At 52.6% G+C, this 67454-nt stretch overlaps 2 protein-coding genes and 6 long non-coding RNA genes across 13 annotated transcripts; 6 read left to right on the top strand and 2 right to left on the bottom strand.

Annotated features, from left to right (window-relative positions):
* The first annotated feature begins 8093 nt into the window (after nt 1-8093).
* LOC135307201 (uncharacterized) lies at nt 8094-9733 on the top strand. Of its 2 annotated transcripts, XR_010367926.1 has the most exons (4): nt 8094-8185; nt 8690-8767; nt 8879-8971; nt 9619-9733. It is a non-coding gene; the product is annotated as an uncharacterized LOC135307201 (long non-coding RNA). The 2 variants fall into 2 exon arrangements; XR_010367925.1 differs by lacking the exon at nt 8094-8185 and having other exon boundaries at nt 8670-8767.
* Nucleotides 9734-15526: 5793 nt separating this feature from the next.
* LOC135307200 (uncharacterized) lies at nt 15527-17167 on the top strand. Of its 2 annotated transcripts, XR_010367924.1 has the most exons (4): nt 15527-15618; nt 16124-16201; nt 16313-16405; nt 17053-17167. It is a non-coding gene; the product is annotated as an uncharacterized LOC135307200 (long non-coding RNA). The 2 variants fall into 2 exon arrangements; XR_010367923.1 differs by lacking the exon at nt 15527-15618 and having other exon boundaries at nt 16104-16201.
* Nucleotides 17168-22962: 5795 nt separating this feature from the next.
* LOC135307199 (uncharacterized) lies at nt 22963-24603 on the top strand. Its single transcript, XR_010367921.1, has 3 exons — nt 22963-23054; nt 23559-23841; nt 24489-24603. It is a non-coding gene; the product is annotated as an uncharacterized LOC135307199 (long non-coding RNA).
* Nucleotides 24604-30396: 5793 nt separating this feature from the next.
* On the top strand, nt 30397-32037 carry LOC135307198 (uncharacterized). Of its 2 annotated transcripts, XR_010367920.1 has the most exons (4): nt 30397-30488; nt 30994-31071; nt 31183-31275; nt 31923-32037. It is a non-coding gene; the product is annotated as an uncharacterized LOC135307198 (long non-coding RNA). The 2 variants fall into 2 exon arrangements; XR_010367919.1 differs by lacking the exon at nt 30397-30488 and having other exon boundaries at nt 30974-31071.
* A 5795-nt stretch (nt 32038-37832) lies between these two features.
* Nucleotides 37833-39479, top strand: LOC135307197 (uncharacterized). The gene is made up of 3 exons (XR_010367918.1): nt 37833-37924; nt 38429-38711; nt 39359-39479. It is a non-coding gene; the product is annotated as an uncharacterized LOC135307197 (long non-coding RNA).
* Nucleotides 39480-45699: 6220 nt separating this feature from the next.
* On the top strand, nt 45700-48936 carry LOC135307196 (uncharacterized). Its single transcript, XM_064431811.1, has 6 exons — nt 45700-45815; nt 46320-46397; nt 46509-46601; nt 47249-47374; nt 47738-47888; nt 48029-48936. Exons 1-6 carry the CDS (start codon nt 45725-45727, stop codon nt 48390-48392), a joined length of 903 nt encoding a protein of 300 aa, XP_064287881.1. The 5' UTR covers nt 45700-45724; the 3' UTR covers nt 48393-48936.
* Nucleotides 48937-50270: 1334 nt separating this feature from the next.
* LOC135307195 (transcriptional-regulating factor 1-like) lies at nt 50271-56021 on the bottom strand. 3 transcript variants are annotated; one of them, XM_064431810.1, is made up of 5 exons: nt 55865-56021; nt 54289-54638; nt 52689-52777; nt 52072-52158; nt 50271-50585 (listed from the first exon to the last, which is right to left on the bottom strand). In XM_064431810.1, exons 2-5 carry the CDS (start codon nt 54545-54547, stop codon nt 50577-50579), a joined length of 444 nt encoding a protein of 147 aa, XP_064287880.1. In that variant the 5' UTR covers nt 54548-54638; nt 55865-56021; the 3' UTR covers nt 50271-50576. The 3 variants fall into 3 exon arrangements, 2 of the variants coding, with proteins under 2 accessions (XP_064287880.1, XP_064287879.1); XR_010367916.1 differs by lacking the exons at nt 54289-54638; nt 55865-56021 and adding an exon at nt 53112-53636; XM_064431809.1 differs by lacking the exon at nt 50271-50585 and having other exon boundaries at nt 51218-52158.
* A 3440-nt stretch (nt 56022-59461) lies between these two features.
* On the bottom strand, nt 59462-60495 carry LOC135307679 (uncharacterized). Its single transcript, XR_010368371.1, has 2 exons — nt 60307-60495; nt 59462-60151 (listed from the first exon to the last, which is right to left on the bottom strand). It is a non-coding gene; the product is annotated as an uncharacterized LOC135307679 (long non-coding RNA).
* Nucleotides 60496-67454: the final 6959 nt, after the last annotated feature.

Raw genomic sequence — 67454 nt, 5'->3', positions numbered from 1 at the left:
GGCACATGGGCTACATCTGCCTGAAAGGGAAAAAGGCTCTTGGCTCCAGAGTTAGCAGGGCTCCTTGAGAGAGCTTTAAGTAGCATTGGAAGTGGAAAAGGGAGTAAACCAGGCTGACGGGGGAGATGCGTCAGCACTGCACAGCCATGTTTGGGTGACAGTGGAGGATGGAAGCAGTGCTGCCATCAAAGGTCATGAAAGTGTAGCAGAAGTCACGGGAAAAGCAGGTTTTTGCCACAATTCTTTCAGACAAAAATACTACCAAAGAAACACTCTTGAATTTGGGCTTTTTACAGCAGCCTTCATCCAGGTCTTCTTCTAGGGAATTTCTGAGGAATAAGACATGAGTGCCTCTGCATTCCCATGCACAATGCTGCCTCCAAAATACTCCAGCCCTTCTCCAGTTGGCTCCTTCCATTCCTGTGCAGAAGAAGGAAATTCAGTAGAGGGGAGGTGCAGGAATTCACAGGCAACGTGGGCGTACATTGGGGCCTTCACAGCCATCACTTTGTTCTGAGGTCACAGAGCTCTGTTTGATGTCAGGTTCCAGAGCCCCACTGTGCTCTTCAGTGCTCGCTCTGGGCAACACTGCAGCAGCAGCAGCAGCAGCAGCAGCAGCAGCAGCAGCAGCAGCAGAGTGTTGCTAGCAGGGGGGATCATGGTCCTGAGCCGCTACCTCCTGCTGCTCTTTCTCGTGGCCCTGCCAGCCCAGAATGCCCAGAGTGCTCCAGCAGCTGGGCAGGGAGCAGGTAGGCAGGCAGGGGCCAGCACACAGCCCTGGCTGGCAGCAGCGGGGCCGGGAGCAGGGATGGCTGAGCCAGGAAGGCAGCACGGGGCAGGCAGAGGGGCAGAGGCTCCAGGGGAGGTGTGAGGGGCTGCAGCTGCTTTAGGGTGCAGCATGGAGAGAGCTTCCTAAGGAGCAAGGATGTGGGGAGGGTCGGGCCAGGCCCGGAAGCTCAGCACCAGTTCTCCATCACTCAGCAGTGGCTGTCCGTCCCTCCGCTCTGGGTGTCCAGCCTTCTGGCCCGGCTCCAGGGCTGACCCGCACACAGATCGTGTGGGCACGCCACGGCTTTTCCCTTCATGTGGGAGCTGCCAGCTCAGTGTCCCAAGGGCAGCCAGACCCCCCCTGCAGCTGTGAGGATGCAGACCTGCTTGAGCGTGCCCTAGCAGTGCCTTCCACATCCAGGCCTTGAGGTGTGCCCATGAGGGCAGTGCACGTGATGGTAACTTCTTGTGGGTGTTTGGTTGTAGTTGTGGACACAGAGAGTGCTCTTTCAGCCCCTGAGCGAGGGGCAGATACCGTGCTGACTCCGAGCTGGTACCTCAAGCGTGAGTAGTCAGTCTGTCCTGCCTTCACAAAAAGGAGCGCCCCTTTTCCCTGTTTTATTCACGAGAAAAATACCGTCATAGGTTAACGTGCTTTTGTAAATCTAACAATAGGGATGAAGGATGACAAGGTTCCTGAAGAGTTCCCTGAAGGATTGCCGGATGTTCCAGAGGAGCTCCTGGCAGCCTTGCATGAAGCCCCATCTGGTTAGTATATCCCACTCTGTTAACCCTGGCAGCCGGGAAGCTGAGCTTTTGCTTCCTGTAGGCATGTGCTGTATCCTGGACAGGCAGAAGCACTCAGTCAGAGTCCTGCTGCAGGCCCACTCCATTTCACAGCTCCTGCAGGGAGCCCTAGAGATGGTCCAGCACAGCCTCCGCTCGCAGCTGTTCTTCCAGATGACTGCCAGGGGCTTCTCCAGCTGCTGCTGCAGTTGCAGCATTCCTGGCCAGGGCTGCTCTGTGCAGACATTGGCATCCAGATGTTGGGCAAAGGCCAGTGCTGAATTTGGGTTCGCCACACGCTCAGCACAGCATGGAGGCAGCAATGACATCAGAGCAAGCCTTGGCTGCCCCTTGCAAAGCTCAGGCTCAGGGACGGGTTGAAGCTGGAGTCCAAGGGTGAGGGGGAACCTGAAGGTACTCCTTCTGTGGGTCATTTGGTTAAGTCTTGGCTGGTTTGGGTCTGCACTTCTTGTTGCACTGCAGAAAATCCAGCTGTCGATTCCTCCTGTCTTGGGGGGGACAGCGGCCTCGTCAGCGCCGCTTGCCGGAATGCCCAGGCCATGGTACCGTGCTTGTGCTGAGGGGCAGTGGCTTCTGGTTAATGTGTGCAATGTTTTGTTTTTCTGAAGAGACAGATTCTGAGACTGTGCCGGAGACCTTAGCTGTGGAAGAAAGTGACAGTGTGCCAGGCTCACATGAAAAAAGAGAACCAACAGAGGACACCAGGACACTTGCTGAGCCTGAGGAATATTCAGGTGAGTGCTTGCTAGATGCTGTCTTGGGCAAAGAGCAGCATTTCTGCTGTATCCCTGCAGTGCTCTCCATGGGTGAATTGCAGGTGCCCAGCACGCAGCCCGGGCCTGCAGCCCGGAGGAGTAGATGGGGCAGTGCTGCTCCCTGGCACACACTGGGCTCTTGTGCATGAGAGCTTGATGGGATCCCTCTTGGTCCCTGATGCTAAGACACCAGAGCCAGAGGAAGCCATCTCTGAAGACAACATCAGATGTCAGTTCTGATCCACTAGCAGTGCCAGTCCTTGGGCAGCTGAAGCACACTGTGGGGTTATGCCTAGTGCAGAGCACAAACGCTGACTCTTGCATTGTCTCTTCTCCTGCCAGGGTCATCCGGTGGGCAAAAAGCCCAGACTGCTGGACACTGTGACCCGAGCAAGTACTACATCCTAGTAGGGACAGTAGCAGCCTCAGCTTTGCTTCTGCTTGGGGCAGTGTCTGGCTATCTAGTCATGCATCAGCTGCTGAAGAGAGACAGGTCAGTTATTAATTGCTGCCATTGGCAAGGAAGTCTTTGCAGCATGCAGGAGCGCCCAGGCGGCTCCTAGCAGGGCTCTGAGGAAACTGTGCTCCAAATTCCTATCTGTGAGGAGTCTTCTTGGAAATCTGTTTCTACAGGAGGAGCCAGGAGGACAAAGAGGCAACAGGACAGGACTGGGACTCTTCCTGGGAAAGCTGTGGTCAGCCTAGAGGTGAAGCAGAGTCAGGAGAAGGAGCGGGAAGCAGCGAGAGAGCCCAAGGCAACGGGTTCAGGGACAGCTGCCGCCTGTTTCCTGAGCTCTTTGCAGCAGAGCTCGCCCAGCTGCACAAGAACATGAGCGCAGACCCGTCACCTCTGCCCACCTGCTCCTTCTGTGCTCTGGCTGACAACACCTCTTCACGGGACCACTGGATTTCCCTGGAGTCACCTCAGCCCACAGCATCCTCTTGGCCCTCCTACCAATACCTGCAGGACTACTATCTGTTAGAGGATGAAGATTAGTGATAGTGATAGATGGTTAGTGATAGTGATAGCCATAAATAGTGATAGTGGTAGTGATTCTTTTAGTGATAGTGATAGGGACACTTGATATTAGAGGGTGGTGGTTGTTTTAATGATAGTGATAGTTAATATTAGAGGATAGTGATGGTTTTAATGATAGCGTTAGTTAATATTAGGGGATAGTGATTGTTTCAATGATAGCGTTACTTGATATTAGAGGAGGGTGATTGTATTAGTGATAGTGATAGTCATAAATAGTGATAGTGGTAGTGATTCTTTTAGTGATAGTGATAGGGATACTTGATATTAGAGGGTGGTGGTTGTTTTAATGATAGTGATAGTTAATATTAGAGGATAGTGATTGTTTTAATGATAGCGTTATTTGATATTAGAGGACAATGACTGTATTAGCGATAGTGATAGTTAATATTGGAGGATGGTGATTGTTTTTGTGATAGTGGTACATTTAGTGATAGTGATACTTGGTATTAGCAGACAATTATTGTTTTCTTGATCTTGATAAATAAATATTTTTCCAAAAGCAGTAAGTTCTTGCCTGGTGTGGCTGTTTCTGTTGGGGTAGAATGCACAGAGCTGGGAGCAGGGCTGGGGCTGTGACAGGAGCTCTGAGAAACTTGCACTGCAGTGCAGGAGCTGCTTGTGCCACCTCAGCCTGCTTTCCCAGCAGTGGCCGTTCACAAAGCTTTCCTGCACCAGCACGGGGACACGCTGGCTAGCAGTGACATGCAGAAACTTCTCTGGGAGCTCATTTGGGATGCTGCCCTGAATCAGGAAGGTCTGGGCAGAGAGGGAAAGATGTTCTGCGAGGGATGGCTGTCCAGCAGTGAGCACATCAAGAGACCCGAGGTGGTGACTTAGGTCGTGGCAGTCCCTCCCTGAAGAGCTTCAAGAGAGGAGCATCAAGGAGCAGAAAGCTGGAGCCGGGCTGTGTGAGAGGGGAAGGAATGTCCTATCAATCACAGGAGCCTTCTTAAAAATTAGATGGATAACAGCGACTATAATTATAATAAAAATTACAGTCTTGTCGCACGCAGTATGGGAAAAAAGCCCAGAGCTGGGATAGAACAGAGAACTTTTGTGGAGGATTTTGTGAACAGCTAGCTAGTTGACAAAGGTCACACTGATATAATACCGTTAGTTAAGCAAGAAGGAGATGAGGATAGGAGTCAGCGGACAGTGTCCAAACCTGGCAAGGGCACTGAGCCCTTGGTGCAACATCAGGATGGGGGAGAGGATGGTTAGTTAGAAATATGAAGAAAAGATGTGGACAGCTGCAACATAGTAGCCACAAGAATGCTAAGGTAGGTGTAGTTAGCTGATAAGTAACTAACCAATAATGAGCTCACCTTTTGCAATATGTATTGGCCTCATTAACACCAATATAAATGTATGTGCCTACCAATAAAGTTTTGAGATTTGCTGATCACTCATATTGAGTGCCGCATTTCTTCCGCCGATTACCACAAACTTTGATGTGATCTTTTGCTTGAGGGAGTGTGGCAGATGCAGGCTCATTTATTCCTGTTTTTGGACTTGACTTAACTTTTAGTTCAGGGAGATTAAGACTCAGGCAATATAGATGGGGGTATTTCCTGCTGGATTTCTCAAGTGATGGAATGTAGGAAGGCCTTCCAGGTGGAAAGAAGTGACGGAGTGCCTGTCTCAGATGAAGAAAGCGAGGCACTGCAAGAAACCAGCATGCCAGGGAACTGCTGTCCTGGGCTCACGAGTCCGACTGACGGTGGTCCTGCAGGCCTTTGCCCATGCCTGCTCCAGCTGGGCCATCTGCAGCCAAAGCTGGAGGTGTGAGTGCAGCAAAGCTGCTGTCCAAGGAACGCAGCACAGCTGCTGTTGAGGCTGACTGTTGCCTGCAGTGTGTGGGGAGGATATTGCCGGCAGCAATTGCCAGAGAGATGCTTGAAGGCATCTCTGGACAGTGGGCTTTTGGGGGGGTCCTTCTACTTCTTGCTCGGGCGGTAAAGACTGTCCCAAGACAATGCTCTTCCCTTTGAAGTGATGAAGAGGAAGCACTGAGCTCCTCACCCTTGTTCCTCTCCTCTGCTCTCCACAGCAGCTCCAGCTGCGCCTCTGCGCTGTCTCTCATGGGCCTCTCTGAGATAGCAGCAGCTCTGAGATAGCCACCTCCTGAGAGGGCAGCCCAAGGCTCTGTTCAGAAGAGAGCTGTGCCTCAAGCCTTGAAGCAAGCCTCACAAACTCTTCTCATATAGACACCCACACTTGCAGCCTTCCAGATGCACAACTGAGAGCTGTGGGACATATGGACGCTCATGCCCTGCAGTGCCCTTTCTGAAATGCCTCGGCTGCTTCTGAGGGAGCTGACATGCCACTGCAGCAGCAAAAGAGCTCTGGATTCAATGGGGTCCGGCAAAAAGCGTGCCTGGCATTTGCCTTGTGTGTTGCTCTGTCCAGTGGCCAGTGCCTTGGTTTGCCACCTCATCCCTGCTCTCTGCCACTGGGGCCGGGAGGGGCGGGCCCGGGGCTGTGGGGCTGTGCCGGCCCCGCTTCCCGGGCCGCAGCTCCAGCTGCCGCCGCTGCCTCGGAGCGGCCCCGCTCCGGCGTGAGGGCCGAGGCGCCGGTGCCGGGCCCCATTGGCCGCTGTCGTGCCGCCGCAGGAGAGCTCCCCGCCGTGTCCCGGCTGCAGAGAGCGGCTGCCGGGGCGGTTCGCCTGGGAGTCTGAAGCGAGCATGGCCCAGGGAGCGGAGCCGAGAAATAGAGACCGAAGAGACAGGGGCAGGAAGCAGAACGGAGAGACAAGGGGAGCAAAAGAGGGCCAGGGAACGGGGCCGGAGCTGCGGGAAGGGGCAGCAGGGACAGAGGAAGAGACGCAGAATGAGCAGGAGGGAGCAGGAGAGAGCGAACGCTGGGCTGGGGCGGGATGGAGACTGTTGAAGAAGCTTTGCAGGGACAACAAAATAGAGAGCGAGTGGCAAAGAACAGCGGGCAAGCAAGGGACTGGCAAGTGGCTAGAGCAACACACAAGGAGAAGCCCAGGGGCAGTTTTTGTATGCACTCCAGTAAACCCCGAGGTGTTTTCCTGCTGCAGTGGTCGCTGCCAGCCAGCGGCAGCAGCTGGGGCTGAGGCCCGGCAAGCGGGGCCGGCACAGCCCCGCAGCCCCGTGCCCGCCCCTCAGGGCCCCGTGCGCAATGGCGGCAGCAGGGGACGAGGAGGCCGCGGGCTGCGGGCAGCGCTGCCGCCCCGCCGGGCCACACGCCGCGGGCAGCTTCAGCAGCAGCACAGGAGCTCTGGGGACACTGGTGCCGCAGCTGGTGACGGGCCGCCGAGCAGCACAATGGCGCGGAGCGCGGTAAGGGAGAGCCTGGGCGTGTGGCCCCTTAAGGAAAAAAGGAGGGCCGTGTTCATCGGTGCCTCCCCTGGGGCAGGAATGGAGGGCCCGAGATGGCGCTCAGAGCCAAGGCCGAGGCAGCTGGGCAGCCTGCCTGGGTCCTACGTAGGAAGGAGATGTCACCAAGACACCCTCCAGCCTGCTCTGGCCCTCTGCTCATTATGGGCTGCGGCCTTCACGGTGGGCAGTGATGTGTGCTTGATTCCAGAGGATGCCATGGGCCGAGTTTCTGCAGCTTGTCAGCTGCATAGGACTCTTACGAGCCTTGGAGAGAGACCCGAGGGGTGGAAATCTGTCAGTGCCTCTTTGCTTGCAGCTGGAAACACCTGGGGCTTAAGTAGTGCTTCAGGGACAACCGTACCAAAGGTGTTCTAGAAGGCTGTCCAAGAGCTTCTGAGCGTAGGTTGCCTGGCACACATAAGTCATGCACATTTATTTGCCAGAAGAGCTGCTCGGCTAAAAGGCCAGCAGTGTTACCTGATATCTGCAGCAACCAAGACATTTGTGTGTGTCCCGTGGCGGTGCCTGATGGTGTCCGAGGACAAGGCAGAGGGAGCTCAGGGGCTCTGGATGACTGCTTGAGGGATCTGGGGCACATGTGGTATTTTCTTCCCCCACGTGCAGTGAGCCAGACCCAGGAAGGCTCTAGAGGTGAATAGGCGGCAGCCCGGTGTTCCCAGCAGCAGTGTGGGAGTTTGACCGTGGGTTACTCTACAGGACAGCAGGCCTGATGGTGGCACATGGGCTACATCTGCCTGAAAGGGAAAAAGGCTCTTGGCTCCAGAGTTAGCAGGGCTCCTTGAGAGAGCTTTAAGTAGCATTGGAAGTGGAAAAGGGAGTAAACCAGGCTGACGGGGGAGATGCGTCAGCACTGCACAGCCATGTTTGGGTGACAGTGGAGGATGGAAGCAGTGCTGCCATCAAAGGTCATGAAAGTGTAGCAGAAGTCACGGGAAAAGCAGGTTTTTGCCACAATTCTTTCAGACAAAAATACTACCAAAGAAACACTCTTGAATTTGGGCTTTTTACAGCAGCCTTCATCCAGGTCTTCTTCTAGGGAATTTCTGAGGAATAAGACATGAGTGCCTCTGCATTCCCATGCACAATGCTGCCTCCAAAATACTCCAGCCCTTCTCCATTTGGCTCCTTCCATTCCTGTGCAGAAGAAGGAAATTCAGTAGAGGGGAGGTGCAGGAATTCACAGGCAACGTGGGCGTACATTGGGGCCTTCACAGCCATCACTTTGTTCTGAGGTCACAGAGCTCTGTTTGATGTCAGGTTCCAGAGCCCCACTGTGCTCTTCAGTGCTCGCTCTGGGCAACGCTGCAGCAGCAGCAGCAGCAGCAGCAGCAGCAGCAGAGTGTTGCTAGCAGGGGGGATCATGGTCCTGAGCTGCTACCTCCTGCTGCTCTTTCTCGTGGCCCTGCCAGCCCAGAATGCCCAGAGTGCTCCAGCAGCTGGGCAGGGAGCAGGTAGGCAGGCAGGGGCCAGCACACAGCCCTGGCTGGCAGCAGCGGGGCCGGGAGCAGGGATGGCTGAGCCAGGAAGGCAGCACGGGGCAGGCAGAGGGGCAGAGGCTCCAGGGGAGGTGTGAGGGGCTGCAGCTGCTTTAGGGTGCAGCATGGAGAGAGCTTCCTAAGGAGCAAGGATGTGGGGAGGGTCGGGCCAGGCCCGGAAGCACCGCACCAGTTCTCCATCACTCAGCAGTGGCTGTCCGTCCCTCCGCTCTGGGTGTCCAGCCTTCTGGCCCGGCTCCAGGGCTGACCCGCACACAGATCGTGTGGGCACGCCACGGCTTTTCCCTTCATGTGGGAGCTGCCAGCTCAGTGTCCCAAGGGCAGCCAGACCCCCCTGCAGCTGTGAGGATGCAGACCTGCTTGAGCGTGCCCTAGCAGTGCCTTCCACATCCAGGCCTTGAGGTGTGCCCATGAGGGCAGTGCACGTGATGGTAACTTCTTGTGGGTGTTTGCTTGTAGTTGTGGACACAGAGAGTGCTCTTTCAGCCCCTGAGCGAGGGGCAGATACCGTGCTGACTCCGAGCTGGTACCTCAAGCGTGAGTAGTCAGTCTGTCCTGCCTTCACAAAAAGGAGCGCCCCTTTTCCCTGTTTTATTCACGAGAAAAATACCGTCATAGGTTAACGTGCTTTTGTAAATCTAACAATAGGGATGAAGGATGACAAGGTTCCTGAAGAGTTCCCTGAAGGATTGCCGGATGTTCCAGAGGAGCTCCTGGCAGCCTTGCATGAAGCCCCATCTGGTTAGTATATCCCACTCTGTTAACCCTGGCAGCCGGGAAGCTGAGCTTTTGCTTCCTGTAGGCATGTGCTGTATCCTGGACAGGCAGAAGCACTCAGTCAGAGTCCTGCTGCAGGCCCACTCCATTTCACAGCTCCTGCAGGGAGCCCTAGAGATGGTCCAGCACAGCCTCCGCTCGCAGCTGTTCTTCCAGATGACTGCCAGGGGCTTCTCCAGCTGCTGCTGCAGTTGCAGCATTCCTGGCCAGGGCTGCTCTGTGCAGACATTGGCATCCAGATGTTGGGCAAAGGCCAGTGCTGAATTTGGGTTCGCCACACGCTCAGCACAGCATGGAGGCAGCAATGACATCAGAGCAAGCCTTGGCTGCCCCTTGCAAAGCTCAGGCTCAGGGACGGGTTGAAGCTGGAGTCCAAGGGTGAGGGGGAACCTGAAGGTACTCCTTCTGTGGGTCATTTGGTTAAGTCTTGGCTGGTTTGGGTCTGCACTTCTTGTTGCACTGCAGAAAATCCAGCTGTCGATTCCTCCTGTCTTGGGGGGGACAGCGGCCTCGTCAGCGCCGCTTGCCGGAATGCCCAGGCCATGGTACCGTGCTTGTGCTGAGGGGCAGTGGCTTCTGGTTAATGTGTGCAATGTTTTGTTTTTCTGAAGAGACAGATTCTGAGACTGTGCCGGAGACCTTAGCTGTGGAAGAAAGTGACAGTGTGCCAGGCTCACATGAAAAAAGAGAACCAACAGAGGACACCAGGACACTTGCTGAGCCTGAGGAATATTCAGGTGAGTGCTTGCTAGATGCTGTCTTGGGCAAAGAGCAGCATTTCTGCTGTATCCCTGCAGTGCTCTCCATGGGTGAATTGCAGGTGCCCAGCACGCAGCCCGGGCCTGCAGCCCGGAGGAGTAGATGGGGCAGTGCTGCTCCCTGGCACACACTGGGCTCTTGTGCATGAGAGCTTGATGGGATCCCTCTTGGTCCCTGATGCTAAGACACCAGAGCCAGAGGAAGCCATCTCTGAAGACAACATCAGATGTCAGTTCTGATCCACTAGCAGTGCCAGTCCTTGGGCAGCTGAAGCACACTGTGGGGTTATGCCTAGTGCAGAGCACAAACGCTGACTCTTGCATTGTCTCTTCTCCTGCCAGGGTCATCCGGTGGGCAAAAAGCCCAGACTGCTGGACACTGTGACCCGAGCAAGTACTACATCCTAGTAGGGACAGTAGCAGCCTCAGCTTTGCTTCTGCTTGGGGCAGTGTCTGGCTATCTAGTCATGCATCAGCTGCTGAAGAGAGACAGGTCAGTTATTAATTGCTGCCATTGGCAAGGAAGTCTTTGCAGCATGCAGGAGCGCCCAGGCGGCTCCTAGCAGGGCTCTGAGGAAACTGTGCTCCAAATTCCTATCTGTGAGGAGTCTTCTTGGAAATCTGTTTCTACAGGAGGAGCCAGGAGGACAAAGAGGCAACAGGACAGGACTGGGACTCTTCCTGGGAAAGCTGTGGTCAGCCTAGAGGTGAAGCAGAGTCAGGAGAAGGAGCGGGAAGCAGCGAGAGAGCCCAAGGCAACGGGTTCAGGGACAGCTGCCGCCTGTTTCCTGAGCTCTTTGCAGCAGAGCTCGCCCAGCTGCACAAGAACATGAGCGCAGACCCGTCACCTCTGCCCACCTGCTCCTTCTGTGCTCTGGCTGACAACACCTCTTCACGGGACCACTGGATTTCCCTGGAGTCACCTCAGCCCACAGCATCCTCTTGGCCCTCCTACCAATACCTGCAGGACTACTATCTGTTAGAGGATGAAGATTAGTGATAGTGATAGATGGTTAGTGATAGTGATAGCCATAAATAGTGATAGTGGTAGTGATTCTTTTAGTGATAGTGATAGGGACACTTGATATTAGAGGGTGGTGGTTGTTTTAATGATAGTGATAGTTAATATTAGAGGATAGTGATGGTTTTAATGATAGCGTTAGTTAATATTAGGGGATAGTGATTGTTTCAATGATAGCGTTACTTGATATTAGAGGAGGGTGATTGTATTAGTGATAGTGATAGTCATAAATAGTGATAGTGGTAGTGATTCTTTTAGTGATAGTGATAGGGATACTTGATATTAGAGGGTGGTGGTTGTTTTAATGATAGTGATAGTTAATATTAGAGGATAGTGATTGTTTTAATGATAGCGTTATTTGATATTAGAGGACAATGATTGTATTAGCGATAGTGATAGTTAATATTGGAGGATGGTGATTGTTTTTGTGATAGTGGTACATTTAGTGATAGTGATACTTGGTATTAGCAGACAATTATTGTTTTCTTGATCTTGATAAATAAATATTTTTCCAAAAGCAGTAAGTTCTTGCCTGGTGTGGCTGTTTCTGTTGGGGTAGAATGCACAGAGCTGGGAGCAGGGCTGGGGCTGTGACAGGAGCTCTGAGAAACTTGCACTGCAGTGCAGGAGCTGCTTGTGCCACCTCAGCCTGCTTTCCCAGCAGTGGCCGTTCACAAAGCTTTCCTGCACCAGCACGGGGACACGCTGGCTAGCAGTGACATGCAGAAACTTCTCTGGGAGCTCATTTGGGATGCTGCCCTGAATCAGGAAGGTCTGGGCAGAGAGGGAAAGATGTTCTGCGAGGGATGGCTGTCCAGCAGTGAGCACATCAAGAGACCCGAGGTGGTGACTTAGGTCGTGGCAGTCCCTCCCTGAAGAGCTTCAAGAGAGGAGCATCAAGGAGCAGAAAGCTGGAGCCGGGCTGTGTGAGAGGGGAAGGAATGTCCTATCAATCACAGGAGCCTTCTTAAAAATTAGATGGATAACAGCGACGATAATTATAATAAAAATTACAGTCTTGTCGCACGCAGTATGGGAAAAAAGCCCAGAGCTGGAATAGAACAGAGAACTTTTGTGGAGGATTTTGTGAACAGCTAGCTAGTTGACAAAGGTCACACTGATATAATACCGTTAGTTAAGCAAGAAGGAGATGAGAATAGGAGTCAGCGGAGTGTCCAAACCTGGCAAGGGCACTGAGCCCTTGGTGCAACATCAGGATGGGGGAGAGGATGGTTAGTTAGAAATATGAAGAAAAGATGTGGACAGCTGCAACATAGTAGCCACAAGCATGCTAAGGTAGGCGTAGTTAGCTGATAAGTAACTAACCAATAATGAGCTCACCTTTTGCAATATGTATTGGCCTCATTAACACCAATATAAATGTATGTGCCTACCAATAAAGTTTTGAGATTTGCTGATCACTCAAATTGAGTGCCGCATTTCTTCCGCCGATTACCACAAACTTTGATGTGATCTTTTGCTTGAGGGAGTGTGGCAGATGCAGGCTCATTTATTCCTGTTTTTGGACTTGACTTAACTTTTAGTTCAGGGAGATTAAGACTCAGGCAATATAGATGGGGGTATTTCCTGCTGGATTTCTCAAGTGATGGAATGTAGGAAGGCCTTCCAGGTGGAAAGAAGTGACGGAGTGCCTGTCTCAGATGAAGAAAGCGAGGCACTGCAAGAAACCAGCATGCCAGGGAAGTGCTGTCCTGGGCTCACGAGTCCGACTGACGGTGGTCCTGCAGGCCTTTGCCCATGCCTGCTCCAGCTGGGCCATCTGCAGCCAAAGCTGGAGGTGTGAGTGCAGCAAAGCTGCTGTCCAAGGAACGCAGCACAGCTGCTGTTGAGGCTGACTGTTGCCTGCAGTGTGTGGGGAGGATATTGCCGGCAGCAATTGCCAGAGAGATGCTTGAAGGCATCTCTGGACAGTGGGCTTTTGGGGGGGTCCTTCTACTTCTTGCTCGGGTGGTAAAGACTGTCCCAAGACAATGCTCTTCCCTTTGAAGTGATGAAGAGGAAGCACTGAGCTCCTCAGCCTTGTTCCTCTCCTCTGCTCTCCACAGCAGCTCCAGCTGCGCCTCTGCGCTGTCTCTCATGGGCCTCTCTGAGATAGCAGCAGCTCTGAGATAGCCACCTCCTGAGAGGGCAGCCCAAGGCTCTGTTCAGAAGAGAGCTGTGCCTCAAGCCTTGAAGCAAGCCTCACAAACTCTTCTCATATAGACACCCACACTTGCAGCCTTCCAGATGCACAACTGAGAGCTGTGGGACATATGCACGCTCATGCCCTGCAGTGCCCTTTCTGAAATGCCTCGGCTGCTTCTGAGGGAGCTGACATGCCACTGCAGCAGCAAAAGAGCTCTGGATTCAATGGGGTCCGGCAAAAAGTGTGCCTGGCATTTCCCTTGTGTGTTGCTCTGTCCAGTGGCCAGTGCCTTGGTTTGCCACCTCATCCCTGCTCTCTGCCACTGGGGCCCGGAGGGGCGGGCCCGGGGCTGTGGGGCTGTGCCGGCCCCGCTTCCCGGGCCGCAGCTCCAGCTGCCGCCGCTGCCTGGGAGCGGCCCCGCTCCGGCGCGAGGGCCGAGGCGCCGGTGTCGGGCCCCATTGGCCGCTGTCGTGCCGCCGCAGGAGAGCTCCCCGCCGTGTCCCGGCTGCAGAGAGCGGCTGCCGGGGCAGTTCGCCTGGGAGTCTGAAGCGAGCATGGCCCAGGGAGCGGAGCCGAGAAATAGAGACCGAAGAGACAGGGGCAGGAAGCAGAACGGAGAGACAACGGGAGCAAAAGAGGGCCAGGGAACGGGGCCGGAGCTGCGGGAAGGGGCAGCAGGGACAGAGGAAGAGACGCAGAATGAGCAGGAGGGAGCAGGAGAGAGCGAACGCTGGGCTGGGGCGGGATGGAGACTGTTGAAGAAGCTTTGCAGAGACAACAAAATAGAGAGCGAGTGGCAAAGAACAGCGGGCAAGCAAGGGACTGGCAAGTGGCTAGAGCAACACACAAGGAGAAGCCCAGGGGCAGTTTTTGTATGCACTCCAGTAAACCCCGAGGTGTTTTCCTGCTGCAGTGGTCGCTGCCAGCCAGCGGCAGCAGCTGGGGCTGAGGCCCGGCAAGCGGGGCCGGCACAGCCCCGCAGCCCCGTGCCCGCCCCTCAGGGCCCCGTGCGCAATGGCGGCAGCAGGGGACGAGGAGGCCGCGGGCTGCGGGCAGCGCTGCCGCCCCGCCGGGCCACACGCCGCGGGCAGCTTCAGCAGCAGCACAGGAGCTCTGGGGACACTGGTGCCGCAGCTGGTGACGGGCCGCCGAGCAGCACAATGGCGCGGAGCACGGTAAGGGAGAGCCTGGGCGTGTGGCCCCTTAAGGAAAAAAGGAGGGCCGTGTTCATCGGTGCCTCCCCTGGGGCAGGAATGGAGGGCCCGAGATGGCGCTCAGAGCCAAGGCCGAGGCAGCTGGGCAGCCTGCCTGGGTCCTACGTAGGAAGGAGATGTCACCAAGACACTCTCCAGCCTGCTCTGGCCCTCTGCTCATTATGGGCTGCGGCCTTCACGGTGGGCAGTGATGTGTGCTTGATTCCAGAGGATGCCATGGGCCGAGTTTCTGCAGCTTGTCAGCTGCATAGGACTCTTACGAGCCTTGGAGAGAGACCCGAGGGGTGGAAATCTGTCAGTGCCTCTTTGCTTGCAGCTGGAAACACCTGGGGCTTAAGTAGTGCTTCAGGGACAACCGTACCAAAGGTGTTCTAGAAGGCTGTCCAAGAGCTTCTGAGCGTAGGTTGCCTGGCACACATAAGTCATGCACATTTATTTGCCAGAAGAGCTGCTCGGCTAAAAGGCCAGCAGTGTTACCTGATATCTGCAGCAACCAAGACATTTGTGTGTGTCCCGTGGCGGTGCCTGATGGTGTCCGAGGACAAGGCAGAGGGAGCTCAGGGGCTCTGGATGACTGCTTGAGGGATCTGGGGCACATGTGGTATTTTCTTCCCCCACGTGCAGTGAGCCAGACCCAGGAAGGCTCTAGAGGTGAATAGGCGGCAGCCCGGTGTTCCCAGCAGCAGTGTGGGAGTTTGACCGTGGGTTACTCTACAGGACAGCAGGCCTGATGGTGGCACATGGGCTACATCTGCCTGAAAGGGAAAAAGGCTCTTGGCTCCAGAGTTAGCAGGGCTCCTTGAGAGAGCTTTAAGTAGCATTGGAAGTGGAAAAGGGAGTAAACCAGGCTGACGGGGGAGATGCGTCAGCACTGCACAGCCATGTTTGGGTGACAGTGGAGGATGGAAGCAGTGCTGCCATCAAAGGTCATGAAAGTGTAGCAGAAGTCACGGGAAAAGCAGGTTTTTGCCACAATTCTTTCAGACAAAAATACTACCAAAGAAACACTCTTGAATTTGGGCTTTTTACAGCAGCCTTCATCCAGGTCTTCTTCTAGGGAATTTCTGAGGAATAAGACATGAGTGCCTCTGCATTCCCATGCACAATGCTGCCTCCAAAATACTCCAGCCCTTCTCCATTTGGCTCCTTCCATTCCTGTGCAGAATAAGGAAATTCAGTAGAGGGGAGGTGCAGGAATTCACAGGCAACGTGGGCGTACATTGGGGCCTTCACAGCCATCACTTTGTTCTGAGGTCACAGAGCTCTGTTTGATGTCAGGTTCCAGAGCCCCACTGTGCTCTTCAGTGCTCGCTCTGGGCAACGCTGCAGCAGCAGCAGCAGCAGCAGCAGCAGCAGCAGAGTGTTGCTAGCAGGGGGGATCATGGTCCTGAGCTGCTACCTCCTGCTGCTCTTTCTCGTGGCCCTGCCAGCCCAGAATGCCCAGAGTGCTCCAGCAGCTGGGCAGGGAGCAGGTAGGCAGGCAGGGGCCAGCACACAGCCCTGGCTGGCAGCAGCGGGGCCGGGAGCAGGGATGGCTGAGCCAGGAAGGCAGCACGGGGCAGGCAGAGGGGCAGAGGCTCCAGGGGAGGTGTGAGGGGCTGCAGCTGCTTTAGGGTGCAGCATGGAGAGAGCTTCCTAAGGAGCAAGGATGTGGGGAGGGTCGGGCCAGGCCCAGAAGCTCAGCACCAGTTCTCCATCACTCAGCAGTGGCTGTCCGTCCCTCCGCTCTGGGTGTCCAGCCTTCTGGCCCGGCTCCAGGGCTGACCCGCACACAGATCGTGTGGGCACGCCACGGCTTTTCCCTTCATGTGGGAGCTGCCAGCTCAGTGTCCCAAGGGCAGCCAGACCCCCCCTGCAGCTGTGAGGATGCAGACCTGCTTGAGCGTGCCCTAGCAGTGCCTTCCACATCCAGGCCTTGAGGTGTGCCCATGAGGGCAGTGCACGTGATGGTAACTTCTTGTGGGTGTTTGCTTGTAGTTGTGGACACAGAGAGTGCTCTTTCAGCCCCTGAGCGAGGGGCAGATACCGTGCTGACTCCGAGCTGGTACCTCAAGCGTGAGTAGTCAGTCTGTCCTGCCTTCACAAAAAGGAGCGCCCCTTTTCCCTGTTTTATTCACGAGAAAAATACCGTCATAGGTTAACGTGCTTTTGTAAATCTAACAATAGGGATGAAGGATGACAAGGTTCCTGAAGAGTTCCCTGAAGGATTGCCGGATGTTCCAGAGGAGCTCCTGGCAGCCTTGCATGAAGCCCCATCTGGTTAGTATATCCCACTCTGTTAACCCTGGCAGCCGGGAAGCTGAGCTTTTGCTTCCTGTAGGCATGTGCTGTATCCTGGACAGGCAGAAGCACTCAGTCAGAGTCCTGCTGCAGGCCCACTCCATTTCACAGCTCCTGCAGGGAGCCCTAGAGATGGTCCAGCACAGCCTCCGCTCGCAGCTGTTCTTCCAGATGACTGCCAGGGGCTTCTCCAGCTGCTGCTGCAGTTGCAGCATTCCTGGCCAGGGCTGCTCTGTGCAGACATTGGCATCCAGATGTTGGGCAAAGGCCAGTGCTGAATTTGGGTTCGCCACACGCTCAGCACAGCATGGAGGCAGCAATGACATCAGAGCAAGCCTTGGCTGCCCCTTGCAAAGCTCAGGCTCAGGGACGGGTTGAAGCTGGAGTCCAAGGGTGAGGGGGAACCTGAAGGTACTCCTTCTGTGGGTCATTTGGTTAAGTCTTGGCTGGTTTGGGTCTGCACTTCTTGTTGCACTGCAGAAAATCCAGCTGTCGATTCCTCCTGTCTTGGGGGGGACAGCGGCCTCGTCAGCGCCGCTTGCCGGAATGCCCAGGCCATGGTACCGTGCTTGTGCTGAGGGGCAGTGGCTTCTGGTTAATGTGTGCAATGTTTTGTTTTTCTGAAGAGACAGATTCTGAGACTGTGCCGGAGACCTTAGCTGTGGAAGAAAGTGACAGTGTGCCAGGCTCACATGAAAAAAGAGAACCAACAGAGGACACCAGGACACTTGCTGAGCCTGAGGAATATTCAGGTGAGTGCTTGCTAGATGCTGTCTTGGGCAAAGAGCAGCATTTCTGCTGTATCCCTGCAGTGCTCTCCATGGGTGAATTGCAGGTGCCCAGCACGCAGCCCGGGCCTGCAGCCCGGAGGAGTAGATGGGGCAGTGCTGCTCCCTGGCACACACTGGGCTCTTGTGCATGAGAGCTTGATGGGATCCCTCTTGGTCCCTGATGCTAAGACACCAGAGCCAGAGGAAGCCATCTCTGAAGACAACATCAGATGTCAGTTCTGATCCACTAGCAGTGCCAGTCCTTGGGCAGCTGAAGCACACTGTGGGGTTATGCCTAGTGCAGAGCACAAACGCTGACTCTTGCATTGTCTCTTCTCCTGCCAGGGTCATCCGGTGGGCAAAAAGCCCAGACTGCTGGACACTGTGACCCGAGCAAGTACTACATCCTAGTAGGGACAGTAGCAGCCTCAGCTTTGCTTCTGCTTGGGGCAGTGTCTGGCTATCTAGTCATGCATCAGCTGCTGAAGAGAGACAGGTCAGTTATTAATTGCTGCCATTGGCAAGGAAGTCTTTGCAGCATGCAGGAGCGCCCAGGCGGCTCCTAGCAGGGCTCTGAGGAAACTGTGCTCCAAATTCCTATCTGTGAGGAGTCTTCTTGGAAATCTGTTTCTACAGGAGGAGCCAGGAGGACAAAGAGGCAACAGGACAGGACTGGGACTCTTCCTGGGAAAGCTGTGGTCAGCCTAGAGGTGAAGCAGAGTCAGGAGAAGGAGCGGGAAGCAGCGAGAGAGCCCAAGGCAACGGGTTCAGGGACAGCTGCCGCCTGTTTCCTGAGCTCTTTGCAGCAGAGCTCGCCCAGCTGCACAAGAACATGAGCGCAGACCCGTCACCTCTGCCCACCTGCTCCTTCTGTGCTCTGGCTGACAACACCTCTTCACGGGACCACTGGATTTCCCTGGAGTCACCTCAGCCCACAGCATCCTCTTGGCCCTCCTACCAATACCTGCAGGACTACTATCTGTTAGAGGATGAAGATTAGTGATAGTGATAGATGGTTAGTGATAGTGATAGCCATAAATAGTGATAGTGGTAGTGATTCTTTTAGTGATAGTGATAGGGACACTTGATATTAGAGGGTGGTGGTTGTTTTAATGATAGTGATAGTTAATATTAGAGGATAGTGATGGTTTTAATGATAGCGTTAGTTAATATTAGGGGATAGTGATTGTTTCAATGATAGCGTTACTTGATATTAGAGGAGGGTGATTGTATTAGTGATAGTGATAGTCATAAATAGTGATAGTGGTAGTGATTCTTTTAGTGATAGTGATAGGGATACTTGATATTAGAGGGTGGTGGTTGTTTTAATGATAGTGATAGTTAATATTAGAGGATAGTGATTGTTTTAATGATAGCGTTATTTGATATTAGAGGACAATGATTGTATTAGCGATAGTGATAGTTAATATTGGAGGATGGTGATTGTTTTTGTGATAGTGGTACATTTAGTGATAGTGATACTTGGTATTAGCAGACAATTATTGTTTTCTTGATCTTGATAAATAAATATTTTTCCAAAAGCAGTAAGTTCTTGCCTGGTGTGGCTGTTTCTGTTGGGGTAGAATGCACAGAGCTGGGAGCAGGGCTGGGGCTGTGACAGGAGCTCTGAGAAACTTGCACTGCAGTGCAGGAGCTGCTTGTGCCACCTCAGCCTGCTTTCCCAGCAGTGGCCGTTCACAAAGCTTTCCTGCACCAGCACGGGGACACGCTGGCTAGCAGTGACATGCAGAAACTTCTCTGGGAGCTCATTTGGGATGCTGCCCTGAATCAGGAAGGTCTGGGCAGAGAGGGAAAGATGTTCTGCGAGGGATGGCTGTCCAGCAGTGAGCACATCAAGAGACCCGAGGTGGTGACTTAGGTCGTGGCAGTCCCTCCCTGAAGAGCTTCAAGAGAGGAGCATCAAGGAGCAGAAAGCTGGAGCCGGGCTGTGTGAGAGGGGAAGGAATGTCCTATCAATCACAGGAGCCTTCTTAAAAATTAGATGGATAACAGCGACTATAATTATAATAAAAATTACAGTCTTGTCGCACGCAGTATGGGAAAAAAGCCCAGAGCTGGGATAGAACAGAGAACTTTTGTGGAGGATTTTGTGAACAGCTAGCTAGTTGACAAAGGTCACACTGATATAATACCGTTAGTTAAGCAAGAAGGAGATGAGGATAGGAGTCAGCGGACAGTGTCCAAACCTGGCAAGGGCACTGAGCCCTTGGTGCAACATCAGGATGGGGGAGAGGATGGTTAGTTAGAAATATGAAGAAAAGATGTGGACAGCTGCAACATAGTAGCCACAAGAATGCTAAGGTAGGTGTAGTTAGCTGATAAGTAACTAACCAATAATGAGCTCACCTTTTGCAATATGTATTGGCCTCATTAACACCAATATAAATGTATGTGCCTACCAATAAAGTTTTGAGATTTGCTGATCACTCATATTGAGTGCCGCATTTCTTCCGCCGATTACCACAAACTTTGATGTGATCTTTTGCTTGAGGGAGTGTGGCAGATGCAGGCTCATTTATTCCTGTTTTTGGACTTGACTTAACTTTTAGTTCAGGGAGATTAAGACTCAGGCAATATAGATGGGGGTATTTCCTGCTGGATTTCTCAAGTGATGGAATGTAGGAAGGCCTTCCAGGTGGAAAGAAGTGACGGAGTGCCTGTCTCAGATGAAGAAAGCGAGGCACTGCAAGAAACCAGCATGCCAGGGAACTGCTGTCCTGGGCTCACGAGTCCGACTGACGGTGGTCCTGCAGGCCTTTGCCCATGCCTGCTCCAGCTGGGCCATCTGCAGCCAAAGCTGGAGGTGTGAGTGCAGCAAAGCTGCTGTCCAAGGAACGCAGCACAGCTGCTGTTGAGGCTGACTGTTGCCTGCAGTGTGTGGGGAGGATATTGCCGGCAGCAATTGCCAGAGAGATGCTTGAAGGCATCTCTGGACAGTGGGCTTTTGGGGGGGTCCTTCTACTTCTTGCTCGGGCGGTAAAGACTGTCCCAAGACAATGCTCTTCCCTTTGAAGTGATGAAGAGGAAGCACTGAGCTCCTCAGCCTTGTTCCTCTCCTCTGCTCTCCACAGCAGCTCCAGCTGCGCCTCTGCGCTGTCTCTCATGGGCCTCTCTGAGATAGCAGCAGCTCTGAGATAGCCACCTCCTGAGAGGGCAGCCCAAGGCTCTGTTCAGAAGAGAGCTGTGCCTCAAGCCTTGAAGCAAGCCTCACAAACTCTTCTCATATAGACACCCACACTTGCAGCCTTCCAGATGCACAACTGAGAGCTGTGGGACATATGCACGCTCATGCCCTGCAGTGCCCTTTCTGAAATGCCTCGGCTGCTTCTGAGGGAGCTGACATGCCACTGCAGCAGCAAAAGAGCTCTGGATTCAATGGGGTCCGGCAAAAAGCGTGCCTGGCATTTGCCTTGTGTGTTGCTCTGTCCAGTGGCCAGTGCCTTGGTTTGCCACCTCATCCCTGCTCTCTGCCACTGGGGCCGGGAGGGGCGGGCCCGGGGCTGTGGGGCTGTGCCGGCCCCGCTTCCCGGGCCGCAGCTCCAGCTGCCGCCGCTGCCTGGGAGCGGCCCCGCTCCGGCGTGAGGGCCGAGGCGCCGGTGCCGGGCCCCATTGGCCGCTGTCGTGCCGCCGCAGGAGAGCTCCCCGCCGTGTCCCGGCTGCAGAGAGCGGCTGCCGGGGCAGTTCGCCTGGGAGTCTGAAGCGAGCATGGCCCAGGGAGCGGAGCCGAGAAATAGAGACCGAAGAGACAGGGGCAGGAAGCAGAACGGAGAGACAAGGGGAGCAAAAGAGGGCCAGGGAACGGGGCCGGAGCTGCGGGAAGGGGCAGCAGGGACAGAGGAAGAGACGCAGAATGAGCAGGAGGGAGCAGGAGAGAGCGAACGCTGGGCTGGGGCGGGATGGAGACTGTTGAAGAAGCTTTGCAGGGACAACAAAATAGAGAGCGAGTGGCAAAGAACAGCGGGCAAGCAAGGGACTGGCAAGTGGCTAGAGCAACACACAAGGAGAAGCCCAGGGGCAGTTTTTGTATGCACTCCAGTAAACCCCGAGGTGTTTTCCTGCTGCAGTGGTCGCTGCCAGCCAGCGGCAGCAGCTGGGGCTGAGGCCCGGCAAGCGGGGCCGGCACAGCCCCGCAGCCCCGTGCCCGCCCCTCAGGGCCCCGTGCGCAATGGCGGCAGCAGGGGACGAGGAGGCCGCGGGCTGCGGGCAGCGCTGCCGCCCCGCCGGGCCACACGCCGCGGGCGGCTTCAGCAGCAGCACAGGAGCTCTGGGGACACTGGTGCCGCAGCTGGTGACGGGCCGCCGAGCAGCACAATGGCGCGGAGCGCGGTAAGGGAGAGCCTGGGCGTGTGGCCCCTTAAGGAAAAAAGGAGGGCCGTGTTCATCGGTGCCTCCCCTGGGGCAGGAATGGAGGGCCCGAGATGGCGCTCAGAGCCAAGGCCGAGGCAGCTGGGCAGCCTGCCTGGGTCCTACGTAGGAAGGAGATGTCACCAAGACACCCTCCAGCCTGCTCTGGCCCTCTGCTCATTATGGGCTGCGGCCTTCACGGTGGGCAGTGATGTGTGCTTGATTCCAGAGGATGCCATGGGCCGAGTTTCTGCAGCTTGTCAGCTGCATAGGACTCTTACGAGCCTTGGAGAGAGACCCGAGGGGTGGAAATCTGTCAGTGCCTCTTTGCTTGCAGCTGGAAACACCTGGGGCTTAAGTAGTGCTTCAGGGACAACCGTACCAAAGGTGTTCTAGAAGGCTGTCCAAGAGCTTCTGAGCGTAGGTTGCCTGGCACACATAAGTCATGCACATTTATTTGCCAGAAGAGCTGCTCGGCTAAAAGGCCAGCAGTGTTACCTGATATCTGCAGCAACCAAGACATTTGTGTGTGTCCCGTGGCGGTGCCTGATGGTGTCCGAGGACAAGGCAGAGGGAGCTCAGGGGCTCTGGATGACTGCTTGAGGGATCTGGGGCACATGTGGTATTTTCTTCCCCCACGTGCAGTGAGCCAGACCCAGGAAGGCTCTAGAGGTGAATAGGCGGCAGCCCGGTGTTCCCAGCAGCAGTGTGGGAGTTTGACCGTGGGTTACTCTACAGGACAGCAGGCCTGATGGTGGCACATGGGCTACATCTGCCTGAAAGGGAAAAAGGCTCTTGGCTCCAGAGTTAGCAGGGCTCCTTGAGAGAGCTTTAAGTAGCATTGGAAGTGGAAAAGGGAGTAAACCAGGCTGACGGGGGAGATGCGTCAGCACTGCACAGCCATGTTTGGGTGACAGTGGAGGATGGAAGCAGTGCTGCCATCAAAGGTCATGAAAGTGTAGCAGAAGTCACGGGAAAAGCAGGTTTTTGCCACAATTCTTTCAGACAAAAATACTACCAAAGAAACACTCTTGAATTTGGGCTTTTTACAGCAGCCTTCATCCAGGTCTTCTTCTAGGGAATTTCTGAGGAATAAGACATGAGTGCCTCTGCATTCCCATGCACAATGCTGCCTCCAAAATACTCCAGCCCTTCTCCATTTGGCTCCTTCCATTCCTGTGCAGAAGAAGGAAATTCAGTAGAGGGGAGGTGCAGGAATTCACAGGCAACGTGGGCGTACATTGGGGCCTTCACAGCCATCACTTTGTTCTGAGGTCACAGAGCTCTGTTTGATGTCAGGTTCCAGAGCCCCACTGTGCTCTTCAGTGCTCGCTCTGGGCAACGCTGCAGCAGCAGCAGCAGCAGCAGCAGCAGCAGCAGAGTGTTGCTAGCAGGGGGGATCATGGTCCTGAGCTGCTACCTCCTGCTGCTCTTTCTCGTGGCCCTGCCAGCCCAGAATGCCCAGAGTGCTCCAGCAGCTGGGCAGGGAGCAGGTAGGCAGGCAGGGGCCAGCACACAGCCCTGGCTGGCAGCAGCGGGGCCGGGAGCAGGGATGGCTGAGCCAGGAAGGCAGCACGGGGCAGGCAGAGGGGCAGAGGCTCCAGGGGAGGTGTGAGGGGCTGCAGCTGCTTTAGGGTGCAGCATGGAGAGAGCTTCCTAAGGAGCAAGGATGTGGGGAGGGTCGGGCCAGGCCCGGAAGCTCAGCACCAGTTCTCCATCACTCAGCAGTGGCTGTCCGTCCCTCCGCTCTGGGTGTCCAGCCTTCTGGCCCGGCTCCAGGGCTGACCCGCACACAGATCGTGTGGGCACGCCACGGCTTTTCCCTTCATGTGGGAGCTGCCAGCTCAGTGTCCCAAGGGCAGCCAGACCCCCCTGCAGCTGTGAGGATGCAGACCTGCTTGAGCGTGCCCTAGCAGTGCCTTCCACATCCAGGCCTTGAGGTGTGCCCATGAGGGCAGTGCACGTGATGGTAACTTCTTGTGGGTGTTTGCTTGTAGTTGTGGACACAGAGAGTGCTCTTTCAGCCCCTGAGCGAGGGGCAGATACCGTGCTGACTCCGAGCTGGTACCTCAAGCGTGAGTAGTCAGTCTGTCCTGCCTTCACAAAAAAGGAGCGCCCCTTTTCCCTGTTTTATTCACGAGAAAAATACCGTCATAGGTTAACGTGCTTTTGTAAATCTAACAATAGGGATGAAGGATGACAAGGTTCCTGAAGAGTTCCCTGAAGGATTGCCGGATGTTCCAGAGGAGCTCCTGGCAGCCTTGCATGAAGCCCCATCTGGTTAGTATATCCCACTCTGTTAACCCTGGCAGCCGGGAAGCTGAGCTTTTGCTTCCTGTAGGCATGTGCTGTATCCTGGACAGGCAGAAGCACTCAGTCAGAGTCCTGCTGCAGGCCCACTCCATTTCACAGCTCCTGCAGGGAGCCCTAGAGATGGTCCAGCACAGCCTCCGCTCGCAGCTGTTCTTCCAGATGACTGCCAGGGGCTTCTCCAGCTGCTGCTGCAGTTGCAGCATTCCTGGCCAGGGCTGCTCTGTGCAGACATTGGCATCCAGATGTTGGGCAAAGGCCAGTGCTGAATTTGGGTTCGCCACACGCTCAGCACAGCATGGAGGCAGCAATGACATCAGAGCAAGCCTTGGCTGCCCCTTGCAAAGCTCAGGCTCAGGGACGGGTTGAAGCTGGAGTCCAAGGGTGAGGGGGAACCTGAAGGTACTCCTTCTGTGGGTCATTTGGTTAAGTCTTGGCTGGTTTGGGTCTGCACTTCTTGTTGCACTGCAGAAAATCCAGCTGTCGATTCCTCCTGTCTTGGGGGGGACAGCGGCCTCGTCAGCGCCGCTTGCCGGAATGCCCAGGCCATGGTACCGTGCTTGTGCTGAGGGGCAGTGGCTTCTGGTTAATGTGTGCAATGTTTTGTTTTTCTGAAGAGACAGATTCTGAGACTGTGCCGGAGACCTTAGCTGTGGAAGAAAGTGACAGTGTGCCAGGCTCACATGAAAAAAGAGAACCAACAGAGGACACCAGGACACTTGCTGAGCCTGAGGAATATTCAGGTGAGTGCTTGCTAGATGCTGTCTTGGGCAAAGAGCAGCATTTCTGCTGTATCCCTGCAGTGCTCTCCATGGGTGAATTGCAGGTGCCCAGCACGCAGCCCGGGCCTGCAGCCCGGAGGAGTAGATGGGGCAGTGCTGCTCCCTGGCACACACTGGGCTCTTGTGCATGAGAGCTTGATGGGATCCCTCTTGGTCCCTGATGCTAAGACACCAGAGCCAGAGGAAGCCATCTCTGAAGACAACATCAGATGTCAGTTCTGATCCACTAGCAGTGCCAGTCCTTGGGCAGCTGAAGCACACTGTGGGGTTATGCCTAGTGCAGAGCACAAACGCTGACTCTTGCATTGTCTCTTCTCCTGCCAGGGTCATCCGGTGGGCAAAAAGCCCAGACTGCTGGACACTGTGACCCGAGCAAGTACTACATCCTAGTAGGGACAGTAGCAGCCTCAGCTTTGCTTCTGCTTGGGGCAGTGTCTGGCTATCTAGTCATGCATCAGCTGCTGAAGAGAGACAGGTCAGTTATTAATTGCTGCCATTGGCAAGGAAGTCTTTGCAGCATGCAGGAGCGCCCAGGCGGCTCCTAGCAGGGCTCTGAGGAAACTGTGCTCCAAATTCCTATCTGTGAGGAGTCTTCTTGGAAATCTGTTTCTACAGGAGGAGCCAGGAGGACAAAGAGGCAACAGGACAGGACTGGGACTCTTCCTGGGAAAGCTGTGGTCAGCCTAGAGGTGAAGCAGAGTCAGGAGAAGGAGCGGGAAGCAGCGAGAGAGCCCAAGGCAACGGGTTCAGGGACAGCTGCCGCCTGTTTCCTGAGCTCTTTGCAGCAGAGCTCGCCCAGCTGCACAAGAACATGAGCGCAGACCCGTCACCTCTGCCCACCTGCTCCTTCTGTGCTCTGGCTGACAACACCTCTTCACGGGACCACTGGATTTCCCTGGAGTCACCTCAGCCCACAGCATCCTCTTGGCCCTCCTACCAATACCTGCAGGACTACTATCTGTTAGAGGATGAAGATTAGTGATAGTGATAGATGGTTAGTGATAGTGATAGCCATAAATAGTGATAGTGGTAGTGATTCTTTTAGTGATAGTGATAGGGACACTTGATATTAGAGGGTGGTGGTTGTTTTAATGATAGTGATAGTTAATATTAGAGGATAGTGATGGTTTTAATGATAGCGTTAGTTAATATTAGGGGATAGTGATTGTTTCAATGATAGCGTTACTTGATATTAGAGGAGGGTGATTGTATTAGTGATAGTGATAGTCATAAATAGTGATAGTGGTAGTGATTCTTTTAGTGATAGTGATAGGGATACTTGATATTAGAGGGTGGTGGTTGTTTTAATGATAGTGATAGTTAATATTAGAGGATAGTGATTGTTTTAATGATAGCGTTATTTGATATTAGAGGACAATGATTGTATTAGCGATAGTGATAGTTAATATTGGAGGATGGTGATTGTTTTTGTGATAGTGGTACATTTAGTGATAGTGATACTTGGTATTAGCAGACAATTATTGTTTTCTTGATCTTGATAAATAAATATTTTTCCAAAAGCAGTAAGTTCTTGCCTGGTGTGGCTGTTTCTGTTGGGGTAGAATGCACAGAGCTGGGAGCAGGGCTGGGGCTGTGACAGGAGCTCTGAGAAACTTGCACTGCAGTGCAGGAGCTGCTTGTGCCACCTCAGCCTGCTTTCCCAGCAGTGGCCGTTCACAAAGCTTTCCTGCACCAGCACGGGGACACGCTGGCTAGCAGTGACATGCAGAAACTTCTCTGGGAGCTCATTTGGGATGCTGCCCTGAATCAGGAAGGTCTGGGCAGAGAGGGAAAGATGTTCTGCGAGGGATGGCTGTCCAGCAGTGAGCACATCAAGAGACCCGAGGTGGTGACTTAGGTCGTGGCAGTCCCTCCCTGAAGAGCTTCAAGAGAGGAGCATCAAGGAGCAGAAAGCTGGAGCCGGGCTGTGTGAGAGGGGAAGGAATGTCCTATCAATCACAGGAGCCTTCTTAAAAATTAGATGGATAACAGCGACGATAATTATAATAAAAATTACAGTCTTGTCGCACGCAGTATGGGAAAAAAGCCCAGAGCTGGAATAGAACAGAGAACTTTTGTGGAGGATTTTGTGAACAGCTAGCTAGTTGACAAAGGTCACACTGATATAATACCGTTAGTTAAGCAAGAAGGAGATGAGAATAGGAGTCAGCGGAGTGTCCAAACCTGGCAAGGGCACTGAGCCCTTGGTGCAACATCAGGATGGGGGAGAGGATGGTTAGTTAGAAATATGAAGAAAAGATGTGGACAGCTGCAACACAGTAGCCACAAGCATGCTAAGGTAGGCGTAGTTAGCTGATAAGTAACTAACCAATAATGAGCTCACCTTTTGCAATATGTATTGGCCTCATTAACACCAATATAAATGTATGTGCCTACCAATAAAGTTTTGAGATTTGCTGATCACTCAAATTGAGTGCCGCATTTCTTCCGCCGATTACCACAAACTTTGATGTGATCTTTTGCTTGAGGGAGTGTGGCAGATGCAGGCTCATTTATTCCTGTTTTTGGACTTGACTTAACTTTTAGTTCAGGGAGATTAAGACTCAGGCAATATAGATGGGGGTATTTCCTGCTGGATTTCTCAAGTGATGGAATGTAGGAAGGCCTTCCAGGTGGAAAGAAGTGACGGAGTGCCTGTCTCAGATGAAGAAAGCGAGGCACTGCAAGAAACCAGCATGCCAGGGAAGTGCTGTCCTGGGCTCACGAGTCCGACTGACGGTGGTCCTGCAGGCCTTTGCCCATGCCTGCTCCAGCTGGGCCATCTGCAGCCAAAGCTGGAGGTGTGAGTGCAGCAAAGCTGCTGTCCAAGGAACGCAGCACAGCTGCTGTTGAGGCTGACTGTTGCCTGCAGTGTGTGGGGAGGATATTGCCGGCAGCAATTGCCAGAGAGATGCTTGAAGGCATCTCTGGACAGTGGGCTTTTGGGGGGGTCCTTCTACTTCTTGCTCGGGTGGTAAAGACTGTCCCAAGACAATGCTCTTCCCTTTGAAGTGATGAAGAGGAAGCACTGAGCTCCTCAGCCTTGTTCCTCTCCTCTGCTCTCCACAGCAGCTCCAGCTGCGCCTCTGCGCTGTCTCTCATGGGCCTCTCTGAGATAGCAGCAGCTCTGAGATAGCCACCTCCTGAGAGGGCAGCCCAAGGCTCTGTTCAGAAGAGAGCTGTGCCTCAAGCCTTGAAGCAAGCCTCACAAACTCTTCTCATATAGACACCCACACTTGCAGCCTTCCAGATGCACAACTGAGAGCTGTGGGACATATGCACGCTCATGCCCTGCAGTGCCCTTTCTGAAATGCCTCGGCTGCTTCTGAGGGAGCTGACATGCCACTGCAGCAGCAAAAGAGCTCTGGATTCAATGGGGTCCGGCAAAAAGTGTGCCTGGCATTTCCCTTGTGTGTTGCTCTGTCCAGTGGCCAGTGCCTTGGTTTGCCACCTCATCCCTGCTCTCTGCCACTGGGGCCCGGAGGGGCGGGCCCGGGGCTGTGGGGCTGTGCCGGCCCCGCTTCCCGGGCCGCAGCTCCAGCTGCCGCCGCTGCCTGGGAGCGGCCCCGCTCCGGCGCGAGGGCCGAGGCGCCGGTGTCGGGCCCCATTGGCCGCTGTCGTGCCGCCGCAGGAGAGCTCCCCGCCGTGTCCCGGCTGCAGAGAGCGGCTGCCGGGGCAGTTCGCCTGGGAGTCTGAAGCGAGCATGGCCCAGGGAGCGGAGCCGAGAAATAGAGACCGAAGAGACAGGGGCAGGAAGCAGAACGGAGAGACAACGGGAGCAAAAGAGGGCCAGGGAACGGGGCCGGAGCTGCGGGAAGGGGCAGCAGGGACAGAGGAAGAGACGCAGAATGAGCAGGAGGGAGCAGGAGAGAGCGAACGCTGGGCTGGGGCGGGATGGAGACTGTTGAAGAAGCTTTGCAGAGACAACAAAATAGAGAGCGAGTGGCAAAGAACAGCGGGCAAGCAAGGGACTGGCAAGTGGCTAGAGCAACACACAAGGAGAAGCCCAGGGGCAGTTTTTGTATGCACTCCAGTAAACCCCGAGGTGTTTTCCTGCTGCAGTGGTCGCTGCCAGCCAGCGGCAGCAGCTGGGGCTGAGGCCCGGCAAGCGGGGCCGGCACAGCCCCGCAGCCCCGTGCCCGCCCCTCAGGGCCCCGTGCGCAATGGCGGCAGCAGGGGACGAGGAGGCCGCGGGCTGCGGGCAGCGCTGCCGCCCCGCCGGGCCACACGCCGCGGGCAGCTTCAGCAGCAGCACAGGAGCTCTGGGGACACTGGTGCCGCAGCTGGTGACGGGCCGCCGAGCAGCACAATGGCGCGGAGCGCGGTAAGGGAGAGCCTGGGCGTGTGGCCCCTTAAGGAAAAAAGGAGGGCCGTGTTCATCGGTGCCTCCCCTGGGGCAGGAATGGAGGGCCCGAGATGGCGCTCAGAGCCAAGGCCGAGGCAGCTGGGCAGCCTGCCTGGGTCCTACGTAGGAAGGAGATGTCACCAAGACACTCTCCAGCCTGCTCTGGCCCTCTGCTCATTATGGGCTGCGGCCTTCACGGTGGGCAGTGATGTGTGCTTGATTCCAGAGGATGCCATGGGCCGAGTTTCTGCAGCTTGTCAGCTGCATAGGACTCTTACGAGCCTTGGAGAGAGACCCGAGGGGTGGAAATCTGTCAGTGCCTCTTTGCTTGCAGCTGGAAACACCTGGGGCTTAAGTAGTGCTTCAGGGACAACCGTACCAAAGGTGTTCTAGAAGGCTGTCCAAGAGCTTCTGAGCGTAGGTTGCCTGGCACACATAAGTCATGCACATTTATTTGCCAGAAGAGCTGCTCGGCTAAAAGGCCAGCAGTGTTACCTGATATCTGCAGCAACCAAGACATTTGTGTGTGTCCCGTGGCGGTGCCTGATGGTGTCCGAGGACAAGGCAGAGGGAGCTCAGGGGCTCTGGATGACTGCTTGAGGGATCTGGGGCACATGTGGTATTTTCTTCCCCCACGTGCAGTGAGCCAGACCCAGGAAGGCTCTAGAGGTGAATAGGCGGCAGCCCGGTGTTCCCAGCAGCAGTGTGGGAGTTTGACCGTGGGTTACTCTACAGGACAGCAGGCCTGATGGTGGCACATGGGCTACATCTGCCTGAAAGGGAAAAAGGCTCTTGGCTCCAGAGTTAGCAGGGCTCCTTGAGAGAGCTTTAAGTAGCATTGGAAGTGGAAAAGGGAGTAAACCAGGCTGACGGGGGAGATGCGTCAGCACTGCACAGCCATGTTTGGGTGACAGTGGAGGATGGAAGCAGTGCTGCCATCAAAGGTCATGAAAGTGTAGCAGAAGTCACGGGAAAAGCAGGTTTTTGCCACAATTCTTTCAGACAAAAATACTACCAAAGAAACACTCTTGAATTTGGGCTTTTTACAGCAGCCTTCATCCAGGTCTTCTTCTAGGGAATTTCTGAGGAATAAGACATGAGTGCCTCTGCATTCCCATGCACAATGCTGCCTCCAAAATACTCCAGCCCTTCTCCATTTGGCTCCTTCCATTCCTGTGCAGAATAAGGAAATTCAGTAGAGGGGAGGTGCAGGAATTCACAGGCAACGTGGGCGTACATTGGGGCCTTCACAGCCATCACTTTGTTCTGAGGTCACAGAGCTCTGTTTGATGTCAGGTTCCAGAGCCCCACTGTGCTCTTCAGTGCTCGCTCTGGGCAACGCTGCAGCAGCAGCAGCAGCAGCAGCAGCAGCAGCAGAGTGTTGCTAGCAGGGGGGATCATGGTCCTGAGCTGCTACCTCCTGCTGCTCTTTCTCGTGGCCCTGCCAGCCCAGAATGCCCAGAGTGCTCCAGCAGCTGGGCAGGGAGCAGGTAGGCAGGCAGGGGCCAGCACACAGCCCTGGCTGGCAGCAGCGGGGCCGGGAGCAGGGATGGCTGAGCCAGGAAGGCAGCACGGGGCAGGCAGAGGGGCAGAGGCTCCAGGGGAGGTGTGAGGGGCTGCAGCTGCTTTAGGGTGCAGCATGGAGAGAGCTTCCTAAGGAGCAAGGATGTGGGGAGGGTCGGGCCAGGCCCAGAAGCTCAGCACCAGTTCTCCATCACTCAGCAGTGGCTGTCCGTCCCTCCGCTCTGGGTGTCCAGCCTTCTGGCCCGGCTCCAGGGCTGACCCGCACACAGATCGTGTGGGCACGCCACGGCTTTTCCCTTCATGTGGGAGCTGCCAGCTCAGTGTCCCAAGGGCAGCCAGACCCCCCCTGCAGCTGTGAGGATGCAGACCTGCTTGAGCGTGCCCTAGCAGTGCCTTCCACATCCAGGCCTTGAGGTGTGCCCATGAGGGCAGTGCACATGATGGTAACTTCTTGTGGGTGTTTGCTTGTAGTTGTGGACACAGAGAGTGCTCTTTCAGCCCCTGAGCGAGGGGCAGATACCGTGCTGACTCCGAGCTGGTACCTCAAGCGTGAGTAGTCAGTCTGTCCTGCCTTCACAAAAAGGAGCGCCCCTTTTCCCTGTTTTATTCACGAGAAAAATACCGTCATAGGTTAACGTGCTTTTGTAAATCTAACAATAGGGATGAAGGATGACAAGGTTCCTGAAGAGTTCCCTGAAGGATTGCCGGATGTTCCAGAGGAGCTCCTGGCAGCCTTGCATGAAGCCCCATCTGGTTAGTATATCCCACTCTGTTAACCCTGGCAGCCGGGAAGCTGAGCTTTTGCTTCCTGTAGGCATGTGCTGTATCCTGGACAGGCAGAAGCACTCAGTCAGAGTCCTGCTGCAGGCCCACTCCATTTCACAGCTCCTGCAGGGAGCCCTAGAGATGGTCCAGCACAGCCTCCGCTCGCAGCTGTTCTTCCAGATGACTGCCAGGGGCTTCTCCAGCTGCTGCTGCAGTTGCAGCATTCCTGGCCAGGGCTGCTCTGTGCAGACATTGGCATCCAGATGTTGGGCAAAGGCCAGTGCTGAATTTGGGTTCGCCACACGCTCAGCACAGCATGGAGGCAGCAATGACATCAGAGCAAGCCTTGGCTGCCCCTTGCAAAGCTCAGGCTCAGGGACGGGTTGAAGCTGGAGTCCAAGGGTGAGGGGGAACCTGAAGGTACTCCTTCTGTGGGTCATTTGGTTAAGTCTTGGCTGGTTTGGGTCTGCACTTCTTGTTGCACTGCAGAAAATCCAGCTGTCGATTCCTCCTGTCTTGGGGGGGACAGCGGCCTCGTCAGCGCCGCTTGCCGGAATGCCCAGGCCATGGTACCGTGCTTGTGCTGAGGGGCAGTGGCTTCTGGTTAATGTGTGCAATGTTTTGTTTTTCTGAAGAGACAGATTCTGAGACTGTGCCGGAGACCTTAGCTGTGGAAGAAAGTGACAGTGTGCCAGGCTCACATGAAAAAAGAGAACCAACAGAGGACACCAGGACACTTGCTGAGCCTGAGGAATATTCAGGTGAGTGCTTGCTAGATGCTGTCTTGGGCAAAGAGCAGCATTTCTGCTGTATCCCTGCAGTGCTCTCCATGGGTGAATTGCAGGTGCCCAGCACGCAGCCCGGGCCTGCAGCCCGGAGGAGTAGATGGGGCAGTGCTGCTCCCTGGCACACACTGGGCTCTTGTGCATGAGAGCTTGATGGGATCCCTCTTGGTCCCTGATGCTAAGACACCAGAGCCAGAGGAAGCCATCTCTGAAGACAACATCAGATGTCAGTTCTGATCCACTAGCAGTGCCAGTCCTTGGGCAGCTGAAGCACACTGTGGGGTTATGCCTAGTGCAGAGCACAAACGCTGACTCTTGCATTGTCTCTTCTCCTGCCAGGGTCATCCGGTGGGCAAAAAGCCCAGACTGCTGGACACTGTGACCCGAGCAAGTACTACATCCTAGTAGGGACAGTAGCAGCCTCAGCTTTGCTTCTGCTTGGGGCAGTGTCTGGCTATCTAGTCATGCATCAGCTGCTGAAGAGAGACAGGTCAGTTATTAATTGCTGCCATTGGCAAGGAAGTCTTTGCAGCATGCAGGAGCGCCCAGGCGGCTCCTAGCAGGGCTCTGAGGAAACTGTGCTCCAAATTCCTATCTGTGAGGAGTCTTCTTGGAAATCTGTTTCTACAGGAGGAGCCAGGAGGACAAAGAGGCAACAGGACAGGACTGGGACTCTTCCTGGGAAAGCTGTGGTCAGCCTAGAGGTGAAGCAGAGTCAGGAGAAGGAGCGGGAAGCAGCGAGAGAGCCCAAGGCAACGGGTTCAGGGACAGCTGCCGCCTGTTTCCTGAGCTCTTTGCAGCAGAGCTCGCCCAGCTGCACAAGAACATGAGCGCAGACCCGTCACCTCTGCCCACCTGCTCCTTCTGTGCTCTGGCTGACAACACCTCTTCACGGGACCACTGGATTTCCCTGGAGTCACCTCAGCCCACAGCATCCTCTTGGCCCTCCTACCAATACCTGCAGGACTACTATCTGTTAGAGGATGAAGATTAGTGATAGTGATAGATGGTTAGTGATAGTGATAGCCATAAATAGTGATAGTGGTAGTGATTCTTTTAGTGATAGTGATAGGGACACTTGATATTAGAGGGTGGTGGTTGTTTTAATGATAGTGATAGTTAATATTAGAGGATAGTGATGGTTTTAATGATAGCGTTAGTTAATATTAGGGGATAGTGATTGTTTCAATGATAGCGTTACTTGATATTAGAGGAGGGTGATTGTATTAGTGATAGTGATAGTCATAAATAGTGATAGTGGTAGTGATTCTTTTAGTGATAGTGATAGGGATACTTGATATTAGAGGGTGGTGGTTGTTTTAATGATAGTGATAGTTAATATTAGAGGATAGTGATTGTTTTAATGATAGCGTTATTTGATATTAGAGGACAATGATTGTATTAGCGATAGTGATAGTTAATATTGGAGGATGGTGATTGTTTTTGTGATAGTGGTACATTTAGTGATAGTGATACTTGGTATTAGCAGACAATTATTGTTTTCTTGATCTTGATAAATAAATATTTTTCCAAAAGCAGTAAGTTCTTGCCTGGTGTGGCTGTTTCTGTTGGGGTAGAATGCACAGAGCTGGGAGCAGGGCTGGGGCTGTGACAGGAGCTCTGAGAAACTTGCACTGCAGTGCAGGAGCTGCTTGTGCCACCTCAGCCTGCTTTCCCAGCAGTGGCCGTTCACAAAGCTTTCCTGCACCAGCACGGGGACACGCTGGCTAGCAGTGACATGCAGAAACTTCTCTGGGAGCTCATTTGGGATGCTGCCCTGAATCAGGAAGGTCTGGGCAGAGAGGGAAAGATGTTCTGCGAGGGATGGCTGTCCAGCAGTGAGCACATCAAGAGACCCGAGGTGGTGACTTAGGTCGTGGCAGTCCCTCCCTGAAGAGCTTCAAGAGAGGAGCATCAAGGAGCAGAAAGCTGGAGCCGGGCTGTGTGAGAGGGGAAGGAATGTCCTATCAATCACAGGAGCCTTCTTAAAAATTAGATGGATAACAGCGACTATAATTATAATAAAAATTACAGTCTTGTCGCACGCAGTATGGGAAAAAAGCCCAGAGCTGGGATAGAACAGAGAACTTTTGTGGAGGATTTTGTGAACAGCTAGCTAGTTGACAAAGGTCACACTGATATAATACCGTTAGTTAAGCAAGAAGGAGATGAGGATAGGAGTCAGCGGACAGTGTCCAAACCTGGCAAGGGCACTGAGCCCTTGGTGCAACATCAGGATGGGGGAGAGGATGGTTAGTTAGAAATATGAAGAAAAGATGTGGACAGCTGCAACATAGTAGCCACAAGAATGCTAAGGTAGGTGTAGTTAGCTGATAAGTAACTAACCAATAATGAGCTCACCTTTTGCAATATGTATTGGCCTCATTAACACCAATATAAATGTATGTGCCTACCAATAAAGTTTTGAGATTTGCTGATCACTCATATTGAGTGCCGCATTTCTTCCGCCGATTACCACAAACTTTGATGTGATCTTTTGCTTGAGGGAGTGTGGCAGATGCAGGCTCATTTATTCCTGTTTTTGGACTTGACTTAACTTTTAGTTCAGGGAGATTAAGACTCAGGCAATATAGATGGGGGTATTTCCTGCTGGATTTCTCAAGTGATGGAATGTAGGAAGGCCTTCCAGGTGGAAAGAAGTGACGGAGTGCCTGTCTCAGATGAAGAAAGCGAGGCACTGCAAGAAACCAGCATGCCAGGGAACTGCTGTCCTGGGCTCACGAGTCCGACTGACGGTGGTCCTGCAGGCCTTTGCCCATGCCTGCTCCAGCTGGGCCATCTGCAGCCAAAGCTGGAGGTGTGAGTGCAGCAAAGCTGCTGTCCAAGGAACGCAGCACAGCTGCTGTTGAGGCTGACTGTTGCCTGCAGTGTGTGGGGAGGATATTGCCGGCAGCAATTGCCAGAGAGATGCTTGAAGGCATCTCTGGACAGTGGGCTTTTGGGGGGGTCCTTCTACTTCTTGCTCGGGCGGTAAAGACTGTCCCAAGACAATGCTCTTCCCTTTGAAGTGATGAAGAGGAAGCACTGAGCTCCTCAGCCTTGTTCCTCTCCTCTGCTCTCCACAGCAGCTCCAGCTGCGCCTCTGCGCTGTCTCTCATGGGCCTCTCTGAGATAGCAGCAGCTCTGAGATAGCCACCTCCTGAGAGGGCAGCCCAAGGCTCTGTTCAGAAGAGAGCTGTGCCTCAAGCCTTGAAGCAAGCCTCACAAACTCTTCTCATATAGACACCCACACTTGCAGCCTTCCAGATGCACAACTGAGAGCTGTGGGACATATGCACGCTCATGCCCTGCAGTGCCCTTTCTGAAATGCCTCGGCTGCTTCTGAGGGAGCTGACATGCCACTGCAGCAGCAAAAGAGCTCTGGATTCAATGGGGTCCGGCAAAAAGCGTGCCTGGCATTTGCCTTGTGTGTTGCTCTGTCCAGTGGCCAGTGCCTTGGTTTGCCACCTCATCCCTGCTCTCTGCCACTGGGGCCGGGAGGGGCGGGCCCGGGGCTGTGGGGCTGTGCCGGCCCCGCTTCCCGGGCCGCAGCTCCAGCTGCCGCCGCTGCCTGGGAGCGGCCCCGCTCCGGCGTGAGGGCCGAGGCGCCGGTGCCGGGCCCCATTGGCCGCTGTCGTGCCGCCGCAGGAGAGCTCCCCGCCGTGTCCCGGCTGCAGAGAGCGGCTGCCGGGGCGGTTCGCCTGGGAGTCTGAAGCGAGCATGGCCCAGGGAGCGGAGCCGAGAAATAGAGACCGAAGAGACAGGGGCAGGAAGCAGAACGGAGAGACAAGGGGAGCAAAAGAGGGCCAGGGAACGGGGCCGGAGCTGCGGGAAGGGGCAGCAGGGACAGAGGAAGAGACGCAGAATGAGCAGGAGGGAGCAGGAGAGAGCGAACGCTGGGCTGGGGCGGGATGGAGACTGTTGAAGAAGCTTTGCAGGGACAACAAAATAGAGAGCGAGTGGCAAAGAACAGCGGGCAAGCAAGGGACTGGCAAGTGGCTAGAGCAACACACAAGGAGAAGCCCAGGGGCAGTTTTTGTATGCACTCCAGTAAACCCCGAGGTGTTTTCCTGCTGCAGTGGTCGCTGCCAGCCAGCGGCAGCAGCTGGGGCTGAGGCCCGGCAAGCGGGGCCGGCACAGCCCCGCAGCCCCGTGCCCGCCCCTCAGGGCCCCGTGCGCAATGGCGGCAGCAGGGGACGAGGAGGCCGCGGGCTGCGGGCAGCGCTGCCGCCCCGCCGGGCCACACGCCGCGGGCGGCTTCAGCAGCAGCACAGGAGCTCTGGGGACACTGGTGCCGCAGCTGGTGACGGGCCGCCGAGCAGCACAATGGCGCGGAGCGCGGTAAGGGAGAGCCTGGGCGTGTGGCCCCTTAAGGAAAAAAGGAGGGCCGTGTTCATCGGTGCCTCCCCTGGGGCAGGAATGGAGGGCCCGAGATGGCGCTCAGAGCCAAGGCCGAGGCAGCTGGGCAGCCTGCCTGGGTCCTACGTAGGAAGGAGATGTCACCAAGACACCCTCCAGCCTGCTCTGGCCCTCTGCTCATTATGGGCTGCGGCCTTCACGGTGGGCAGTGATGTGTGCTTGATTCCAGAGGATGCCATGGGCCGAGTTTCTGCAGCTTGTCAGCTGCATAGGACTCTTACGAGCCTTGGAGAGAGACCCGAGGGGTGGAAATCTGTCAGTGCCTCTTTGCTTGCAGCTGGAAACACCTGGGGCTTAAGTAGTGCTTCAGGGACAACCGTACCAAAGGTGTTCTAGAGGGCTGTCCAAGAGCTTCTGAGCGTAGGTTGCCTGGCACACATAAGTCATGCACATTTATTTGCCAGAAGAGCTGCTCGGCTAAAAGGCCAGCAGTGTTACCTGATATCTGCAGCAACCAAGACATTTGTGTGTGTCCCGTGGCGGTGCCTGATGGTGTCCGAGGACAAGGCAGAGGGAGCTCAGGGGCTCTGGATGACTGCTTGAGGGATCTGGGGCACATGTGGTATTTTCTTCCCCCACGTGCAGTGAGCCAGACCCAGGAAGGCTCTAGAGGTGAATAGGCGGCAGCCCGGTGTTCCCAGCAGCAGTGTGGGAGTTTGACCGTGGGTTACTCTACAGGACAGCAGGCCTGATGGTGGCACATGGGCTACATCTGCCTGAAAGGGAAAAAGGCTCTTGGCTCCAGAGTTAGCAGGGCTCCTTGAGAGAGCTTTAAGTAGCATTGGAAGTGGAAAAGGGAGTAAACCAGGCTGACGGGGGAGATGTGTCAGCACTGCACAGCCATGTTTGGGTGACAGTGGAGGATGGAAGCAGTGCTGCCATCAAAGGTCATGAAAGTGTAGCAGAAGTCACGGGAAAAGCAGGTTTTTGCCACAATTCTTTCAGACAAAAATACTACCAAAGAAACACTCTTGAATTTGGGCTTTTTACAGCAGCCTTCATCCAGGTCTTCTTCTAGGGAATTTCTGAGGAATAAGACATGAGTGCCTCTGCATTCCCATGCACAATGCTGCCTCCAAAATACTCCAGCCCTTCTCCATTTGGCTCCTTCCATTCCTGTGCAGAATAAGGAAATTCAGTAGAGGGGAGGTGCAGGAATTCACAGGCAACGTGGGCGTACATTGGGGCCTTCACAGCCATCACTTTGTTCTGAGGTCACAGAGCTCTGTTTGATGTCAGGTTCCAGAGCCCCACTGTGCTCTTCAGTGCTCGCTCTGGGCAACGCTGCAGCAGCAGCAGCAGCAGCAGCAGCAGCAGCAGAGTGTTGCTAGCAGGGGGGATCATGGTCCTGAGCTGCTACCTCCTGCTGCTCTTTCTCGTGGCCCTGCCAGCCCAGAATGCCCAGAGTGCTCCAGCAGCTGGGCAGGGAGCAGGTAGGCAGGCAGGGGCCAGCACACAGCCCTGGCTGGCAGCAGCGGGGCCGGGAGCAGGGATGGCTGAGCCAGGAAGGCAGCACGGGGCAGGCAGAGGGGCAGAGGCTCCAGGGGAGGTGTGAGGGGCTGCAGCTGCTTTAGGGTGCAGCATGGAGAGAGCTTCCTAAGGAGCAAGGATGTGGGGAGGGTCGGGCCAGGCCCGGAAGCTCAGCACCAGTTCTCCATCACTCAGCAGTGGCTGTCCGTCCCTCCGCTCTGGGTGTCCAGCCTTCTGGCCCGGCTCCAGGGCTGACCCGCACACAGATCGTGTGGGCACGCCACGGCTTTTCCCTTCATGTGGGAGCTGCCAGCTCAGTGTCCCAAGGGCAGCCAGACCCCCCTGCAGCTGTGAGGATGCAGACCTGCTTGAGCGTGCCCTAGCAGTGCCTTCCACATCCAGGCCTTGAGGTGTGCCCATGAGGGCAGTGCACGTGATGGTAACTTCTTGTGGGTGTTTGCTTGTAGTTGTGGACACAGAGAGTGCTCTTTCAGCCCCTGAGCGAGGGGCAGATACCGTGCTGACTCCGAGCTGGTACCTCAAGCGTGAGTAGTCAGTCTGTCCTGCCTTCACAAAAAAGGAGCGCCCCTTTTCCCTGTTTTATTCACGAGAAAAATACCGTCATAGGTTAACGTGCTTTTGTAAATCTAACAATAGGGATGAAGGATGACAAGGTTCCTGAAGAGTTCCCTGAAGGATTGCCGGATGTTCCAGAGGAGCTCCTGGCAGCCTTGCATGAAGCCCCATCTGGTTAGTATATCCCACTCTGTTAACCCTGGCAGCCGGGAAGCTGAGCTTTTGCTTCCTGTAGGCATGTGCTGTATCCTGGACAGGCAGAAGCACTCAGTCAGAGTCCTGCTGCAGGCCCACTCCATTTCACAGCTCCTGCAGGGAGCCCTAGAGATGGTCCAGCACAGCCTCCGCTCGCAGCTGTTCTTCCAGATGACTGCCAGGGGCTTCTCCAGCTGCTGCTGCAGTTGCAGCATTCCTGGCCAGGGCTGCTCTGTGCAGACATTGGCATCCAGATGTTGGGCAAAGGCCAGTGCTGAATTTGGGTTCGCCACACGCTCAGCACAGCATGGAGGCAGCAATGACATCAGAGCAAGCCTTGGCTGCCCCTTGCAAAGCTCAGGCTCAGGGACGGGTTGAAGCTGGAGTCCAAGGGTGAGGGGGAACCTGAAGGTACTCCTTCTGTGGGTCATTTGGTTAAGTCTTGGCTGGTTTGGGTCTGCACTTCTTGTTGCACTGCAGAAAATCCAGCTGTCGATTCCTCCTGTCTTGGGGGGGACAGCGGCCTCGTCAGCGCCGCTTGCCGGAATGCCCAGGCCATGGTACCGTGCTTGTGCTGAGGGGCAGTGGCTTCTGGTTAATGTGTGCAATGTTTTGTTTTTCTGAAGAGACAGATTCTGAGACTGTGCCGGAGACCTTAGCTGTGGAAGAAAGTGACAGTGTGCCAGGCTCACATGAAAAAAGAGAACCAACAGAGGACACCAGGACACTTGCTGAGCCTGAGGAATATTCAGGTGAGTGCTTGCTAGATGCTGTCTTGGGCAAAGAGCAGCATTTCTGCTGTATCCCTGCAGTGCTCTCCATGGGTGAATTGCAGGTGCCCAGCACGCAGCCCGGGCCTGCAGCCCGGAGGAGTAGATGGGGCAGTGCTGCTCCCTGGCACACACTGGGCTCTTGTGCATGAGAGCTTGATGGGATCCCTCTTGGTCCCTGATGCTAAGACACCAGAGCCAGAGGAAGCCATCTCTGAAGACAACATCAGATGTCAGTTCTGATCCACTAGCAGTGCCAGTCCTTGGGCAGCTGAAGCACACTGTGGGGTTATGCCTAGTGCAGAGCACAAACGCTGACTCTTGCATTGTCTCTTCTCCTGCCAGGGTCATCCGGTGGGCAAAAAGCCCAGACTGCTGGACACTGTGACCCGAGCAAGTACTACATCCTAGTAGGGACAGTAGCAGCCTCAGCTTTGCTTCTGCTTGGGGCAGTGTCTGGCTATCTAGTCATGCATCAGCTGCTGAAGAGAGACAGGTCAGTTATTAATTGCTGCCATTGGCAAGGAAGTCTTTGCAGCATGCAGGAGCGCCCAGGCGGCTCCTAGCAGGGCTCTGAGGAAACTGTGCTCCAAATTCCTATCTGTGAGGAGTCTTCTTGGAAATCTGTTTCTACAGGAGGAGCCAGGAGGACAAAGAGGCAACAGGACAGGACTGGGACTCTTCCTGGGAAAGCTGTGGTCAGCCTAGAGGTGAAGCAGAGTCAGGAGAAGGAGCGGGAAGCAGCAAGAGAGCCCAAGGCAACGGGTTCAGGGACAGCTGCCGCCTGTTTCCTGAGCTCTTTGCAGCAGAGCTCGCCCAGCTGCACAAGAACATGAGCGCAGACCCGTCACCTCTGCCCACCTGCTCCTTCTGTGCTCTGGCTGACAACACCTCTTCACGGGACCACTGGATTTCCCTGGAGTCACCTCAGCCCACAGCATCCTCTTGGCCCTCCTACCAACACCTGCAGGACTACTATCTGTTAGAGGATGAAGATTAGTGATAGTGATAGATGGTTAGTGATAGTGATAGCCATAAATAGTGATAGTGGTAGTGATTCTTTTAGTGATAGTGATAGGGACACTTGATATTAGAGGGTGGTGGTTGTTTTAATGATAGTGATAGTTAATATTAGAGGATAGTGATTGTTTTAATGATAGCGTTATTTGATATTAGAGGACAATGACTGTATTAGCGATAGTGATAGTTAATATTGGAGGATGGTGATTGTTTTTGTGATAGTGGTACATTTAGTGATAGTGATACTTGGTATTAGCAGACAATTATTGTTTTCTTGATCTTGATAAATAAATATTTTTCCAAAAGCAGTAAGTTCTTGCCTGGTGTGGCTGTTTCTGTTGGGGTAGAATGCACAGAGCTGGGAGCAGGGCTGGGGGTTTGGCAGGAGCTCTGAGAAACTTGCACTGCAGTGCAGGAGCTGCTTGTGCCACCTCAGCCTGCTTTCCCAGCAGTGGCCGTTCACAAAGCTTTCCTGCACCAGCACGGGGACACGCTGGCTAGCAGTGACATGCAGAAACTTCTCTGGGAGCTCATTTGGGATGCTGCCCTGAATCAGGAAGGTCTGGGCAGAGAGGGAAAGATGTTCTGCGAGGGATGGCTGTCCAGCAGTGAGCACATCAAGAGACCCGAGGTGGTGACTTAGGTCGTGGCAGTCCCTCCCTGAAGAGCTTCAAGAGAGGAGCATCAAGGAGCAGAAAGCTGGAGCCGGGCTGTGTGAGAGGGGAAGGAATGTCCTATCAATCACAGGAGCCTTCTTAAAAATTAGATGGATAACAGCGACTATAATTATAATAAAAATTACAGTCTTGTCGCACGCAGTATGGGAAAAAAGCCCAGAGCTGGGATAGAACAGAGAACTTTTGTGGAGGATTTTGTGAACAGCTAGCTAGTTGACAAAGGTCACACTGATATAATACCGTTAGTTAAGCAAGAAGGAGATGAGGATAGGAGTCAGCGGACAGTGTCCAAACCTGGCAAGGGCACTGAGCCCTTGGTGCAACATCAGGATGGGGGAGAGGATGGTTAGTTAGAAATATGAAGAAAAGATGTGGACAGCTGCAACATAGTAGCCACAAGAATGCTAAGGTAGGTGTAGTTAGCTGATAAGTAACTAACCAATAATGAGCTCACCTTTTGCAATATGTATTGGCCTCATTAACACCAATATAAATGTATGTGCCTACCAATAAAGTTTTGAGATTTGCTGATCACTCATATTGAGTGCCGCATTTCTTCCGCCGATTACCACAAACTTTGATGTGATCTTTTGCTTGAGGGAGTGTGGCAGATGCAGGCTCATTTATTCCTGTTTTTGGACTTGACTTAACTTTTAGTTCAGGGAGATTAAGACTCAGGCAATATAGATGGGGGTATTTCCTGCTGGATTTCTCAAGTGATGGAATGTAGGAAGGCCTTCCAGGTGGAAAGAAGTGACGGAGTGCCTGTCTCAGATGAAGAAAGCGAGGCACTGCAAGAAACCAGCATGCCAGGGAACTGCTGTCCTGGGCTCACGAGTCCGACTGACGGTGGTCCTGCAGGCCTTTGCCCATGCCTGCTCCAGCTGGGCCATCTGCAGCCAAAGCTGGAGGTGTGAGTGCAGCAAAGCTGCTGTCCAAGGAACGCAGCACAGCTGCTGTTGAGGCTGACTGTTGCCTGCAGTGTGTGGGGAGGATATTGCCGGCAGCAATTGCCAGAGAGATGCTTGAAGGCATCTCTGGACAGTGGGCTTTTGGGGGGGTCCTTCTACTTCTTGCTCGGGCGGTAAAGACTGTCCCAAGACAATGCTCTTCCCTTTGAAGTGATGAAGAGGAAGCACTGAGCTCCTCAGCCTTGTTCCTCTCCTCTGCTCTCCACAGCAGCTCCAGCTGCGCCTCTGCGCTGTCTCTCATGGGCCTCTCTGAGATAGCAGCAGCTCTGAGATAGCCACCTCCTGAGAGGGCAGCCCAAGGCTCTGTTCAGAAGAGAGCTGTGCCTCAAGCCTTGAAGCAAGCCTCACAAACTCTTCTCATATAGACACCCACACTTGCAGCCTTCCAGATGCACAACTGAGAGCTGTGGGACATATGGACGCTCATGCCCTGCAGTGCCCTTTCTGAAATGCCTCGGCTGCTTCTGAGGGAGCTGACATGCCACTGCAGCAGCAAAAGAGCTCTGGATTCAATGGGGTCCGGCAAAAAGCGTGCCTGGCATTTGCCTTGTGTGTTGCTCTGTCCAGTGGCCAGTGCCTTGGTTTGCCACCTCATCCCTGCTCTCTGCCACTGGGGCCGGGAGGGGCGGGCCCGGGGCTGTGGGGCTGTGCCGGCCCCGCTTCCCGGGCCGCAGCTCCAGCTGCCGCCGCTGCCTGGGAGCGGCCCCGCTCCGGCGTGAGGGCCGAGGCGCCGGTGCCGGGCCCCATTGGCCGCTGTCGTGCCGCCGCAGGAGAGCTCCCCGCCGTGTCCCGGCTGCAGAGAGCGGCTGCCGGGGCGGTTCGCCTGGGAGTCTGAAGCGAGCATGGCCCAGGGAGCGGAGCCGAGAAATAGAGACCGAAGAGACAGGGGCAGGAAGCAGAACGGAGAGACAAGGGGAGCAAAAGAGGGCCAGGGAACGGGGCCGGAGCTGCGGGAAGGGGCAGCAGGGACAGAGGAAGAGACGCAGAATGAGCAGGAGGGAGCAGGAGAGAGCGAACGCTGGGCTGGGGCGGGATGGAGACTGTTGAAGAAGCTTTGCAGGGACAACAAAATAGAGAGCGAGTGGCAAAGAACAGCGGGCAAGCAAGGGACTGGCAAGTGGCTAGAGCAACACACAAGGAGAAGCCCAGGGGCAGTTTTTGTATGCACTCCAGTAAACCCCGAGGTGTTTTCCTGCTGCAGTGGTCGCTGCCAGCCAGCGGCAGCAGCTGGGGCTGAGGCCCGGCAAGCGGGGCCGGCACAGCCCCGCAGCCCCGTGCCCGCCCCTCAGGGCCCCGTGCGCAATGGCGGCAGCAGGGGACGAGGAGGCCGCGGGCTGCGGGCAGCGCTGCCGCCCCGCCGGGCCACACGCCGCGGGCGGCTTCAGCAGCAGCACAGGAGCTCTGGGGACACTGGTGCTTGTTATGAATAGAAAATTTTATTTTTTTTTAAGTTTCAGAGTTAAAAAAACCAAGCCAGACCGAGTCAGACTCCTTTGGTTTCGCTGCCGAAGAAAAGCCTTTTATCGCCCGTTGATGGCAGGTGATTAACTGATCGTTTCCCTGATGCTGGCCGTATGCCAAGAAGATACCAAGGGAAACCCTCCAGGGTAAAGAGAATGGGCAGTGACACCAGAGACAACATGCAAATAAGGAATGCAGTGCACCCTGGGTTTTTACAGTTTTACAGTTTTTACAGGAAAAAAACCCCTAAAATCACGAGCCAGCAAGTGACTTAAGTGGTCTAAGAATGGGAGCATAGTCCCGTACCTGTTTGGACCTTTTTATTTTCTCACCCTAACCTCAAAAGAAACTGATTAAAGAGACCCCCCGGGTTTGTAAACAAAACAAACCAAGGACTCCACGACTCTCCCGTGAGGACAGAGTCCCCAGCTCTGTCTGCAGACCAGCGGACAAAACTGCATCATCCTCCTCCTTCGTGCCACGCCTGGGAGCAGCGGCGGCGAGGGCGCAACCCATCGATTTCTCCCCACCTGAGCTGATTCTTCTTAATAAAGGCATTAAAAAGGAGAAAGATCTCCTGCCCATTTATTTCAGGTGCCACAGCTGGTGACGGGCCGCCGAGCAGCACAGTGGCGCGGAGCGCGGTAAGGGAGAGCCTGGGCGTGTGGCCCCTTAAGGAAAAAAGGAGGGCCGTGTTCATCGGTGCCTCCCCTGGGGCAGGAATGGAGGGCCCGAGATGGCGCTCAGAGCCAAGGCCGAGGCAGCTGGGCAGCCTGCCTGGGTCCTACGTAGGAAGGAGATGTCACCAAGACACCCTCCAGCCTGCTCTGGCCCTCTGCTCATTATGGGCTGCGGCCTTCACGGTGGGCAGTGATGTGTGCTTGATTCCAGAGGATGCCATGGGCCGAGTTTCTGCAGCTTGTCAGCTGCATAGGACTCTTACGAGCCTTGGAGAGAGACCCGAGGGGTGGAAATCTGTCAGTGCCTCTTTGCTTGCAGCTGGAAACACCTGGGGCTTAAGTGGTGCTTCAGGGACAACCGTACCAAAGGTGCTCTAGAAGGCTGTCCAAGAGCTTCTGAGCGTAGGTTGCCTGGCACACATAAGTCATGCATATTTATTTGCCAGAAGAGCTGCTCGGCTAAAAGGCCAGCAGTGTTACCTGATATCTGCAGCAACCAAGACATTTGTGTGTGTCCCGTGGCGGTGCCTGATGGTGTCCGAGGACAAGGCAGAGGGAGCTCAGGGGCTCTGGATGACTGCTTGAGGGATCTGGGGCACATGTGGTATTTTCTTCCCCCACGTGCAGTGAGCCAGACCCAGGAAGGCTCTAGAGGTGAATAGGCGGCAGCCCGGTGTTCCCAGCAACAGTGTGGGAGTTTGACCGTGGGTTACTCTACAGGACAGCAGGCCTGATGGTGGCACATGGGCTACATCTGCCTGAAAGGGAAAAAGGCTCTTGGCTCCAGAGTTAGCAGGGCTCCTTGAGAGAGAGCTTTAAGTAGCATTGGAAGTGGAAAAGGGAGTAAACCAGGCTGACGGGGGAGATGCGTCAGCACTGCACAGCCATGTTTGGGTGACAGTGGAGGATGGAAGCAGTGCTGCCATCAAAGGTCATGAAAGTGTAGCAGAAGTCATGGGAAAAGCAGGTTTTTGCCACAATTCTTTCAGACAAAAATACTACCAAAGAAACACTCTTGAATTTGGGCTTTTTACAGCAGCCTTCATCCAGGTCTTCTTCTAGGGAATTTCTGAGGAATAAGACATGAGTGCCTCTGCATTCCCATGCACAATGCTGCCTCCAAAATACTCCAGCCCTTCTCCATTTGGCTCCTTCCATTCCTGTGCAGAAGAAGGAAATTCAGTAGAGGGGAGGTGCAGGAATTCACAGGCAACGTGGGCGTACATTGGGGCCTTCACAGCCATCACTTTGTTCTGAGGTCACAGAGCTCTGTTTGATGTCAGGTTCCAGAGCCCCACTGTGCTCTTCAGTGCTCGCTCTGGGCAACACTGCAGCAGCAGCAGCAGCAGCAGCAGCAGCAGCAGCAGCAGCAGCAGCAGCAGCAGCAGCAGAGTGTTGCTAGCAGGGGGGATCATGGTCCTGAGCTGCTACCTCCTGCTGCTCTTTCTCGTGGCCCTGCCAGCCCAGAATGCCCAGAGTGCTCCAGCAGCTGGGCAGGGAGCAGGTAGGCAGGCAGGGGCCAGCACACAGCCCTGGCTGGCAGCAGCGGGGCCGGGAGCAGGGATGGCTGAGCCAGGAAGGCAGCACGGGGCAGGCAGAGGGGCAGAGGCTCCAGGGGAGGTGTGAGGGGCTGCAGCTGCTTTAGGGTGCAGCATGGAGAGAGCTTCCTAAGGAGCAAGGATGTGGGGAGGGTCGGGCCAGGCCCGGAAGCTCAGCACCAGTTCTCCATCACTCAGCAGTGGCTGTCCGTCCCTCCGCTCTGGGTGTCCAGCCTTCTGGCCCGGCTCCAGGGCTGACCCGCACACAGATCGTGTGGGCACGCCACGGCTTTTCCCTTCATGTGGGAGCTGCCAGCTCAGTGTCCCAAGGGCAGCCAGACCCCCCTGCAGCTGTGAGGATGCAGACCTGCTTGAGCGTGCCCTAGCAGTGCCTTCCACATCCAGGCCTTGAGGTGTGCCCATGAGGGCAGTGCACGTGATGGTAACTTCTTGTGGGTGTTTGCTTGTAGTTGTGGACACAGAGAGTGCTCTTTCAGGCCCTGAGCGAGGGGCAGATACCGTGCTGACTCCGAGCTGGTACCTCAAGCGTGAGTAGTCAGTCTGTCCTGCCTTCACAAAAAGGAGCGCCCCTTTTCCCTGTTTTATTCACGAGAAAAATACCGTCATAGGTTAACGTGCTTTTGTAAATCTAACAATAGGGATGAAGGATGACAAGGTTCCTGAAGAGTTCCCTGAAGGATTGCCGGATGTTCCAGAGGAGCTCCTGGCAGCCTTGCATGAAGCCCCATCTGGTTAGTATATCCCACTCTGTTAACCCTGGCAGCCGGGAAGCTGAGCTTTTGCTTCCTGTAGGCATGTGCTGTATCCTGGACAGGCAGAAGCACTCAGTCAGAGTCCTGCTGCAGGCCCACTCCATTTCACAGCTCCTGCAGGGAGCCCTAGAGATGGTCCAGCACAGCCTCCGCTCGCAGCTGTTCTTCCAGATGACTGCCAGGGGCTTCTCCAGCTGCTGCTGCAGTTGCAGCATTCCTGGCCAGGGCTGCTCTGTGCAGACATTGGCATCCAGATGTTGGGCAAAGGCCAGTGCTGAATTTGGGTTCGCCACACGCTCAGCACAGCATGGAGGCAGCAATGACATCAGAGCAAGCCTTGGCTGCCCCTTGCAAAGCTCAGGCTCAGGGACGGGTTGAAGCTGGAGTCCAAGGGTGAGGGGGAACCTGAAGGTACTCCTTCTGTGGGTCATTTGGTTAAGTCTTGGCTGGTTTGGGTCTGCACTTCTTGTTGCACTGCAGAAAATCCAGCTGTCGATTCCTCCTGTCTTGGGGGGGACAGCGGCCTCGTCAGCGCCGCTTGCCGGAATGCCCAGGCCATGGTACCGTGCTTGTGCTGAGGGGCAGTGGCTTCTGGTTAATGTGTGCAATGTTTTGTTTTTCTGAAGAGACAGATTCTGAGACTGTGCCGGAGACCTTAGCTGTGGAAGAAAGTGACAGTGTGCCAGGCTCACATGAAAAAAGAGAACCAATAGAGGACACCAGGACACTTGCTGAGCCTGAGGAATATTCAGGTGAGTGCTTGCTAGATGCTGTCTTGGGCAAAGAGCAGCATTTCTGCTGTATCCCTGCAGTGCTCTCCATGGGTGAATTGCAGGTGCCCAGCACGCAGCCCGGGCCTGCAGCCCGGAGGAGTAGATGGGGCAGTGCTGCTCCCTGGCACACACTGGGCTCTTGTGCATGAGAGCTTGATGGGATCCCTCTTGGTCCCTGATGCTAAGACACCAGAGCCAGAGGAAGCCATCTCTGAAGACAACATCAGATGTCAGTTCTGATCCACTAGCAGTGCCAGTCCTTGGGCAGCTGAAGCACACTGTGGGGTTATGCCTAGTGCAGAGCACAAACGCTGACTCTTGCATTGTCTCTTCTCCTGCCAGGGTCATCCGGTGGGCAAAAAGCCCAGACTGCTGGACACTGTGACCCGAGCAAGTACTACATCCTAGTAGGGACAGTAGCAGCCTCAGCTTTGCTTCTGCTTGGGGCAGTGTCTGGCTATCTAGTCATGCATCAGCTGCTGAAGAGAGACAGGTCAGTTATTAATTGCTGCCATTGGCAAGGAAGTCTTTGCAGCATGCAGGAGCGCCCAGGCGGCTCCTAGCAGGGCTCTGAGGAAACTGTGCTCCAAATTCCTATCTGTGAGGAGTCTTCTTGGAAATCTGTTTCTACAGGAGGAGCCAGGAGGACAAAGAGGCAACAGGACAGGACTGGGACTCTTCCTGGGAAAGCTGTGGTCAGCCTAGAGGTGAAGCAGAGTCAGGAGAAGGAGCGGGAAGCAGCGAGAGAGCCCAAGGCAACGGGTTCAGGGACAGCTGCCGCCTGTTTCCTGAGCTCTTTGCAGCAGAGCTCGCCCAGCTGCACAAGAACATGAGCGCAGACCCGTCACCTCTGCCCACCTGCTCCTTCTGTGCTCTGGCTGACAACACCTCTTCACGGGACCACTGGATTTCCCTGGAGTCACCTCAGCCCACAGCATCCTCTTGGCCCTCCTACCAATACCTGCAGGACTACTATCTGTTAGAGGATGAAGATTAGTGATAGTGATAGATGGTTAGTGATAGTGATAGCCATAAATAGTGATAGTGGTAGTGATTCTTTTAGTGATAGTGATAGGGACACTTGATATTAGAGGGTGGTGGTTGTTTTAATGATAGTGATAGTTAATATTAGAGGATAGTGATGGTTTTAATGATAGCGTTAGTTAATATTAGGGGATAGTGATTGTTTCAATGATAGCGTTACTTGATATTAGAGGAGGGTGATTGTATTAGTGATAGTGATAGTCATAAATAGTGATAGTGGTAGTGATTCTTTTAGTGATAGTGATAGGGATACTTGATATTAGAGGGTGGTGGTTGTTTTAATGATAGTGATAGTTAATATTAGAGGATAGTGATTGTTTTAATGATAGCGTTATTTGATATTAGAGGACAATGACTGTATTAGCGATAGTGATAGTTAATATTGGAGGATGGTGATTGTTTTTGTGATAGTGGTACATTTAGTGATAGTGATACTTGGTATTAGCAGACAATTATTGTTTTCTTGATCTTGATAAATAAATATTTTTCCAAAAGCAGTAAGTTCTTGCCTGGTGTGGCTGTTTCTGTTGGGGTAGAATGCACAGAGCTGGGAGCAGGGCTGGGGCTGTGACAGGAGCTCTGAGAAACTTGCACTGCAGTGCAGGAGCTGCTTGTGCCACCTCAGCCTGCTTTCCCAGCAGTGGCCGTTCACAAAGCTTTCCTGCACCAGCACGGGGACACGCTGGCTAGCAGTGACATGCAGAAACTTCTCTGGGAGCTCATTTGGGATGCTGCCCTGAATCAGGAAGGTCTGGGCAGAGAGGGAAAGATGTTCTGCGAGGGATGGCTGTCCAGCAGTGAGCACATCAAGAGACCCGAGGTGGTGACTTAGGTCGTGGCAGTCCCTCCCTGAAGAGCTTCAAGAGAGGAGCATCAAGGAGCAGAAAGCTGGAGCCGGGCTGTGTGAGAGGGGAAGGAATGTCCTATCAATCACAGGAGCCTTCTTAAAAATTAGATGGATAACAGCGACTATAATTATAATAAAAATTACAGTCTTGTCGCACGCAGTATGGGAAAAAAGCCCAGAGCTGGGATAGAACAGAGAATTTTTGTGGAGGATTTTGTGAACAGCTAGCTAGTTGACAAAGGTCACACTGATATAATACCGTTAGTTAAGCAAGAAGGAGATGAGGATAGGAGTCAGCAGTCAATGTCCAAACCTGGCAAGGGCACTGAGCCCTTGGTGCAACATCAGGATGGGGGAGAGGATGGTTAGTTAGAAATATGAAGAAAAGATGTGGACAGCTGCAACATAGTAGCCACAAGAATGCTAAGGTAGGCGTAGTTAGCTGATAAGTAACTAACCAATAATGAGCTCGCCTTTTGCAATATGTATTAGCCTCATTAACACCAATATAAATGTATGTGCCTACCAATAAAGTTTTGAGATTTGCTGATCACTCCTATTGAGTGCCGCATTTTTTCCGCCGATTACCACAGGCCTCAACCCACTACTTTTATCCCAGCAAGTACAGTGAGACAAGAGCACTCCTTTAGATCCAGTGCATTGAATTCAGCAAAGCCTCCCCAGCCACTCCCAGCTGAGATGTTCAGGAATCAAAGGAGGAAGCTCTACCATGATTTCATTGGCAGTAATGGGGACACGCCTCTGGAAGTGCTGCCAGCTGAGCCAGGGGCTGGGCCTGGGGGGGACTCATGTGCCCCCATTGCTCTCTCAGGGCAAATGCCGTGTGTGCAACACCAAGGAAATGTAATGAACACTGCCTCGGGGATTTCATACAGACAGAAAGGCCAAATGGAGCAAACTTTGGTTTAATGATAAAAACAGATTGTGTCTCAACAAAGACAAAATGTCAAAAGTTGAAGCATAGAAACACCAAACACCAAACATTTATTGCTAAATCTAACACTACTAATACATCTTTAATAATAGTTATATATCTTATATATATCTTAGCTAATAAACAGAGGGATTCCTATCATGTAAACTAATAGAAGAATAAACAATCCTAAAAACTTGAAAAACAATCTTATTTCTATCTAGTCCTGCAGACGCATAACTCTTGCTAGCCTGGGGCAAATGCAGGGCTAATTTGGCCTTTTCTTCTTGGGGAGAGGCTGTGCATCCTTGCGTGGGCGATGTCTTCTCCTGTGCTTGTTCCTCTCCTTGATGGTTTCAAACTCCCTGGAAGACAGGAAACAAACCATCCATTGTTAACTCCATACACACCATTAAGCCAAGTGCCGAGATCTCCCTTTTTTGATGAATTTCCATCTTTTCAGGCTGTGACAAATTGGTAAAGTGATCAGCACCATGAGTCTGATCTTGCTGGTTTCAATTCTTTGAAATGTCTTCCTCCTTTTGCTTCATCCTAGGTTTAATTGGATCAGCAGCATCAAAGCAAGCTTTGATGCATGTGTTCCTGCTTGTACGAACTGTGTCTTGTTGGGGCATGGCAAGGTTTCACTGGGAATGCTGGGTTTGAACGAAGCTGTTTGGGTTCCAAGTGGGCTGTAAGCTTGAGCAGGGCTGCCAGGGGCGATCCTGCAAGTGGCCTCAGCTTGCCCTGTGGTGCCTTTGGAAAGGGTCAGCGTGCTTTAGGCCAAAGGGGCAGCTGGGAGCAGAAGGAGGAGGAGCTTGCGCACCGTTGGCACTGCCCGCACGGAAAGGGGCCTCCCGCTGGCTGGGGCGGCTGGCGCGGTTGGCAGCAGGGACACTCCGCGCTGCCAGCCCACTTGCGGCTTCTCTTCCCTGTCTCCCCAGTCTCCTTCCTGGGAGGGCTTTTCCTCCTCTTCCGTTTGCCCGCAGTCTGGGAATCAAAGAATCCTTACTTATGCTTCCTTCCTTCCTTTTAGAAAGCTGGAATTCACAGCATCCACTCCAAAAATCTATTGGCCTAAGCAAATTCTTCCAAACCCCGAAGAGCTGAGAAAAGGGCTGGATATGGCAGTGGGCTGCGGCAGGCTGCCAACCATGGAGGTTGGAGGAAAATACTCCCCTTTACCACAGCTCTAAGGGGGTGGGATAAATACGTGGCTATCCATAGTTCTACATGTCTGATTTCTACCTCTCTGCCTAACATCTATTTATCTCTGGTTTTCCTCCCCACATGTCTAGGGCATGGCTTTTACATTCAGTCACACTAGTGAAGACACATGATTACCCATTTTCTCCTACCCAAAATAATCGCTCTCTCCCTCTCTCTGTCTCTCTCTGTGAAGCAAATTGCTCTCTGCCAGTAAGGAAAGTATTAAAGGTGCCATGGCACTGGCAGCTCCTTTTTGGGGATACGCTGGGGTGCTACAAAAGATCTCTAAAATTTGGCAGCATCTCCATGAAGGCAGCCCAGATGGCTGATGTTAGCAAGCAGTGGGGAATGAAAGGTGTGATTGGAATCTGAGGGTGCCAGCCCTTGAGAAACCGATTTGTAGAGAGTCAAAGCCCATTTTGATGGTGGTGCTGCTTTGTTGGGTCAAAGTTGTGCTCCACAATTCCGTATTTCAGGGCAGCAGCATAACAAAAGTCTGGGCAGCACCTGCTGCGCCTCTCCCAGTGCGTGGGACCAAGGGAGCCTGGCAAAGCGGCGTCTGGCGTGGCTTGCCAGCAGGGTTTGTGCCCTTCTGCCAGTTTCTTGACCCTGCTGGCATGTCTGGATTTTCTTCCCACTCACGTGAGCAAGAGTGCTGCTGGCAAGTTTCTGCTCTTTTTTCCAGCAGTAGTAGTACTCCACACACTGTGCCACAGTCTTACTCGGGATCTGTTGTGAAGAGCAAAAGAAGGAATCTGAAACAGCCGTCCTGTAGGGTGCATTGGAGAACAATGAGAATACAGAGTAAAGTAGGAATTAAAGTCACGGAGAAAATTGAGGAGGGTGCAAAATGAAATGAATATGCAGGAGTCAGAGAGGCATTATGCAATGTAATAAACCGAGTATTGTGCTACGTGGTGCCACATGTAATGCACAGATCAACATCAAGTCCCTCTAGCAGAGTTCTTCTTTGCCCCGTTCACTGCAGTTATCCCAGCACAAGGTGTTGTGGAAGCAGCAGCATATATGGGAGACAAGTCTAACAGAAGAGAGCTTTGTCTTCCAAAACAGCCTGGAGAGAAGGGCTGCAGAGGCCGGATCATCATTTTCACACAGGCCTTCCATGTCCTGTTCTGTGACTACTTTAACAGTTTTGGTACTTGAGAAGAGAGGGACATAGGTGCAGTATTTGGTACCAGCAATAATCAACATGTCCCTTCTGATGATCTGCCAAGGTGAGAAATGTCCTGTGGCTTTACCTGCTTCTGGATGAGATGGAAATCCTTGCCGTAGGTGTGGAAAGCCTTTTGGAAGGCCTCCTTCTCCTCAGGTGTCCATCTATCAGAGCCTGGCAAGAAAAAGCAGCAGCTGAATTGATCCCTCTAGCCACTTGAAGCAGATCCCACTGGCTGCCGAAAGCAAGCTGGCGCCAGCCGTCATTCACGTGTGTGCATGTCTGCTCCCTCAGAAGGTGATGAAGACGAGAGCAGGCATTCCCCAGGGAAAAAAGCATGGAAAACAAGTCAAGCTGAAGGAGTAGATGCTGGTGCTTTCCCTGTCCCCAGAGAAGGCGAGATCGTGTGCCAGTTTTAAGCACAACTAATTGAAGCAGAAATGCTTGACACGGCCATTAAGGGCACGGCAACATGTGTCAGTGAAGGAAGAAGCTGGGCTTGGGTTACCTGCATAATGATAATCAGCCAAGGGATGGCCTTGAGCTGTTGGAGGACCCCCTGAGAGCAACATCTCCAGAGCCTCCTGCAAGATGCAAAGGAAAAAGGCTTGAGCTGCCCCACAACACAAAAAAGGAGCCAAACCCCACCAATGCTGCCCTTCAGCCGCTTTGCTTCTTCAGCTGAGGATTCAGGCCACTGGCTCTCATATGGGTCAAAGATTGTGCTTTGCTCCCAGTCCCTCATTTTTGCTGCCCAGCCCTTGGCTCCTGCTCCCCAAGGGTAGCATTTTCCTCTCCAACTCCATGATTTTGCTCCTCCTGCATCCTGAATTGCCTCAGCTGACTGAGGCTTCTGGGAATTGTCCCTCAAAATGTCTTCGAGAACACAGATCTCCAGGAGGTTTTCAAGGCAGCAGGCTGCAGGACCCTGCGGCACTGCCTCCAGGAGAGATCTTGTCCCTGCTGGAGCCATTTGGGCTCAGCCCTGCCGCAGCTGGACGAGACACAGCAGGCAGCGAGTGCTCTGCTGCTTGTGAACTCCCTTCTTCAAGGAGCAGCCAGGAAAGGCTGTCCCGCTGCCCGGGCCTTATCAATTCCCTGCCCACTCTTGCCCGCGCCCAAACAGCCGCTTCCTACCGGAACGCTGCCGCGAGCCTGGTGCAGGCAGTGCAGGGCGAGCTCCAGCTGAGCTGCTGCCCCGGGAAGGCCACGGGAGCTGGCCATGTCCAACAGTTCTCTGACTGCAAGCACAACAAAAACCCACCCAAAGTCAGCCTTGAGCCGACAAAGGGGAAGGCTTGCCGTACAAGGCAGGAGGGAAAGCACAAGAGCTAAAGCCTGCAGCTTGGAGAGCACGAAAAGGAGAGCAAAGCAAGGGGCAGCTGAAGCAAGGGCCCACCTAGTGCTGCCTCTCCCTTCCATTCAGCTTTTGTCATAAGGAGTGGGGGCCAATCTCCCCTCTTCCAGTGGCACATGCCTCTGACCCATTTGGAGAGCAGCACAGTTGCTCTTTTTCCTGCTCTGCTGCAGAAGCAGAGTATTGTCCTTACGCCTACCACTTCCACAAGGGAAGATGGGCATGACAAGGAGAGAAGCAGAGCCTGCCAAAAGCTGCCTTTTTACCCAAAAATCACCATTTTACATGCCCAACTATCTCAGGAGTTGAAGGAAAGCTAGACAGCTACCTCTGTCTGGTTTTTCCAGGTCAGGGTCGTCTTCCTCCAAGGGCTTCCAGACCAGGGTTGCAGGCTCTTCATCCTCACTTGGCGGCCCAGTCTGCAGCTCAGGGAGCTCGGCCTGAAAGTCACTGCCAACATTGATGTGTCTAGAGGAAGAAGGAGTAGGATGTAAGAAAGGCAAGTGGTCAAGAGACACCTGGCGTGCAGCCACAGCCTTGGACCAATCCCACTGTGACTCTGAAAGAGCAGTTGTCTTGCTCGCCATTCCTCAAGTTTGCTGTCCTTTAACCCTAGGCCAAAACTCACGGCTCAGTGTGGGCTCTTGCTTTCCTTTTCATTGTGCCTCTCCTTTCCACCTGAAAGAGATCAAAACAACGCTCCAGATAAAACTCATTCTGCCAAGATGTGTCGGTAGCCCTGCTTCTCATCCTCACCACTGAAAACCCCAAGCTCCTCTGTCCCAGCTCCTCTCCATTAGGTGTCATTGCTGCATTTTTCACTTGGAATTTCTGAGGCAGGTCCCTCTAGCAGTCTGCAGCTTGCTCAAGAAGGAAAGCTGAAGGGCAGGCACTAGAGTGCCTTGAGTCTTGGGGCCAGTGAGAAGAGCCAAGAGGATGCATGGAAGATGCGCTACTGCAGGCTTGGGTTGGATGGAAGGCAAAGGTTCTTCAGCCAGAGGGGGCTTGGGCACTGGAACTGCCTCCCCAGGGAAGGGCTCCCAGCACCAAGGCTGAGAGAGCTCCAAAAGTCTTTGGACACTGCTCTTGGGCACAGGCTGGGATTCTTGAGGCTGTCCTGAGCAGGCCCAGGTGCTGGGCTCCATGATCTTTGGGAGTTCCTTCCAGCCCAGAAAATGCTGTGACACTGTGATTGTGTTCCTGAGAAGCACCACTCAAGAGGGCATCTCACAGCTGCCTCTGACCGTGAGGCAGAGCCAGCCCTACACACATTGAACAACACAGACAAATCTAGAGCAATATCTCTCTGGAAAAGAGATGCAAGGCAGTGGGAAAAAATCAAAAAAGCTATGAAAATAGTATGTGTCTGTAAGTGATGTAAGTATGTGAGTATATAGGAATTGCTGAAACCAGATCATTTCTGAGGATGAAAGCCAGTACTGCAGACAAGCCCAGCAAACTGCTTCCATGCTCTGATGGGCAGGCATCCCAGAGGCGAAGTCCCATCCTTCTGGTTTTTCAAGCTTTGCAGGAAGTGTGACCAGAGTGAGGGCGTAGCAGGATTAGCGGACACTGAACCCCTGACCTCCTGCGGAATGACCAGTTGGTTTTGGGGTCACCACAACGTAGTTTTAGGACTTAAATGGGTGCCACGAAGTTTTACACAGGTCACCAGTAGACGAGAATCTGCAAGTGCACCGTGACAGCTCCCTACGTCCTCTATGGAAAGGTGTGTATTTCCCCTGGAGGCAGCATTATTCCTGGAGAAGTTGCAGCCTGCTTTCATGTGCAACCTCGTCTGGGGAAAGTGAACACACACCGTGTCTGTGGTGGTTGGTGGCAGAGCCAGCTGGAGCCTCCTGCCGTTCTGTGAGTGCTTTGGGGGCCCACGGGGATTTTCTTACCTTGCACAGTGCCAAAGTGCTGTGGGGATGCCTGGCAGTAGACGAGGAGATGAGGATGTCGCTGCAGAGGCCAGCTGTGGCGCCGAGTGCAGAAGGTGGCTGCTGAGGGACAGCCAGGAGCAGATGCTGCAGCTGCTGCTCCAGCTGCTCCACCGGTGTTCCACCAACGGCCGCAGGATCAGCAGACAAGGGCAGTTGCTACAGGCACAGCCCAACATTCCATGCAGAACCCCAGGGGAACCATGGGACAGAAACAGGGATAGGCCACCTTTGCCCCTTCTACTTCTTCTGCTGCAAGTTTGCTCTGAAAACTGAGGAGAAAAGCTCCCCACTGGGGCTTTTCCCCTCAGTCCTCTGGATGGGGAAAAGTAGAGCAGGGACAGCTCTGGCTCTCCTCTTTGCTTCTCTGTAAGGTGCCTGCAGCTGAACAGGCACAGGAGGCTGGCTCTGTCCAAGCGCCCATTCCACATTTCCTGCACTGCAGAACCAGGATGACTGGCTCTCCTCTGGCTCTGAGAGGAGCTTGCAAATTGTTCTGTGCAGAACCAAGTGCAAAGCTTTCTGTCCAAGTGGCGGCATTCATCCTGCCCCCTTTCTCAATTGTCTGGTGCCCAATAATGTCACTTGATGTTTTCCCTCCTTTGGCCTGCTGAGCTGTCTCTCACCTCAACACTCCTTCCCTGAAACTTGGAGAAACGGGATGTTTCTCAGGAGAGCCGATGGGGACACACACACTGGGGCAGTGCACCAGCATTGCTGTAGTCAACAGGTCATGCAGAATTTCTAGGTCTCTCTTCCAGCTCCCTTGAAGAAGGGAGAATGTTCGTCTCTAATACTCTGGCATTCCTTTAAGGAAGGAACACCAAGAGAACGAACGGCTTTTCGACATGAACGGCTTTCGCCTTTGTTTGAATACTTAGATATGGTAAAACCCAGCCACTTGTACTGCTTCCCTGCCTAAGGTTATAGTAAAACAAATCTTGCTTCCTTCCCAGCAGACATCTTCCACACATATGCCCCCAACCTGCTGGGAAAACATCTGGAACAAGGCCCACTGCAATGCAGATACTTTGTAGGCTCCAGATCCCACCTGCACTGGCTCCAGCAGGCAAGAGCAAGCTTTGGTCGCTTCCCAGAAGCAGCCTGGCCATTCCCCCCTGCCTCGCCCCCTCGCCATCCTCCACAGCCCCTGCTGCCAAAGCCTTGCTAGGCAGAGCCATTTGCTGGGCTCGGTAAAAGAGTGACTTGGATTCTTCTTTGGTGCAAATACCAAAGCTGTGAGAAGTGAGAGGATGAGGTTCACAGCCGCTCTGCTTTAGCTAAGGACATTACTGGAGGCTCAGAGCCTGGTCCTTTAAAGAGAAACTGAATCTGAGCTACTGGTGTTTTCCTGGTGCATGTGGACATTTATTTTCTACAATCTCAAGATGATCCTGAGGTGTTCTAAAAAGTCTCTTTTCCCCAACTCAGCTGTCGAAAAAGGAGTCAGAAGTCTTCCGTTTTGTTCTCAAGTCTGTTTATTATTTCTTATCTAAAACATTCTCTGTCTGGCTTGCAGAGGTCTGTTCTGTACGTCAGTCTGAGGCACACTGCCCTCCCCCAGGGCTGGTGTTGTCTTTTATACTATAAACTACGTATTCAATATTTACAGTTATTTCCCAATACCTATCACCTGTGTTAGACAGTGACTTTCTACTCTAAACCAATCCCAAAGTGCCACCATCACCAAGAAAATGGAGGCTAGGAAGAAGAACAGGACAATGCCCAAATTCCTCCATCTTGTGCCCCTAGACCCCCATAGTCAAATTCTTCAAAATTCCACCTTTCACCCTGTGGCAACTACTGTTATGCTACTTAAACTTTTGTGACTTGTAATTCTTCATATAAAGTTGGTAATTTGCTCCCATGGGTTGAGATTGAATTCCCAAGTGTTTTTGGCTTCCTGCCAGGGTCTCCAAGCCCCTGACAGGATTTTGAGCCATCCAGGGCATCCAGAGGGATGTCCTGGGTTCTGACAGAAGAAAAGACTACATATGGGACTTATCCTTTATTTGACATGAAACAGTTTTCAACAGAAATCGGGAAAAAAAGCCTTTGAACACATCTTTACTTTGAAGAAAGGTGGCTGCAGCAGCAAATACTTACCACGACAAATAGGCATGAGCTGTCATTCTTTATGTTATTATGTGTGCGTGAAATACTGTCACTAAGCCTCTACAAAACACACAGTGCAATGGGAATCTCTATTTAATCTCCTCATCAGTACAACTTATGCTGGATTCTGAGAGACCTATTTAATTACTTTAATGCTTCGACCATTCCTGTGAATGTTCAAAAGCCATTAACCATGGCGCTCAGACTCTGGCAGATATTTGGTCTTGAAGGAGAACTTTTTACTGAGTTTTTTCTTATGTCTTTTAAAACACACTGTGATCAGTTAATATCATGAGTTAGAAAGCCATAGCATGTCGAAAAGCACTATTGTAGCAAACATCTATGTAGTCAGAAAACGTCCTTTAGATAAAATCAGAATGTCCAAGGACTCTATCCTCTCCCTCTCTCTTTCCCTTGCCTCTTCTTTCTACCTTTCCCTTCCCTTTTCCCATTCCCTCTTCACTCCTACAGTCTCTTATATTCACAGAGAGAGGTTTCTATAACCTGTCCCCTTTAAAGGGATTTACCACCCCTTCATTAACTCTGCCAGATGCTGTTTGAAGGTGTTCTCTCCGTTCTCTGAGAGGCATCTCTACACCATCCTGCCCCTGCAGACACTCTGGCTTGGTGGCTGAGGCTGTCACAGCACTGCCAACAGCAACTGTGCAGCCAGAGCTGCAGAATCTGTCACTGCTGGCCTAAAAGTGCCAGCCCTGGATGGAAATATCAGCAGGAGCTCATGCTCGTCCTCCCCGTGCTGACAAATCCCTGCAATCCCTCCTGCTGTGCTCTGTGGCAGCACTGCCAGAGGAGGCAGAGGATGTGACACATCCTCAGGGACACCTCGGGCTGGCTCTGGGCAGCAGGACCTTCCCTTGGCCCATGCTCACTTCTGCAGACAGCTACGGCCATGAGCCTCACACACTCCTTGCTTTTTGGGGCAAATCCCTTCAGCTTTGCTCATTTAAGGCTCTGCAAGGGGCCAAAGACCCAACCCTCTTTTTCTGAAAAAGCAGATGGTGGGCAGTTCTTCAGCCCACAGAATGAAAAATAAATTCTTTTGACCCAAGTAGCCTCCAAGCACATATTTTGGGAAGGAATTACTTTCCCACACATAGTGCACTTTCCCTCTTTTACTGCTAACAAAATCCCAGTGTTTGATGCAAACAGCCCCAGGATATGTTCATGAATAGCTCATCAAATAGCTCACAATCAGCCCCTTGAGAAAAGCAAAGTGTGCTTTCTAATGTAACCAGTTAGTTTGAGTTTTGAATGTTTTGCATTTGCAACTGAGACCCTGTAAGCAATTCTAATTGTTGGCAGTAGGTGAGATACTTCTGAACAAAGAAATCAGTTTTACATGGCATTTACCTGGTCATACAAAAGAATGGATGTTTGGAGAGTGTGTTTTTATAATGTCATATGTTTAAGGTGGGACACACACAGTGTACAACATCTCTCCTTTATACTTTTCTTTTATAAATACATAGTTCTAAGAATTTATAACTTTTATTTGGCTTAAAAGATCAAAGACTCAGTAGTAAACACCTGTCAAGCCTCCTGGACCTCCGTTCTGGCCACCCAGGGCCATAGGGTGCTACTGCAATAGTTATTTTTCAGGCAACAGTAGCAAACATAGGCCCCAAGGCACCAACCTGCCCCCTTTCTGTATCATCAGCAATAGAAATTGGTTTTAAATTATGAGAATTTCCAACTCCCAAATGTCAAAAAGTATGTATTTTCACATGCAAACTATGATGGCTTTTGCTGATGTTTATAACATTTCACAGGGCCAAAGATGACTCAGATTTCTGAAGTTTTACAAAATAGAGATGCAAATGTCACAGGAAGCACAGCAAGGATAAAGGTTTAATCACCCTGAAAAAACCTCTCTTGCTGAAGTGTCCATAGAATCACAGCTTGATCCAGAGTGCACCGATAGCACCTTACCCTGTCCATGAGCCATCCTGGAAATGCAGAGCATGCCAGCCCCAAGTCTGGTTCTAGTGCCCGTTCTTATGCACAATTGTCTCCAAAATCTGCAGCAGCACAAGCCAAGGTGAGGGCAAAGCCCATTCTGAGGATGCCTTGGGGACCCTCCACGCCTGTTCCGAGCGCAGGGGACAGCAGGTTCTGCCACAGCAGCAGAAATTACATTATGTGTTAGTAAATGCAGCATTTAGAGTAGCAACTAAATAGTCCTATCTCAGAGTTAAATGTTCAATTCTTCATAAATGCAGTACCTAAACCAGTTAAATCCCACCTACACCCCAGACATCCACCTATACCTGCTTGTGTAAATTGTATTTTCCACTCCACTCCCTGGCCCTTCTCTCACCACAGTCCTCAAGCCCTCAACCAGGCACAAGCCAACTTCTCACCATGCTGTTAGTAATCACCTGCCCCACCCACAGCAGCTGTGCAGGTCCCTGACTGCTGGGAGAACAGACTTGAAATGCAGACCCCATCCTCCACCACAAAAAAAAAAAAAAAAAAAAAAAAAAAAAAAAAAAAAAAAAAAATTTTCTAAATCATTTCAGACTAGTGAAAGATCAGGACATTGAGAGACTTGTTTATTACCTTCAGGCCAATCAAGATAAAGTTTATGTCCTTCTGTATCAAGGGAAGTCATGGCTTCATTTTGAAGCCCAGTTTTATGTTTTGTCAGCCCACTTTCCTTCCTCGTTTGTCCCTGCTCCCCAGGAGGCCACTCACTAGGCATATATAGAAATACCTGTGTCTGAAAACACATCTACATGAGTGCATGACTTGCACTGCAGCAGTTGAAGGCGTTGTTTTTATTGCACAAAGATCACAAACCTCTTCTAGAAGAACTGTAGAGTTCTTACTATGGGGCTGTAAGAACCCTGCCAGCACATCTGCTGCTAAAGCAACAATTCCAGCTTTGCAGTGGCTTAAGCGGGCTGAGACAGAATTGTTGCTCCATCAATGCGTAAACCACAACAAAGCAGTGGGGACAAGCCTTTGTTCCAAGTGTGACTGAAGCTTTGGGAAGCAGGTTTGCCTGCAGAGGGCACACAGAAGCAGGACACCTTTGCCTGCTGTGCACCTACAATTTCTACACCATCATTATCACTGCTCGGGTGACTGAGCAAGCTGACAGTGTGTGACAGATTGTCTGTCGTGTACAGAAAGTCACAGAAAGAAGAAGGGAGGGAGAAAACAGGGAAGATGACAATGCAAAAGATGTTGAAGGAGTGTGGCAAGGATTGAGGATTAAGAGACAGAAATAAAAAGAGACCATACCCCTAAACTGTCAAGTGCTGAGGAGAAACTGCAAGTACTTGCATACTTCAGCTCACCACCTGGACTTGCATGCCTTGTCCACATTACCATAATTTCAATAATTTTGATTCCTGGAGAAGCTGCCAGGTCCCCAGTACGAGTCCTACCTCCCTTCCAGCAGTCTCTGTCTGGGCAGAGTTGAAAATACATCAGGGATTATCTTTTACTCCATAAGCATTCAAGACAGCCAGAGAGGTTCCAGGAAAAGGCCATAGTGAGTGCCCAGAACAAAGAGATTTTAAGCAAGTGGAAGAAGGGAGTATTAATTGAGGATCACAGTTATATGTTGGGGTATAACCTTTCAAATATTTGTTGCTTTTGAAATAGAGATTTTTGGAGTTCACTTGAGTTAGCAATATGAATTAAGCATTTAAATTTTAGCTTGTAGAATTAAGTGTTGATTTTTTTCCTTTTACTTAAGAAATCATGGATGTAATTATCATGCCAGGCAAGAACAGGCGGGGCCAGGGGTTGGATATGCATGAAAAGGTTGAGCAATGTCATCTATATGGAGCACTTTTGTGAATAAAAGATTGAGCTCAGACCAGGGCTCAGAGCACAAGTTTTCAGGAGAGCTATCTCGCTTGTGCCAGGTGCTGACAATACAGACCCACTTCATAACTACATCAGATTGTGGAGTCTATTTATTCCATCTATGGCTTCACTTTTCTACTGAAAACTGCAGGGGAGAAAGCCCAGGCAGAAAAGGGAAGGAGAAGCCATGTAAACAAACCCATAGCTCTATACAAGGACAGAAGCAGATTTCATCTTCACCAAGCTGAAAAGAGTGGTTTTATTAGAAAAAAAACAAAAGCAAAAATACCCTAACATCATATATATTCTCCCACCACATTCAGACATTACAACAATAAAAATGCACTATAAAACCACTGCATTAAATTGGTGAGTTAGGAAAAATAAACAGGGCACAGGTTAATCTATATAGCTCTTCGGAAAGATGAGCAATTACAATCTGCACCCCAGCTCATGCTCAGTATTTACTATAATCTTAAATAACAATAAAGTCAAACACAACAGAAGACTGATGTTCCTACCTTCTGCTTCCAAACACAACCACGGGTGGCAGCAGCTACCATGAGCTCCATTCTCCTGAGCTCACAGCGCAGCGCAGCTGTTCCAGCCACACCAGCACGGGACTGGCCGCAGGTTGTACAGCCCGTGCCTGAGCCAGGATCAGAGCGCGTTTCCTCTCAGGTAAGGGGAGCCCCGTGCTCTTCCACAGCTTCTCCACCTTCTCCAGGAGCAAAGCAAACCCCACCACAGCTACAAAAGCTGATGCTTATCAAAGTTTTCCCTTAGCAGCTTGGAAGAGCCAACTCCCGCAGACTCCGCAGAGCGTCCGTCCCGGAGAGCCAGCCGCAGCTGCCCTGCTCTCCTTTCATCAGATCTGGGTGACACCCACCCACAGCCATTGAAAAGGGTCATTCCCAGCCTGGGAGCCAGGCGGGTCTAAGCAGCGAACAGTGATGATCATTAGAATCACCTGAGTAACAGCTGAGGTGACTTAGCTCCCTGCTTTGGACAGGCCCCTTTGGTGTCCTTGTGCAGTGGGGCAGTCCCTGCCCCGGCACTGGCAGGGCTGGAGGGCAGCTGGGAGCCTTTCCCAGCGCCTGGCAGCTTCTGCAGCTTTGGCAGCTGGGGCATGTCTTGTGTCTTCTGGAAACCTGCCACCACAGGGGGATCCTCAGGTAGCCTCGGGCTGGCATCTCTGATTTTTTTTGCAGTTCTTTTGTTTGTCTTAGGTCTGAGATCAACAAAAGGGCTTTTCCCACAACTTGCAAGCCGCTAAGTGAAATAATCTCGTTAATTCACCAAACACAATATTGCTGCCCCAAAGCAAGAACACACAGGCCAGAAATATGTCCATGCATGTGAAAAACACATATGAAAACTGATAAAGTTTAATAAAGGACAACAGGAAACAAGGACCATAGCGCAAAGGTTATTATGGCTGGATGCATCTGGGCACTCAGCCAAGCCCACGCTGTGTGTTGCATGAAGATTGCTGCATATGCATAGACCCTTATGCATAGCAAACTTTAGTTTACATGTTCCAAGAATTGTTTTGCATGGCTCCTCCTGTGTCTTAGAGCATGCATATTCCTTGGTTGTGGTTTTAGTCCATTCTTACCACCTCCAATTTTTGGACCTTGGTCCGCACCATCTTCAGACAGTGAGTGCTGACAGTGGGCACATCTGTAGCAGGTGTCTTCTTTCTATGTTCATTGGATGTTATCCCATTTAAGTAGGCATTTGAACACAAGCATACTTCTATCAGCTATTTCACTACTATGTCTAAGCCTAATTAAGAACTGAAATAAAAACTATATCTTTATAAGAAAGTTACTTTAACATCACACATATAAAATCTATTTTAATATTTGCAAAAAGCCAATATTAGAATATTATAATATGTATCTATAACAATCTATTGATAATATTGCTGAAAGAAGGAAAACTTTTCTAAATACCTAGTGCCTTTGGTAATCGCTAAAGGTAATGTAGCTTGGGCTCTACTACTGTTTACTCATCTTTCTATTGCACAGAAATCTTGGATACTTTAGTGTGTAGATCTGTATTTATGACATTCTCTGAAATGGAAGTGAGAGGAGAAATGGGCTAAATTCAGATATCTGAAGTTATGTCTGAACATTTGCTGAGGTAAATCAAAGACTAAAGGACAGCTACTCTTTGTGAAGAATGCCAGAGCAAGTTAAAATATGTATTAACAGGCATAATCAACACACTAGAATTAAAAGAGCATCTCCACCAGAAGAGAGAGTCTATAAAATCACACTCTGCATCAAGAAAACATAATGTCTATCACTACATGGATTTGTTGCTTTGCACGCCCCTCTGCCAAGTGCAAGGGGCCTCAAGGACTGAAAGCACAGGGAGCCAAAGGGAGACAGCTGCACCTACGTCACTGGGGGCTCCTGGGGAAGCAGTTTCCTTGAGAATCAAGCTCCTCTCCTCCAAAGGCACTTCCCCAAATGTCTGCATTTCCCGGGATACACCAACACACACTTCAGAAACCCTGGCAAGGCTGAATTCCTTATGCTCCTTGCAGCACAGGCGCTCCAGCTCGAGCTCATCTTCCTTCCCCCGGCTCTGTGTCACTTCCTTCCCCACGCCCACCTGTCGCTTTGGGCACGCAGCCCCGGGCCCCTACAAACACGAGCTGCCCGCTGCCTCTGCACGTGCCTGAACTCCTGCCTGCGCTCACGGCAGCAAAACCAGGCTGTTCCCAGCCAGGGAGCGGAGCCCTGTTCCCACAGGAGGCTCTGGTCAGCCCCTTGCAGGACGCTCCGCTGTGCACGCAGCACTTCTCCTGCCCGCCCAGAGCGCTCCTGGCACAGCAGAGCACAAGCTGGCCGGCTCTGGGCTCAGCACACCCCAAACACGGGCACAGGAAGAGGCAGCGGCTGTTTTGCAGCCATGTCCAAGACAGCTGGGAAGGGTCCCCTGCCTCTGGTCTCACTTGGTTGGCTTTCTGAGTGGGCCTGAGGCAGGGGCTGCGATTCCTCACTTGTGGGGAGAGCAGAGCTGCCAGAAGCGCACCCAGCCTGCAAGCACTGCCTGACAGCGCTGCGGCCACTGGGACGCTCGCGCCTCTGAGTCACAGCCACTGCACTGCTGCTGCTGCTGCTGCTGCTTCATTTGCTTTGAGGCACACCCAGAGCTCACTGTTAGGCCACCATGGTCTCTGGTTCTGCCCTCTTCCTGTCCCTGTGTATGCATGGAGCCTTCCTGTGCTTTCAGCAAGCTCTTGGGGAGAACTTCCAGCATGGCAAGCTCCTCTGCCCTTGGTGGATGCTTGCCATAGAAGAGCATACTCAAGCTGGCTCTTCAAAAACCCAGGGTCCTTGTTCCCTTCAGCGTGCTCAGCACGACCTTCAACTCCATGGTGCTGTGCAACTGGAGCAGCAGGACAGGGACCTCTGCAGCCTGAGCTGCCCTTGTTCCTCTCTGCCCGTGCACAGACGATGGCGTGGAAGAGAACGGCAGCAGGGCCCTGCGTGTCCCCGGGCTCAGGATTTGTGCTGCTTCAGCTCCACAGAGGGAACCACGGGTGAAGTGAAAAAGCCAAAGTGTTTATTAAGGGAAGGCAAAGCAAAGGGGTGAACTGGGAGGGAAAAACGTGGATGGGCAGGGCGTGGGGGCTGGAGGGAGGGAGCTGCCAACAGGGAGGGAGATGGCAGGAGCTCCTGGAGCTTGCCACAGGCTCAGCTGTGACAAGCAAGAGCTGGGCTTGGAGCTGCAGCTGGTCCCCTCTGCTCTGCAGGTGGTCCCGTCTTCAGTGGGAACTGGGAGTGGCCAAAGGACACTGGATCTTCTGAGCCTGTAGATGAAGTTCGGCAGATCTTGTGCTGAACATCAGCTGGACAAATTGCTTTATAAAGGAGGGGCTTTATTAGCTCAGGGCTTGAAGGGCTCGAAAAGGGAGGAACAGAGAATAAAAAAGTCTTGACTAGCATTGATTTGTTTGTTGTTTGTTTTTTAAAATTTTCTGGTCTCTTGATAGCTTAAGAGTTCCAGTCTATCTATTTTTTACATTTCTTTGTTTTGATTATTTGTTTTTCTGATCTATGGAAATCTATAATATCTTCTCAGCTTTTTTTTTGTTGTTGTTGTTGTTTGTTTGTTTGTTTTGTTTGTTTGTTTGTAATCTACATCATGATTGCCATGGTAAGTTACTTACCAGACAACAAAAACTTTATGCACTTTGTGTTTGCACTGCTGGAAGCTGTGTCAGCTGTGTCATGCTCCTTGTGTGCCCATAAGATGTGACAAGGAGCAGCTGTAGTGGATGTCAAAGGAGTGCAAGGAGGGGTGGAGGAATCAATTTGCATTCCTTAGAAAGAAGGGAAACAGAAGTACTGAGATGCTTTACACTACTTCTGTGATGGGTTTCTGGCATATTGTAATACAATTATCTACAAGCAGGAAATCAGCAGGCTGCTAAAAAATGACAGCAGAGGGCTGAATACCCCTAGTGCTGAAGGGCAAGGGATTTAATTTGTTCCTATGTTGGTAGGGATCTCATTCTGTGATAAGGTAAAGAAACAAATTGCAAGTAAAATAAATCTGTGCACATCCGTATTGAGACACTCTGACTGGCAAGGTGTCTGGATGTTGTGTGCATAAGAATCTCTAACCAAATACCAAATTCTAATTGACTTTCACAAGTGAATTCATACTGGATTTCACAAAGGCAGTTGTCAATGCTCTGCAGGTGAGCAGCTTCTTGAATTAGGAGAAACTCGCTCACTATTCTGAGCAGACTGCATTCTGAAAGTGCAGGTGAAAGAGTTAAAAAATCCCATCAAATACCACTTAGCAGAGAAAGGATTTCTAAAAATTGCATTGTAAATAGAAGCATATTTTTCTGATTTTACTTTCATTGTTCTGTAAAATTAGGATGACTTTTATGAATAATGAAGAAATGAATTTCTGTTTATTGAACATAAGAAATTCTTTTTTTCTTTACAAATGCCTGCATAGATTAAATACTATTTCTATATTTCAGAAAGCTGTGGGAGAGCTGTGGAGAGTTCTGTTTAAATCACCCCAAGTGATTTCTAAATAACTTCTAAATTGTTTAAATCATCTCCAGCCCATCAGAGAGGAAACTCTTTTTGTTAGAGAAGCAGCTAACTCTGTCTTTTCATACTTTAAATATCTGATGCTTTGAATAATACGTGACATTTGAATGCTGATTTTGCACTTGGGACCCAGATCATCTACCAATCTTTAGGGATATTGGGACCTGACATCCATCTCAGCAGCTTGCTTTATGCAGTAACCAGCTGCAAGCAACTTAAAGAACATCAGCTGTGAGAGTCACTCCTAAAACTTCCTGTCTCCAAAGTTAAATTATTTAAACAAATACTACAGTTTTTTAATAAGATGTAAAATGTATAAGGAAGCTTTCAGAATGGCTTATTGAGATATAAATTGTCTGTGATTGACTGGAAATACACCTAGGTGCTGTGATGGTACCTTTTTGCTGTGGAAGTGTGAGCCTGTTGTTACTCAGGAATGACAGACTTCATTGTCAGGAACAAGAGGTTCCATAGAGCAAGGAGTTTCCAACAGTGCAAACCAG

This window comes from Passer domesticus, chromosome 9, assembly GCF_036417665.1.
Source record: "Passer domesticus isolate bPasDom1 chromosome 9, bPasDom1.hap1, whole genome shotgun sequence".
Taxonomy (NCBI): Eukaryota; Metazoa; Chordata; class Aves; order Passeriformes; family Passeridae; genus Passer; species Passer domesticus.
This window is presented reverse-complemented; position numbering and strand designations above follow the sequence as displayed.

What these genes read in the sequence shown, in the direction of transcription:
- LOC135307196 (XM_064431811.1), top strand. Translation starts at nt 45,725, where the DNA reads ATGGTCCTGAGCTGCTACCTCCTGCTGCTCTTTCTCGTGGCCCTGCCA. An exon ending in AGCAGCTGGGCAGGGAGCAG is followed by an intron (nt 45,816 to 46,319) that starts GTAGGCAGGCAG and finishes GTTTGCTTGTAG; the next exon opens with TTGTGGACACAGAGAGTGCT. An exon ending in CTTGCATGAAGCCCCATCTG is followed by an intron (nt 46,602 to 47,248) that starts GTTAGTATATCC and finishes GTTTTTCTGAAG; the next exon opens with AGACAGATTCTGAGACTGTG.
- LOC135307195 (XM_064431809.1), bottom strand. Translation starts at nt 54,547, where the DNA reads ATGGCGAGCAAGACAACTGCTCTTTCAGAGTCACAGTGGGATTGGTCC. An exon ending in CCTGGAAAAACCAGACAGAG is followed by an intron (nt 52,778 to 54,288) that starts GTAGCTGTCTAG and finishes TTTTCTTGCCAG; the next exon opens with GCTCTGATAGATGGACACCT. An exon ending in TCCATCTCATCCAGAAGCAG is followed by an intron (nt 52,159 to 52,688) that starts GTAAAGCCACAG and finishes TCTTCACAACAG; the next exon opens with ATCCCGAGTAAGACTGTGGC.